General features: G+C 39.0%; 3 protein-coding genes across 4 annotated transcripts; 1 reads left to right on the plus strand and 2 right to left on the minus strand.

The window, feature by feature from the left end:
• Positions 1–210: 210 nt before the first annotated feature.
• Positions 211–5,082, minus strand: LOC145787543 (uncharacterized). Of its 2 annotated transcripts, XR_014291407.1 has the most exons (5): positions 4,837–5,082; positions 3,963–4,051; positions 3,504–3,597; positions 2,883–3,059; positions 211–1,803 (listed from the first exon to the last, which is right to left on the minus strand). XR_014291407.1 is itself a non-coding variant. In XM_082599307.1 (4 exons), exons 1-4 carry the CDS (start codon positions 4,913–4,915, stop codon positions 1,724–1,726), a joined length of 342 nt encoding a protein of 113 aa, XP_082455433.1. In that variant the 5' UTR covers positions 4,916–5,082; the 3' UTR covers positions 211–1,723. The 2 variants fall into 2 exon arrangements, 1 of the variants encoding a protein (XP_082455433.1); XM_082599307.1 differs by lacking the exon at positions 2,883–3,059.
• Positions 5,083–12,742: 7,660 nt separating this feature from the next.
• On the minus strand, positions 12,743–15,751 carry LOC145787246 (uncharacterized). The gene has a single exon (XM_082598961.1). It carries the CDS (start codon positions 15,749–15,751, stop codon positions 12,743–12,745), a length of 3,009 nt encoding a protein of 1,002 aa, XP_082455087.1.
• A 2,842-nt stretch (positions 15,752–18,593) lies between these two features.
• On the plus strand, positions 18,594–32,576 carry LOC145787518 (ADP-ribosylation factor-like protein 6). The gene is made up of 4 exons (XM_082599275.1): positions 18,594–18,844; positions 28,878–29,041; positions 29,775–29,904; positions 30,656–32,576. Exons 1-4 carry the CDS (start codon positions 18,660–18,662, stop codon positions 30,738–30,740), a joined length of 564 nt encoding a protein of 187 aa, XP_082455401.1. The 5' UTR covers positions 18,594–18,659; the 3' UTR covers positions 30,741–32,576.
• The last annotated feature ends 28,224 nt before the right edge of the window (positions 32,577–60,800 follow it).

Below are 60,800 nucleotides of genomic sequence, written 5' to 3' on the forward strand. Positions count from 1 at the left end.
GATATACATTAGGCTATTACTTTTAGTTGACGTATCCAGGCTTACACCCGTATTTGAAGCTTTAGATTAAGTGGACGGAAAGGCAAGGGAGCCAATCTACGTGTCCATGCTTCAGGCATGCTTTTAAAAGTGTCTTAATCAAAACACAAAGCGACACAAGGCAAAACGAGGCATATTGTGTAGATTGTGGAATTTGAAGCATAGCCTATGTCACTATGTAGTAGTTTAGTTGTTAACTTGTTAGTGTGTTTGCTTTTGAATTGGTAAGCATGGGTCCGATGCCCTGTCAGGTCATATCAAAGATTTTTTACAAGTAATACTGAATTTTATTTCTACCTGGCACTCAACAATGGAATGGATTAATGATGTAGGCTACCGTACTCAGTTGTGCCTCTATGCGGCTGCATTGACACTGTCTGCTTTGTAAAGCGTAAAGGAGCAACGCATTCTGCGATGAATACAGCGCTACATAAAAACAAGCATTAGTATTATGCAAGTGATTCTGAATTCTGATCCGAGTGATTGAAGAACGACAAAAATTGCAAACATACCGACCTCAAGACTGTTGAAACAGTAATTTAAGATCGGTACTAATGGAAGGCCCGGAACCATCAAACAAATCAATCTTATTTGTATGAGTAAACAACATAACTGGACCACAAAGAACGAACCCTGTTTTTCCAGTTTCCGAGCACCCTTGGAAATATTCCGGGTCTTTTAACTCAGGGCCCGTGTATAAATCATACCATGGACCCCCTCGTCAATTCTACTAGCTGACATACAATAAATTGCGTTTTCGAATGCCAATACTGTATTTAAATATTTCAAGTCTGCACACTATAATCAACGAAGTTCCAAGCCTAATTACGAAACCCATAAATTGCAACACAACAAAGTAGTTTTGCTATTCAAGTATGATTTGAGGTGAAACGTTTGTGGGTTGCACTGATAGCATTTATGAAAACAGGATGAAGTTTCTACGTTTTGCAACATTGATATTGCAACAAAACAATGTTGTATGCAAATGCTCAGATAGAGCCGCCCCGATAGCTCAGTCGGTTAGCGCGTCACTTCTTGAACGAAAAAACTTCAAGATCAAGCAGCGCTGGTTCGACTCTCGGGGTGTGCGCTTGAGCAACGCATGTTAAGGACTGCTCTCCATTCAGTGGCATCTAATGAATGGAATAATTCCCCGGTAACAATACTTAAACAATCGGATACTTCACTCGGTCGATCTCGGTTACCGGGCCTGCGTCACTGATTCAAAGCCTCTACAAGTGTGCGAAAGTGCCAGGATTAAGCTCTGCAAGACGCTTTCTCAGTCCGAGGATGAAGATTCAATCAATCAATCAATGGAAGATGTAGCCTACTAATCAAGACAACATATAATTTCTTCTTTAAGGCATAAAGCTATTTTCTGTGGGTGCGTTTTTAATTGCAAAGTTTAATGATATTTATGACATCATAACAAATCGATAAAATGATGGAAAATTAACAAAGCAAATTGGTTTACAAACTGACATATAATCGCGAAAATTGACTTTATATTTATTAATGACAAAACAGTTTTTATAAAAAAAAAAACAAGCATAGCAGCTATGCTTAGTCGACAGGAAATCCAAAAAGCAGCACGAATAGATATTTTGAAGCTGCCACGTTTGGCCAGTAATAAATCCTCCACTCTTCAATACAAATGTGTCTTGATTCACTTTAAAGATTCCTTCTAGATGTTGGGGGAAATCACCAAGGGTCGATTGTTGACCAACTTGCAACCAAGCTGCACTCGACAAGTTTTGCAGATACCTGAATCAATTGGTTTACGTGAGAATTCATGCAAAAAAGAAAATCATGAAAATATCAACAAGCCATCATTGAGTGTTGGCCTAGAGGTAAATTCTAAACACCGATATTGTTGAATAAAACAACACACTGATAACGACAGAAGCTCTCCACGAACGTTCACAGTTTCAATGCCTAATTACAAGCACTGCGAAATTTTATTATTACTGTATGCAGGCGCGGATTATATGGGGAGGGGCCAGGGGGCCCAGGCCCCCCAAAATTTTCTGAGGAATTTTTGAAATTATATGTTTTCGCATCAAATGGTTTGATATGGTTCTAAACAGCTAATATTAGTCTACACAGCGGACTTAACTTATATCCCGGGGGGGGGGAGAATAAATATTTTTTTGTTGTTATTGTGGTTGAAATTATCCATCGATCAGACTCCGTTATTTCCTTTCATACAACTTCAAATACATTTTAATAGCAATATTTGTTGGAGCTGACTCAGCTGAAACCAATGCTGAACCAAATGACGTCAGTTGAAACAATCTGAAACCTTGAATGGCTGTTTTATAGTTTTTAGTCTTCATTATATTTTCAATCAATTACCGTATATGCCTGCAAACATACTAATATCCAATTGGTCATGGACACTGCATACTGGGTTTTAAACCAGATTTCAAGTTTGCTTTGCATGCTTACCAATTTTTATTCAAGCAAAATTTATTTTTTAAACATTCACAATATTGATAAAAATGGCTGCTTTAATGTCTATTTTATAGCATATCGTAGTATCATTGTTCATATCTGTTTTATCTTGTTCTTTCTTTTTAATTAATTTTCAAATCTTCTGCTCCACCCCCCCCCCCCCCCCCCCCCCCGAAAAAAACTCCTAGATCCGCGCATGACTGTATCAATAAATTAATTTATCTTAAATGCTTTAAGCCTAAGGCTTGAAGTTTAAGCGAAACTTGCAAAACTAAAGGACAATATTACAAATAAAGGCGAAAATAGTACAAGCCCATTGGAATACGGCAAAGTATAATGAATGGCAGAGTTTATGAGCTTCATATTTCTGAAATTTATCTAAATGTTACCTGCAGTTCTAAGATTAGGCTAATAATCAAAAGATCTCCCCATGTGCAAGCTAATTTCGTCTACAGATCAATTTTGTCACCGAATCTTAAGACGTGGTTTAATGGTGGTTCACAGTAGCTTTGTAAGGTTTCTAAGTTGATTGTCGTAAAAAGTTTCTTTTGTGTATAGTTCCTAAACTGAAAAAGTAAATTGATTCTCAAGCTCAATTTGCTGAAATGGCAAGATGGTTGACTTAGTTGCTTTATGGAGAAAAGCATAATGAAACAACTATCGCTTTGAAAACAAAAGTGGCAAACGGCTGAGAAGATTTAAAAATTGTATTCTCAATGCTTCTCTAACAATTAAGGTTTTAGCACACGTGGAATATGATTATACAACAAACAAATTGTGTTGAATAATTTCATTCAAACATACAATACAATCAACAAACAACACAACAAATTCAAATGTTTTAGGTACCGTACAAGTTTGTTTATGATATAGAAAACTACTCTCCTGTTATTACCAATTCTTATCCCTATCAAGCGTGGAAAAAATTGTGTTGGTTATACTATCAGTCGAAATCGTTGTCACATAATTATTTCCGTAGACTACATTGCGTTTTACTCTAAGCTCAATACCTTTCAAAGCTGTAGAAGACAGTTCCCCACATTCCGGCAAAGTATTGTCGCCATTTGCAGTGACTTCGCAAAATTGCAAACACAATGTTTTGATCTAAACAAAATAATTAGCTCAGCAAAAAAGCAGTTTGATTTTGGATAGATTAGAATTCTTATATTTAAGAATTCTGTGCGTTTAAACATTAATAGAGTAACAAAAACTTTAATTTTCAATGAAACAATTCAAGAGACCACGTTTATGGCCGGCAGGGCTGTTCAGAGAATATTTTAGGCCGGGTACCAATGAGTTTCTCTGGCTCCAAATCAAGGCACTTCTAACATGAACGCACCATATCCAAACAATACGCGGTGGTTTGTTCAAATTTCCGGGCTCCTTGTAAAGGTTGTGGGCCTCTAACTGCACCCCCTGGATCCCCTTCTTAACCTTACTGATGACCAGACTTTTGTGTCAGTGTTTACCTGAGAGGATGATGTAAGTGCAAGGGATCGCTTTTCACGTAAATTCGCCAGACCAAGTCTCCCCAACAATAATTCGCTCATTGTTGATTCTAGAAGTGTATAAAAACAGCAAACAAGATATTATTATGCTGATGATCACATAACTATTTTAATACAAAATATTTCAGGTCATAATTATTCTTGACAACAATTTTTTATTGAACGATCAGAGTTTGAGGTCTAGTAAAATCGCATATTTATCGGCATTGAGTTATTATCAGAAGTGTGGTCTTAAAAATTAGATTTGCATTATAAGACAAATTAAAAACTCATAGAATTTTTTTAGTAAGAACATTATTAGGCTTACTGCTATATTATCACTTGTGACCAACGAAAATGTTAAACTGTAGTAGGCCTACCGTACGTTAAATATTTGCTAAATATACAGTAAACGCAAAAAGAAACTATCATAGTTTCAAAAGTCGGTTTAGCTTTGAATCTTTATCCTCGGATTGCCAAAGCTCACCGAGTTTAACAGAATGAAATTTCCGATTGTTGAAGTGTTGTTGCCGGGGAATGATTTTATTCACTAAATGCCGCTGAATGGAAAGCATTATTGACAATGCATTGCTCAAGCGCACACTCCGAGAGTCGAACCAGCGCCGCTTGATCTTGAAGCTTATTCGTCGTTCACGAAGTCACGTGCTAATCCAACTGAGCCATCGGGCTTATGCTAAATATTTAGCCTACTTTTAGGGACAGCTTCATCCTGCTAAGCTTTGGCTCAAATCATGGTTTACATTCAAGGTAGGCTAGCCACGGTACAAACATGCAATAGCAGCTGAATTCAAGTTCATAACTTTAGGCAATAATATGAACAACTACTTTTATTCACCTTTAATAATTGCACTTTGAGCATTTCTGCAGGAGAAGGAAAGCATTAAAATCATGATTGAAGTTACAAGTAATTTCATCGTAGGACTCTTTTTGCTTGACAGAATTTTAAACAATAATTTCGATTTTCGAAAGCTACCGTAACCTATTATTTCTTAGAACCGAGAAAGTACGAAAAGAAGAGTGGACTCCTGTTCTTTTTTGTGCTGTGTAGTCAAGACAAATGCAATGTAATTAAATTGTCTCGTCTTTTATACAAACTGCAGTAACGCACACCTACGAGACTCTTTGTAACAAAAATAAGGAAGTATGAACTCTCTGCAAGTTTGTCTATTGAGAAAAGCGCATCTGCGTCATAGACATTTACGGTGCTTTACTTCTTAATTAGGTAATAATGCATCATGAAAAACAACATTGTGTTCTTCAGCTTCATATTTGCAAATTTCCCGCAGTATGCTTTGTCAGATTCCTTTCCTAATACAGTAGCCTACATTGCTGTTGGACTCATGAAGCCTAATGCATTGTGCGTCACAGCAGACTTAGAAGTACTTCCTGTGAAATAGGTTTTTCCTTTCTTCCTGCTTTCAGCTGAGCCATATAAAACTGAGTAGGGTCAATCTGGGTTCACTACATTTTTCATTTTACTTCTGCTCACGTAAAAAATATAATGACATAACATAAATATTCACACTAGTAAAATTCTTTACAAGCATCGTTGTGTTTTCGTCAGTAAATAGCTTAAATAATAAGGTTAAGCCTACACCTGCAATATAAATTGTAATAAAAAAGAAAGTGACAATTATAAGTTAAATTTGACTATGCACCAATTACAAACGATAATTCCGACGGGACAACACAAACTCAACGACTGACTTTTTAGCTCAGTGGGCCTACCAAGGTATTGCTATTGTTTGTCATGCTCATGGTCATGGGGTCCACGAGTATGAATCGAGTCGTTTTCTTCGCTAGCATATTGTAAAGAAAAATTGAGTATGTTTTCGATTTTTCTTATTTTTAGTAGGCCCCAGTTTTGGGATGCTCAAACATTTTCAAACAGGTTTTCGTAACCCAAAATTGAGGTGTCAGCCTTCTTTCGGCTGGTCGCCAACTAAAGCATAAGAAATAGGTTGTATGAGTTACATTTTCACTCTCAATATCAACCAAAACAAAACATTTTCTTGTTATTATTACTATTTTTTATTTCGATTTTAAATCTCTAATACAGATTGTATATTTTCACTATTTTCTGTTGTAGTGGATTTGTTATGAATGGTAGCATAGCCGGCAGTGTAAGGCCTGCTGACTACATTGTGCATCGTATTTAGCTGTTCAACTTGAGAGGCATAGTGTTAACTAACTAATTCGTGTGGGGTCTCAAATTGCATTTAAAATCAAGCAATTGTGTTGCAACAAACAGAAAACGTTTGAGATCCTACTCTTGTTTCTATTCAAGCAAAAAGTTCGCCCGGATAGCTCAGTGGTTACGCGCCCGGCTCAAGATCACGCGGCGCTGGTTCGACTCGCGGGGTGTGCACTTGAGCAACGCATTTCAGGACTGCTTTCCATTCAGCGGCACCTAGTGAATGGATTAATTCCCCGGCAACAACCCTACAACAATCCAAAAACTTCACTTTGTCAATCTCGGTAATCAGCCCTGAGTCAAGAGCCTCTACAAGTATGCGAAACTACCAGGAATGACCAACCAACCAAAAACGTATCAAATTATAGTAAGTTAGTAAAGAAGTTAAAGGCTGGGCCTGCTTAGTTTTATTGCAGCAACGCATTTTCAGCCCCGATAGCGTAGTAAACGGTTAAATGCCTGATTTTGTGCAGGCCTACAAAGAAACAGCAATGTCAAGAATCAAGATTTTACTTTTGCGGTGTGCGCTTGAGCAACGCACTTCAAGGACAACTCTCCGTTCAGAGATTGATTGGTTGATTGATTTGATCTTCATCCTCGGACTGGGAAAGCTTCTTTGAGAGATTATTCCTGGGAGTTTCGCATACTTGTAGAGACTTTGACTCACTGACACAGGCAGTGCAGCTGAGAAAACAATTTGGGCCCGGTACTTTTTTATGTACTAATTATTTTATTTTGCTATGCCTTAACAAATCAAGACACTTTTAAAAAAAATTCATTATATCCAAAAGATACCCGCTTGTTTTTTCAAGTTTGCGGACCCTTTGGAAAGATTACGAGCTTCTAAATTTATCCCGATCCCGGTCCAAAAGTACGTCAACGTTACTGGACTCAGGCACGGTCACCGAAATTGACAGAGTGGGGATTCCGATTGTTGAATTGTTGTCAAAGGGAGATTATTCCGTCCATTAGGTGCCGCTGAATGGAGAGTAGTCCTAAAATGCGTTGCTCAAGTGCACACCCCGAGAGTCGAGTCAGCGCCGTTTGATCTTAAGTCGAACGCGAAACCACTGAGTTATCCGGTCGGATCACTGATCTATAGTGGCACCTAGTGGATGAAATAAATCAGAAACATTGAACGCACGTGGGTAGGAAGCAAAATGTGAAGAAAGAAAAATATTAAAAATAATCTTTATTTACACATTCTCGTTTTGTCAGCGTATCGGACGAACGTATTTATCAATGAAAAACAATTCACATTCGCAAGTTGTTAAAAGCAATGTTAAAAAGAAAGCTAAAACTAGACCAAATTGCTTAAGATTCAAAAGCGGAAGTCATAATTTTCTAGAAAAGAAGTCTACAAAGTTATTTTTTTTTTTTTTTTTATTTGTATCAGACAAGGTTGTCCATATTAAAACCAAAACACAAAAAGACACAAAAAGACACTAGGAGTCACTTGGATGACATGTGCAACATATCATTGTAGTGCTTAAAATAAGTCGTTTTATAGAAAGCGTCTGAGGACATTAATGCTATGATAAGAGAATTGAAAGATTTGTAACAATGTTGCACAAAGGCATAAACTGTTTTCCGCAATAGAGCTTCAAAATTTGTGATCAAAAGTTATAAAGAAATGCAAGTTTGATATAAAGAACATTGTCGGCATCGCAAACAGAACAGGTTTTGTCGAGGTTACACGCACCGAACGACAGCTCGTGCTTCTTCTTCTTCTACGACGAAGAAGAATCGATAGATGCAATCTTGCAAGTGGGGCTGTATCAGTATCACTGTAATCAAGTCAATGTAAAAATTAGATGGGTGCCAATCCCATTAGAAAATCAAGATAGTGCCATGAATCTAGAAGCAAATTTTGGAAAACCACTTTAGTTTCTATCAACTGCGTGAAACATCAAAATCGACTGCTGACAGTTTTAAGAACAGTAGCCTAAAAATGCAGCAAAAAGCCTTAGAGAAAAAACCCACCCCAAGTTAGGCTACATAATACGAGGACGTCACTAGATTTATCCAGAAGGTTCTGCCTTGAGCGCATACTTGCACGTCTCGGGAATTCAATTTCAGTAATCAACCGTTTGTAAGGCGCTATGCCTAATTCCTACCTTGGTTCATCGTTATGTAGATTTGCAGTCGTGTTGCGTTGTGTGATCGTATGTAAAACTCGCCATTCCACACTAGAACCTTCTTAAAGAAGTTTAAATCATGATTGTTTTTCAATATAGAAATCAGTCTTGGTACCTTTAAATCAGTATATCAGTTTCGTTGTTGATACTGCTTCTATTTTCTGCCTCTGCCAGTACGACGTTTGAATCAGTTTTATAGTGTTATGTTCAGAGTCTGTAGCCTATATTATGATTTCTGGTGCAGCAGCTATTACTTCTGAATCAAGACTGCTAATAATGTAGAGGCGACAACATTTTGTATCCAGTTTTTGGTGGTGGAGCTTTAACCATTCCGGTGCTTTTCTTTACTTTTTGTGTTGCTGGATCGAAGATTAAAAATTATAAACGATTACATTTTGAGCAAGCATTGACCGTCTGAGTTTGAGTTAGCAAACAATACAGCAGCGTAGTCGACCTCGTGTTCTATTATTCCTTATGCCGACTTCGCCCAGGAATGTTGTCATCCCACTGATGGCTGTGTATGGGTGGATATGCTGAAAAGTAGCGTCCGCTACACTATCTTTCAAGAAACCCACAGCACGCCGAACGTTGAAAAGCGGTGGCAAATGGAATGGGGGGTTAAATTTTGTTCAGCTAGTAAGCCTAGAGGGAACGTAATTCTACTTTCGAAACGTTTTTCGGATAATTTAAACAGCATTTCGGACAAAACTATAGATGCAAATGGAAGATAGGCTACATTATCTGTAAAGACTGTAGCCTAATATCAAATTTCTGAAATGCAAGCTCACATTAGCCTATTTAACATTTATGGCCCTCCTTGACCAAACACATTTTTACGACAACCTGTTTTCGGTTTTTGAAAGCGTTTAACACGAAAACTTAATCGTGGTTGGAGATTTCAATCTTATCTTAAACGAAAATTTGGATGGACAAGAGGGTGCACGAATAGCCAACATAATAACTTTCGTTCGTTCTAACAAATACCAACTTACTTCATCACTATGAATCCCTGACTTCATTGCATGGAACATTTACAACTGCTTGATATATTTCGATTCAAAAATCCAAACAAAAACTTTTACACGAATATACCGTATTCATATATTCCATCCACTAAGTGTCGGTGAATGAAGGAGAGCTGTCCTTGAAGTAACTTACTTTGCTCAAGCGCACACCCCTGGAATAAAATACCATCGCTTCTTATAATCTTACCGTTTCTTTGTTTACAAAGTCAAAATCTTCATCGACAACGTGGTCGGGGTAAAAATATGGTGACGAACAACTTGAATGTGTATTTCTCAATATAATAAAAGGATAGGATTTATGGCAATAAAAAACTGTTTAAATAAGTATGTGACAGAACGTAAGATGCCTTCATTCTTGTTTCAAAATAATTTCCGATCTAGTGTCAGGTGTGAGATTTACAAAAACACGAGGTTGAAAAACCATTCTCTTCAAAGAAAAGAAACGAAAGATAAAGGCCGTAAAATATATTACGGTTGTTGGACTATTCGACTTGCAACAACTCAGCAAGTGCTTCAACTCAGCAAGTACATTTCAGCTGCTTTCCAAGTCAGAAGATAGTATAGTATTTTCACCTAGCAAAAAACTTGTTTGGTCATTGCTTGCTAAATTGAATTTGCTGAATTGTGACATGCCAAGTTTCGGCGTGCTCAGTTTCATCACTTGTCAACTTATGGCTACTTGTTGATAGCTCAGTTATCACTTGCTCAACTGCCATGTGCTCAGTTCACGACTGCTGACTTGTTAGAAGCCTCGTACAATACAGCAGCTAGCAGATGACCATGATGTTCTTCCAGGTCCATGGTGTCGAGTTTGAGCAAAAAAGGTAAAGTTATGCGCACAAACCAGGCATAAACTTCTTTAAAAGGTAAAAAATATTGTTTTTTAGCATACATTTGTTTTGAAAAAAGTGTTGTTTGGTAGCAATAATAATTTTTTAAAAACCTTGAAATTTTTTTTTATGAAATTGGAAATTGTCCTCTTCGTTTTGTAAGACAATTAAGTTATTTATTATATGGCAACTCTGTAGTCAAGATTTGCAAAGAAAAATAACAAAATTGAACAAGAGATTAATTGGAAGTGCAAGGTTGTCAGGTTGGCATTTTCAATGGTCATCAGTGCAAGAAAATGACAAAAAGAAAGATGAAAAATGTTTTATAGCCATGGTATTCGTTATAGCAGCCACCACAACGAAATTTTCATGGTGGAATGACATAGTGGATAAGGCATTGGCTTTCCAATAATGCAAACCTGGCTCGACTGGGTTTACGCTGGTTGTTCAAAAACACCGCTCACCTCTACCTACGGTGTAATAAATTGGATGAGCATAATTCAGTGTTCCCAACCTTTTTAATTCACGGACTATTTTTGCAATAGCCCAAACCTTTACGGACTCATGTTGAAAGGGAAAGTATATCGGAGCTGTGTTCGGCCTGCAATGCTATATGGTAGCGAGACATGGATATTGAGAGAGAGTGAACTGGCAATCCTGAGAAGAACGGAAAGGTCAATGGTGAGAGCAATGTGTGGGGTGAAAACGAGAAGGGAAAAAAGGACTGAAGAATTGTTGGATATGCTAGAGATGAGAGAGACCATAGACCAACTGGCAAGGGCAAATGGAGTAAGATGGTACGGTATGGACATGTGATAAGGAGGAAGGAAGGAAGTTTTCTTAGAAAGGCACTAGATCTAAAGGTGGATGGGAAGAGGAAATGTGGTCGTCCAAGAAGAACGTGGAAACAACAAGTGAAGGATGAATTTAAAAAAGTCGGACTGAAGGAAGAAGATGCAAGGGACAGAGTGAAATGGAGAAAAGGGATTAAAACAATTGCTGCGCGGAAACAATCGGCCACCCCCACTAGTGGGGAACAAACCGACAATGGATTATGATGATGATGATGATGTTACAGCAATCACAAAAGAACTTGTTTTAGCGAAATTTGTTGATTGCTCACATCCTCAAATTTCAATGGAGACCTTGTCCCTGAACTTGCTTCACCAGTTCATGGAAATTGGGGTTGATGATCGTTAAGGCACATATCTGATGTCATCTTCTGGTTGTAGTTGGTTGCGGTACTGTACTTGGTTTAAATGATAGCTAGTGCTAAAAAACTAGCTTCACAAAGATATGTTGTCGGAAAGGGAAAAAGAGCTTTTGTTGCCTGCAAACAGAGTTCAGATAGATTGGGTTCCATTACTTGGACGTTGGCCCAAAATTGAGTCAGAGAAACATTTTTGTATTTCTCTTTCCACAGCTGTCGACTTTGCAGTACAACCAGTTGTTAGCAAATGCAATCTATTTCCGGATGAACCAGTAGTGTTAAAACCTCGAAGGGATTTCGCACCCACTTAAGCTCTTTGTTGAAATTGTGAGAAGGAATATATATATCTGTCCAGCTCGAACATAAATAAAATAAGGTGCTCGAGAAAGATTCCACCGATGTTCTTCAAATCAAATTCTTCTTTCAAAAATGCGTGTAAGCAGGAAAAGCAGCTATCTTTCCATTTTCCATTTCAGGCCTTAAAACTCATACTTTTTTCCGGCAGCCATCGTGGCCTACTGAGAGCTTCTTTTCCGTGGCCAAATCTGCGTGCTTGGAGTCCAAAATACAAATAACGATAGAACAAGTAAATAGACTTAAACTTGCTACAATGCTAAAATGATCACTTAGCGTTGTTGAAGTCTGGGCGATGTCCTGTAGTAGAATCATTGTACTACGCAATAACTGCTTTATCGGGATTGTAATCCAGTATTGTGGGACCATCTAACGACACTAAATTGTTTCAACTGCACACTGCCTTAGATAAAATCTGACCATTTATACTGTTATGATTGTACCTGTGTACCATTGAGGGTGTGAACGATGAAGCCACTAGCCCAACGGTGAGCAAACTGCGGCTCGCGAGCCGCATGCGGCTCTTCAACATAAATTTTGTGGCTCTTGCATTGAATCGTACTATTACAAAAAAATTAAGATTATAATTTATAAATGTATCTCGGATTGTCAACCAAGCAGTGGCGTACCTAGGGTATAGCAGGTATGGCTCGAGCCATGGGCGCCACATTGATAGGGGCACAAAAATCGGTTGGTATAAATTAAAATTTGTGACTTAGCCTACACTGTCTGCAAAATCTAATTTGCGGCCAATACAACACAAAGATCAAACAAGAGTCTCTCTTTTACTGTAGTCAATTCAATTACATACTGAAAGTTCGCCAGCAGTTTCTAACATGGTTATCATCGGTAGGAATTGCTGTCTTTGAACGAACTTCAAAATAGATGTTTCGGAAGAATTGAGCTCGTCCACAGTAAGCTTTCCGGTTTTGACGTTTTTTTTATTCTTCAGGTACTTGAAAAATCTTTTTAACCATGCAGTGGCAATCTTTAATTTACGTTCGAGGAATAGTGCTTAATGAGGCAGTCAACTCCATTTTCCTTGGTCGGGTCTTCGCTTCCTTTCGATATCGTGCAAATGTTCACTGAATCTTCTGGCTTTGATTTAGCTTGTACTCGTGGTGCTACTGGCCAACGGTCTTCTGACTGCCATATAAATTCTGGGCCGCACAGCCACTTAGATTGAAGAAACTTGTGAACGGTCATTCCTCGGGAAGCTGCATCGGCTGGGTTTAGTGCTGTGCTAACGTACCGCCACTGGCTGGGAACAGTTTGCCTATGGATTTTTACCAATCGATTAGCCTCAAATATCGGAAAACACTTGCCTTTATTTCTGATCATGAGACGGATGGCGTTTGAGTCTGTCCAAAAAAATGACTCACAATCAGCATACTGAAGCTGGCTTCGTATCCATTTGTCGGCTTCCACGGCTTGAACAGCTGCAACCAGTTCCAGCTGAGGAATTGTTTTCTGCTCTAATGGTGCAACCCTGGCCTTTCCACAAATGAAAGAGCAGTGTATTGAGTTCGAATCGTCCACTAAACGCAAGTATGAAACGAATCCGTATGCCTCTAAAGAAGCATCTGAGAAATGGTGCAACTCCCGATTGACAACACTGCCAAAGCCTTCAGGTGCGAAACAGCGGGGTATAGCAATCCTTTCCAGATCAGACAATTGCTCGAACCAAGTTTTCCATTTGTTGGCTTCTTCTGTTGAAAGCTTATCGTCCCACCCATAATTTTGCCTGATAATTTCTCTTTGCAATAGCCTTGCTACCAAGATCACCGGTGCCGAAAATCCTAACGGGTCGAAAAGTGCATTTACAGCTGAAAGAATAGTACGTCGAGTGAATTTATAATCATGGGGGATCTTTGTGGTGGTAAATTGAAAATGGTCCTCAGTGACGCTCCAATGAACGCCAAGAACTCTTTTCTTGACAGGCTCGTTTAACTGTATGTTTTGCATTGATTTTGCTCTTTCCTTTTCTGGTATAGTGTTCATTACAATTGCACTTGTAGACATCCATTTGGTCAGACGAAATCCACCAATCTGCAGTAATCCAGTAAGATCCCCAATCATTTTTATGGCATCGTTTTCGGTGTCGACCGAAGTCAATAAATCATCCACGTAAAAGTCATTTTCTACAACTTCGGATACTTGTTTGTCAAAGGTGGCGCCAAACTGCCTGGCAGTTTGGCGCAGGGCAAATGTTGCGCAGCAAGGTGATGACGTAGCACCGAATATGTGCACAAGCATGCGATGTGGTACAGGTGGTTGGGACAGTTGGCCCTTTGGCCACCACAGGAACTGAAGAGCTCTGCAGTCTTCTACTTTCACTCTGACGCGGTGGAACATGGCTTCAACATCTGCCACAATCGCAATTTGTTTCATTCGAAAACGGGTGAGAACTCCGACCAGACTGTTTACAAGATCTGGTCCTTGTAGCAATGCATTATTTAGGGATTGACCATTGTGTGTGGCGGCACAATCAAATACTACTCTAACTTTGTTTGGCTGGTGGAAGTTATGCACTGGGTGGTGTGGTAGATACCACGTAGTGTCGTTTGAATGCTTTTCATTGTTCGACAACACCTCTGCGTAGCCTTTATTGATGTACTCTTGCATAACAGTGACATAACTCTCTTGCAACACCGGATCTCGTTGGAATCGTTTTTTAAATGACTTTAACCTCCTTTCAGCCATATGCTTACTACCCTCGGGCAAGCGAGTACCTTGACGCCATGGTAGCGGAAGATAGTAGTGTCCGTCCCGATGCTCTACATTGTTTTCGAGGAGTTTCATGACATAGCAGTCGTCTATAGAAAATGCCTTCTTCAGTTGACCACTTGGCTTGCATTGAAAATCTTGCTCCCAGGACATCTGTATTTCTTTATCCAGCAGGCTATCACATTTGACAAAGTTTGCAGACACATTTCTCTCCGAAGTATCACCTGCTACGGGGCCAAGTAGGGACCATCCAAAGATTGATCTTACTGCAATGGGTTGACCTGGGTTACCCAATCTAGTTTCTAACGGACACTGGACTATAGGGTGGTCCGCACCAAGCAACACCAGCACTTCACTACTACTTGCAGTGGGAAATTCTAAACCTTGGAGATGGGGCAGGTCCTTCAGTGTTCGTTCTGGTAACATGGGATTTAGCTCTGCCGGGATTTTATCGATTGCAAGAGCATGACTGATGTCGATACAGTCGTTGCCGTTCAATGCCGAAATAGTAAAGCTTAGCTGTTTCCCTTTCCATCGCTTAGGTCCATTAGCCACAGTGTTGATGACCAATTCGCTGCTCTCCCCGGTCAGGCCCAGAAGGTCGCCTAATTTTTGATCACATAGTGTAATTTCGGATCCGGAATCTAAAAGAATGTTTGCTGAAATTGCTTTCCCATTGGCCTGTATGATGTCAGGCACCACGTTTAGATATGCATGGCAGCTAGATCGGACAAAATTATTGTTCAATTGTTGGTTGGCTTCTAACTCTTTTCTAGGTTGGGTTGGTTGAGTCACTTGAGTGTCATGCAGGAGCCCGTTGTGATGTTGTTTGCAACCACGAATTGTGCAATAACTGGCCTTTTTGCATTGCCTAGCATGGTGGTATCGCCCGAAACAGTTAAAACATCGACCATTCTTTTGAATCACCATCTTCCGATCTTGAATTGAGAGCTCTGCAAAGCTGTTGCAATAATCGAGAAAGTGGTCTGATTTCGAGCAGAATGGGCAGTTGACGGTTGATTGTGCAATGTCAGTTGGTGCCTTGCTATCATGTGTTGTAATGGCATGACATGAACTTCTTGCAGCTGGTGCTTTGGTGTTTGAAAGGGGAGGTAATTCATCTTCTGGATAGGCAGTCACAATGGCCACTTCTCGTTCAACAAATCGGACAAAATCTTCAAAATTAGGAGTTCGCTGTTGGTCGTGATAAATCAAGGCATACTGCCTTTGCCAGTGGCCTTTAAGATCTTGGGGTAGTTTTTCGGCCAACATGAGGATTGAGTCTACACTTATTAAGTCCGCAAAGTCACCACTTGCTTTTAGAGTTTCAAAACATTTTCTTAGCATAATTGCATATATCATCTTTATTTTTTGACTTTAGCATTGGCCACTTTATTAACCTTTTCTTAAATGCCTGGGCTATAAGTCTGGGTTGTCCAAACCTTTCATACAGGGTTTCTAGGGCTCGTTTGTAGCCTTCTTCAACGGGGACGATTGATGGACAGTGGTCTATAGACTCCCTGGCTTTTCCAATGGTAAACTGCATCAACAACGTCAGTCTTTTTCGATCGCTCGAAAAGACAGAGTGGACGTTTTCAAAGAAATGTTGTTTAAACAGACAATAATCTTCAGGATTTCCCGAAAACTGTAATGATTCAACTTTAGGCATGCTGGCCTGTTCTCCAAAACTTTTTAGTGCACCAGTGAAAAGATTAATTAGTTGCGACTCCTGATTAATATGGTTGGATGTCACATGGTTGGGTGTCACAGTTACGTTAGGAGTGGGGTTCCATGAATGAAAAGCTTGTGGGGGTTCTACAGGTACTGGAGAATGGCTAGGAATGAAACCTACATCCATATTGGTACGGCAGGTTGGGGTAGGTTCTGGAGATGGTTTTATCTCGTCGTGGCCAAGATAAACGCAATTTTTAAATAAAGACTCACCGCGTTCAGACCTTTTGAAGTAGCGGTCATCCAGTTGAGGAAAGTCGGTAGGGCTAGCATGCACTTCAGGTTTCAAGGGTCTTTGTAAATCCTCGGATTTAAACTGTTGGTACATGGTAGAGGCATTTGCATGAACCGGATGGCAATCTTGCGAGCTCTGTTTCATCACATTGTCCAGGTCTACAGGGATGTCATTGAGCACTTCGTCTTCGATGACAGCAAGTTGGAGCTCTTTTTTTGCTTGGAGCCTTCTTTGGCTTTGCTCTAAAGCGAGTTCTTCTTCTAGCATTTTACACTTGAGCAATGCTTGTTTTCGTTTTATTTCAGCTTGTTGCCTTGCCTTTGTCTTTCTAGAGAAGCTGGACGCGGAAGAGCCCAGTGATGATCCACTGGCAACACTAGAAGTTTCGTCCATTTCAGCTGTGAACTAGTTTAACTTAGTCATTGTTAAACAATGAAATTGTGACTTTGCAAAAGCAACATTGTGCTTCTCCTGGCTCACTTTGCGTTCAGTCAGCAACAATTGGAAGTTTAGTAAAGTCGCTAAGCAGCAATTATTTGAAGCTTAAAAGTAGCACCAGAACTTACTTATTCATTTTTACAAGAATTTATAACTTTGTTAAATCAAAACATCCTGCAACCTTGACAAATGGAAGAATTAATTCGCACAGCATTAACAACTTATCGTTGTGTTTTTATTGCTGTTATGTTATATCAACTGATTTTGCGGCTCGCTGGTGTGTATGGTTTATCCACGAGCGGCTCTTTCTTTGAACAACTTTGCCCACCCCTGCACTAGCCCATAGCGTGAATATTTCTCAACTATGAAGACACATGTTTTTCCCTCCGATGTCAACTAACCTAGTTCTCCTTTTTAACAACGATTCAATGTCCAACAACATTGAATCGACATAAAAACAACAATATTGCCAGCCGTTGTAAATTAGCACTTCGGATTAACACTTTGTTAAAATAAACGTCGGGAATTACAAACAAGACTTACAGCGCTGGTGATCGCAGATGGATATATTCCATATAATAACAAAGTTCCCGCACAATACAACAGTGGTGATTATGACGTGCCGACCTAATTCTGCATCACTCTTTAATAGGCTACTACATATTTTTGACAGTTAATCGATCATTCTATTGCAAAATTAGATAATTGGCTAGAAGAAACCGGCGGCCAAACTTGGCCGACTGAGGAAGTAGCACTGGCGGTCATTCAAGCACTAGGCTACTTAGCGGCCATGGCAGCCGACTGCTTTAAGGCTTGCATTCGATGCATCCACAGTTTCATTTTACCTTTAAATGCGACAATGTCTTCCGATACATCCAAAAAGATTTTATTTCTTCCCTGCATAGTAGTGTTCAACTGGTTTAAATGGCTGAAAAAATCAGATAAGAACAGCAATTTGGCAATCCACCCGTTGTCGCTGAATCGCTCGGCAAGTTTATGATTCTGCTCTTTTAAAAAAGCACCGATGTCATTGCGTAGGCTAGCCACTCTCTCCAACACTTTTCCTCGTGACAGCCAACGGATGTTTGAATGAAATAAAAGCCCAGTGTGCTCCGCACCCATCTTGTCACACAATCCTTGAAATGTATGAGTACATAAGCGAGTACATAAGCGTAATTAAACAAAAAAATTTCGTTGAGTTACATCAGAGTTGCATTGAAACACATATTGCTTACATATATGATCTTAGTTGATGTGCTTGCGAACCCACCCAGAGCCTTCCATGGACTCAGGTTGGGAAACACTGGCATAATTGCTGAAGGAAAAGCAGCTGAGAGAAAAGAACTGCCCACCCTACTCTCCTTACAGTGCTGAAGGCTTAGTACCATGAAAACCTTTATCCTCGAATCTTGTATTCAAGTGTGGGACCCACCTTTATGTTTTTACAAAGAAACCTACATTCTTTTTGTGGTGAAAAAAGTTTTAGTGTTGGCAAAGGCAAAAGGAGTAAGCAAAAACCAACATTATAATACTGACTGAAATCAACAATTTGTGACTGAATACAAATTTGTGTTTTTTCCATTAGCAACTTGCTACATTTTTCTCGTTCAGCAGTGACATCAACTTTTTGAAGTACGTTGCTTGATGAAATGCCTGATGAGCTGTTTTGATCAATCATTCATTTTTTGTATTTATTATTCATTTAGAAAGGTTAGTTTGACTTATGTTATAATATTGTTTTGACGTAATTTAATTTTTATAAATTGAATACTTGCTATGGGTTTTATGGATAAATTGTTTGGGTGGCTAAAAACTAAGAAAAAAGAAGCATGTATTTTATGTGTTGGTCTGGATAACAGCGGGAAAACAACAATAATTAATCAACTGAAACCAGCAGAAGCACGACAACAAAACATTGTGCCAACTGTGGGCTTCACAGTCGAAAAGTTTACTGTGTCAAAGTGAGTTTTGTTATTTTTATACCTTTTTCTGGCAGTTAGTGTTGTTGGAATTTTGAGTCTTCAATGTCTCACATTGTGCAATACAAACTGGTTAGCTTTACATTAAGTAAATGGCAAGGAATTTTATCTTTGTGCCAACCATGAAAAGGGACATGAGGCTTTTTTCAATTGATATTTAGTACTAACAATCCAACGACCAACATATTATTTTTAAAAGAATTGTCAACTATAAACATGTTTTTTTTTTTTATTCATAATTATGCTGATCTGTTTATAACAAAATGTACATTGGCCACCAAGTAGCGCTATTTGCCTTGTAATATTATTAGTTTGACACTTTTACCTTGGAACTATCATACAAAAACGTTATAACCTTAGACATTATGGTGTACATCCTCGGTTAATACAACCAAACCGAGTTGGATCAATTACATAGTTTTCAGGTCAATTACATTATAATTATATACAACATAAAAGTTTATATTACAATTACATTGCTCAGAGATTTTCATATTCCAATTACTACGAAATGTACCCAATTACAATATGTTTCAATCACAAAAATTAAATGAATATATTGTTTCTATATGTATATTCATCTTCATCAATGATTTTTTTATAATTTGATTTTATCAAACACAAGTACAATTCCATTTGATATTATATAGATTTGAAATGTAGAAATTGCTTTTGAACCCCAACTAGCAATTCAACAAAAATACAGATATGTATAAACACAACTTACCAAATTATGTAATTGTAGTTTGGACCAAAATTTTTTTTTAATTATATACAATTACACACCAATGAAAAGTCAGTTACACAGTCAGTTGAAGTAGTTTGTGGTCACAGCCAATTTGCTTTCTTATTGCATCGGAGCTAAGGTGTTTTGCTTATTGTAGCCTACATTGCCTAATGACGAGGTCATGAGAGGATGTGACTCTGTCTAAATACGGTATCACATTGGTAATCCTAGCCAGAAAATGGTCACTGCACACACGACAGTGCTTGTTAACAAGTGGCAAGTGGGTCTTTGAGCTTCATTGCCAAGATCCATTTCCTTGGCTTGCCATTACAGTCAAGTGGGGTAAAAAAAATTTTTTTTTAGAAGGATTGTCCTAGATTTATTAGCTTATCAAGTATGACCACTAAAGTTGGTCACAATGTAGATAGCATGTAGGCTATGTCTATCATCCCACAATGAAATATTTTAAATCCATTAACTGGTTTGAAAATTATGCACAAAATACCTGAATTTCTTTTTACCCCAGCTTTGGGGTAAAAAAAATTTCATGGGATAACAAATACACCTGTTAGTATAGCAGCTTCTTTATTATCATAATATGGATTTCATATGTTTCGCTGTTGATTTCATATGTAGTGTAAATAATTTTCCACCAGAGAAAAGAAGCTTTGTGTAACTCACATATCAAGGACTGTGAGAGATGCTGAACCCATAGTCGAAACCGACTGGATGGGTCATGATGATGATGTAAACGATTTTGCCCACAATTTTTGTATATATGCACTTTTTATTAAATTACACATTGTAAAATCGCAAAGTCTCATTTCTGTAATAAAAACAGCAGCAAGACAAAAAATTCTGTCTAGTATATTTATGCACGCCATCCTGAATTTTATCTGCAGTTCTAGTTTAAACATGCAAGTGGGCGATTAAATTTCGCGGATTGTGAATCCTAAAAATCAACCAACTGTTTGTAAATAAACATACAACTAAAAGACAACAGTTTGTGTTGTGCACTATCGATTGATGGATCACTCTGTACTCTCAATCTGCGCTATTGATCGATTAACCCCCAACACTAACCTTAACCTCGGACCCCCAATTCCAACAAACATCAATTGATTGTGCATAACACATGCATATATTGGCACTGATGCATCCAGAAGTTTGTTTTTGTATTTTTTGGTGATATACTGCTTGGCAGTTGACATAACACCAATACAAAGCCAATGCACTGTTTTTTTTACGGAATGTCCCGTTTCGGTGAGTCCGATTCGGTGAGTCCGATTTGGCGAGTCCGATCCCTATTCAGTGATTTTTTTAATATTATTGGGTACTGTAGCCTAATTATCATTGCCGTTTTAGGGTTAGAGGTTAGAAACTCACCGAATCGGACCAGGGTTGTCGGTATTTTACCCGACCCAAAAAAACCCGGGTGGGTTTTTTTAAAAAAACCCACTTAAAAAAACCCAAAAAAAACCATAAAAAAACCCAGAGCATCATATTTGTCCAGTTTTTATTAGAAAATTAAAAAAATGAACAAAAACACTACAAGGCACTTAAAACAAACTTTAAATTAGGACACTAAGGATGTGATTTTGAAGTGAATTTCCAAGAATAAACTGAAAACGCAGTGGATATTGTACAGTAGGCTACACAAAAATCAAGTAATGCCACTTTGTGTATACTACACTAAAACTCATTTATGCAAGAAGGCCTTATAGTTAAACTGGTGAAAGTAGGCTACTACTCTACTGCAGTCTGTATATATGATGTGAAATGCAATTTAGGAGGCTATTTACCAATTGCAGATTCTGGATTCTAACGCATGGCTTGTTTCAGAGCATTTGCCTAAATGGCCATTGGCCACGCAATCGCTCATCCATTACTATATTACATTTATATAATATATATGTAAATGATAAAAAATATTTAAACATGATGGCATAAATGCTCCTTGCCTTCAAATCTAAAGCAAATGATGCAATAATGTGATTTCTACCACGTCCACATTAAAATCAACTTGGTACCGGTATAGAAATCAGTGGATGATGCAACATCCAACTTGATCTTGAAATTAATGGATGATGCAACATTCAAGCAACAACAGCCTTAGTGCATTATTTTATTGAGTTATGCAAGCATGTAGGCCTACTGTGAGTGAAAGGCACTTCATTCGTAAAAAGTAGTTTTGAGGTGAAATAAGCACGAATCTACCTTTTTTGCGTCTTTTTTAAAAAAACCCAATAAAACCCAAAAAAACCCGGGTTTTTTTAAAAAAACCCGGGCGGGTTGGGCTTTTTTAAAAAAACCCGGGTTTTTCTCAACCCTGAATCGGACTCACCGAGTAGTAGCTGTCACGATTTCTTTCTATCTCTTACCAGGAAAAAGACTTGGAAAGGTTCAATGACGTAGTTTAATGGGTCAAACCGAAAAGCAGTCAATTAAATTCACGGATAGTTCTACTGGTGAGATGATATATAAAAACGCTTGAAGGACTCCAACGAATGGTTCACCACTTCCAACAATTAATCAAAGTAACAGTAAACGGCAATAGATTCCAATGCTTGCGACTATTGATCAAGTTTAACGTAATCCACTCGCAGCTTCTCATACGATTCTAATTTCAATCAGAAATTATATTAGCATCAACTTGCTTTACTCGTATGCAATACTTCAACTTTTGATCAACAATAATCTTTGCTTCTATTACCAACTGCTACTATTACAGCAATGATCTCTCATAACCAACTCATCATAATAATCAACTCATCATAATACAACTCCCATAATAATCATTACGCAAATTACAGCACTATTTATAAAAGGTTTGTTCGGTCTAGTAACTTCGAGAAGGTTACGTAATGTTGCATCACACGAACTCATCGTTCGGTCACGTTGCATTGAGCGGCATAAACAAGCAAGTTTAAAGAAGACTCTAGAACTGCACGTAGCAATCGAATGACCTAGAATACACGTTATATAATACAGATTTCGTAATCAGAGGTTACTTCAGGATAATGACCGATGATAACCTATAGCATAAGAATTTTACAATCAAAACAGCACGCTCGATCGAGACACAAGCGGCCCGTCGTAAGACCTCGCACATTGATTGTGACATACGCCCCCACTTAGAATATTGTTGCAAACAATATAACAACACAATCAATACAAAACACACCACAAAACAATTAATTACTCAATAAAACAGTTCTCATAAGTCCATCGTTGCATGATCTACCAACGATAGCTTTTCTCTAAACAATAATCACGTTTACTGTGAAAGTTTCCAACGTCCTCAATATCTTCAGTGCACCGGCGAGCAAGATGACCCATCTTCCTACATCGGAAACACCTCCTCTCCGGACAGTCCTTGGCCAGATGACCTTCTCTGTGACAGTTGTAGCAAGCCTTTTCATCAAAAGGGCAGCTCCTGGCTATGTATCCAATCTCCCCACATCGGTAGCAGTGGTTGTCACGGCAACGTCTGTTTTCCGAATGTCCGCCGTCAGCAACGCACTCCCTGGCGAAGTGTCCGCGTCTACCGCATCTATAGCATACTCCAAATGGTCGTCGCCTGCCTCTTCCCCTCGGTTCTTCGCGCTCGTTGTATCCATGACCTTGAGATCGTCGCTGATTATCTGCAGAACAATCTCGAGCAAAGTGACCATTCTTGCCACAAGAATAACAAGTAACTTCAGAATTTCTCTCAATAACATTTCCGATTATAAGATCAACTAAAGAGTTTTGTAAACATAACGCTTTCACAGTCCCACTACAATACGGAGTTTCAATATATATCTTCGCTAACGGTCCTTGGATTGAAGTGTTATTTATCGACATCACAATTCCAGTTTTTCCCGTTAACTGACTGTCTTTAACCAAATCTCTCCTCACCATTATACCCGTAGAACCAGAATCACGTAAAACTTTCACCTTTTTGTTTCCAACTTTTCCATCCACTACTGGCAGGTAATCTTCAAGTATTATTTTTTCGCAAACATCTTTTTTTGTCTTCTTTCCCGTTTTATTCTTCATCTGATCATCTTCATCCGGTCTCTCCTCCTCAAGCGCTGGTTCATGAATCATTATCGCACAACCACCTCGATAAACCTCCGTGTCTTTATCTTTTCCAGACTGATTGGATAGGGAAAACGACTTGTCCTTGCATTCCTTCGCTTCGTGTCCTTGCCTATTGCAATGATTGCACCACTTCCTCGATTCCTGATGATTTCTGTTAGTCTTCCTCCGGCAGTTAACAGATTTATGACCTAAGCCATTACAATTAAAACAACGTACTTCTCTTGGAACCGCACCTCCTTTAAAATTATTTGTTTGCTCCTCGTCATCATCGAATAACAACATCTCTTTGGTCGACAATTTCTCATCATGGGCAACTATATACTGTTCCGCCACACTGGCTATGTCTTCTAGAGTCTTTGGACTTCTCTCCATTAAATAAACATCTCAGATCTTTTGAACATGAATCTGTGAATTGTTCCTTAACTATAAGGTTTGCCAATCCGTCCAATGATTGATCGGCCCCCGAAAGTTCAAACCATTTTAACAACAGGTTTCTTAAACGTTCGATAAATTGACCTGGGCTTTCGTGTCGTTTAGGCTTTGCCTCACGGAATCTTTGACGGTATCCATGCTCAGTAAAATTGTATCGCTTTAACAGAGCTAACTTCAATCTGTCGTAATTCATGGCTTCTTCTTGCGAAAGTCTTGAATATACATCAAGAGCTTGTCCCGATAATAACATGCTTAGCTGGGTAGCCCACGTCGACTTCTCTAATTTGGCTATTGTAGCATATCTTTCAAATCTTAACAAATAACTATCCAACTCATCTTTTTCTTCAACAAATGATGGCAAATCTGGACGTCTAATTTGCGCCACAATAACATCTCGAGCATTATCATTAGTAGAATTAGATCGCTCACCAATGTCCAGTTTTTGTCTTTCTAAATCAAGTCTTATCTTTTCCAATTCATATTGCGCTCTTCTTTCTTCTGCTTCGCGTTGCGCCCGATTCTCTTCTGCTTCGCGCTGTGCCCGCTTCTCTTCTGCTTCAGCTTCACGCTGTGCTCGTTTTTCTTCAGCTTCAAGTTGTGCTCGCTTCTCTTCAGCTTCAAGTTCACGCTGTGCTCGCTTTTCTTCAGCTTCAAGTTCACGCTGTGCTCGCTTTTCTTCAGCTTCAAGTTCTGCTTTCCTTATTTCACGAGCAGCTCTTCTATCTTCTCTTTCGTCAGCTTCTCGTTGAGCTTTTTGGGCCATTATCTTGTGATACTCTTCCATCACAAACTGAGACTTTTCATTGTCACTCAGCCCCATTCGTTCAGCCATGCTCCTTAAGTCTTCAATCATCTCATGTTTGACGGTATCTGCCATTTTGACAGCTTGTTGTTAATTTTTTATTCTTTCAATAAATCTTTCGGTATTCTTCGGTTTTTCGGTTATATCTCGGTTTAATCCCGGACGAGCCCCCAGAATGTCACGATTTCTTTCTATCTCTTACCAGGAAAAAGACTTGGAAAGGTTCAATGACGTAGTTTAATGGGTCAAACCGAAAAGCAGTCAATTAAATTCACGGATAGTTCTACTGGTGAGATGATATATAAAAACGCTTGAAGGACTCCAACGAATGGTTCACCACTTCCAACAATTAATCAAAGTAACAGTAAACGGCAATAGATTCCAATGCTTGCGACTATTGATCAAGTTTAACGTAATCCACTCGCAGCTTCTCATACGATTCTAATTTCAATCAGAAATTATATTAGCATCAACTTGCTTTACTCGTATGCAATACTTCAACTTTTGATCAACAATAATCTTTGCTTCTATTACCAACTGCTACTATTACAGCAATGATCTCTCATAACCAACTCATCATAATAATCAACTCATCATAATACAACTCCCATAATAATCATTACGCAAATTACAGCACTATTTATAAAAGGTTTGTTCGGTCTAGTAACTTCGAGAAGGTTACGTAATGTTGCATCACACGAACTCATCGTTCGGTCACGTTGCATTGAGCGGCATAAACAAGCAAGTTTAAAGAAGACTCTAGAACTGCACGTAGCAATCGAATGACCTAGAATACACGTTATATAATACAGATTTCGTAATCAGAGGTTACTTCAGGATAATGACCGATGATAACCTATAGCATAAGAATTTTACAATCAAAACAGCACGCTCGATCGAGACACAAGCGGCCCGTCGTAAGACCTCGCACATTGATTGTGACAGTAGCAGACCCTTTTTTTTACCCCAATCAACGAATTTTATTGGGGTAAAAAAAACACCTCAATAAAGATTTACATAAACATTTGGAGACCCCAGTTTTTGTTGCATCTAGTAGCCTCACAACATAGTACTCACAATATATCATTAAAACATTCATACTACATTAAAATTTAGCAAAAACCTTTAATAAACTCCTCCAAACCTTTTTTGTACCCTTCACTGGCCATATTTACTCTATTTAACATATCTTTTCTTTGTCAAATCCACTCTTTTTTTTTTACCCCTCAAAGTAATCACCAGAGACCACTCAAACAGACACTAAAAAGTGGTACCCGGTCATTTGGTTGACAGACATTTGGTCGACAGGACGTTTGGTCGACAGACATTTGGTCGACAAGACATTTGGTCTACAGGACGTTAGGTCGACAGAACAATTCAGAAAAAAGTTGAGTGAATATCTACTCATTTTAGATGTGAGATGGTAAGTGTTTTTTTTACCCCAATAACCCCACTATTTTTTTACCCCACTTGACCATACTATGTGTACTCCATTGATGCTCCCTTTCGAAATAATCGCAAGTAAAAAAAAAAACAGACTAAAAACAAATGTTTTTCAATGTAGCTCCTGGAGGCTCTGCCTTTGTCATTTCATACTTGGTTCTGGAATTCGTGTGGTCTTACAAGATCATAGTGTTTTCCTCTGCGTTGCGTACAAATCTTGAGGCTGGAATGTCACAAAGCATGCACTTGTTCTCTTGGGTTATGTTGCATTCACATGATTTTGCGTCTGTCTGCGTTGTTGGTCTGTTGTGTGCAATCAATAAGTCGGGGCCATGTTTGTAATGGACAAACATGTTCTTAAGCTGCATCGTCGAGCATCTTAGTTCTGGAGTATGAAAACTAGTAGAAGTTTCAACGTGCAGTCGAATGTAGAAAAGTAGTTTCAGTAGTTTTCAAGATGAGCAGTAGGCTCCATTGCTCCAACTGCAGAAACTCTCATTATGTGCTTCAGTTTCAAGATTGATTTCAAGCAGTTTTGCACTTCGTTGTTGGCTTAATTTTATCAGACCGGTCTTACTCTCTTTTGTTCCAATGTGTCAAGTTGGCTTGTGTGATCGCAATAAACTATTACAAAGGATATAGACGCCATTCTCTGTTCATGCCCATTGCCAATTACTACTGTGCTCGGGATGTTGTTGCACTACTCCTTGAAGGCATCCACTGCGTATCAGTACGGTATGACGGAGCAAACAGCCAACCACATCATCTTTAGGTGTCCCATCTATTCACCTCCCAACGGAAGACGTTCAGGCCTCCGCCCTCCGCACCCTTGACGATCTGACGAAAAGTTAGCTTCAAGTCCTTCCTTTCGGCTCAGCACAGACTTTCTGCTTCATACGAACGACGAGCGTTGAAAATCTTTTTCACAACGAAAATCTTTTTTATAACATGAAAAACTTCACCACAGAGAATTTGATCTCAATTGGTAGAATTGATGAAATTGTCATACAAAAAATGTTCATGTGTAAAATTAAAAATATTGACATTATATTGTAACTTTGTTAGGATGCTAGTCCTTTTAGTGTCATATTACACTCTATTGGCTGTATACACTTTTATATGGGTACTGCTACTATTCGGTGAGTCCGATTCGGTGAGTTCCTAACCTCTAACCCCTAACCCTAAAACGGCAATGGTAATTAGGCTACGGTACCCGATAATATAAAAAATTTAATAAAAAAAATTGAAAAAATCACCGAATAGGGTTCGGACTCACCGAATCGGACTCACCGAATCGGACTCACCAAAACGGGCCATTCCGCTTTTATATCAACATGATATACAGGCCTCGAAATTCACGGCGGACACGGCGATCATGTCCGCCGTCACAGAATGTGATGTCCGCGGGAAGTACCATCTAGATCGGTCATATTTGTCCGCCGAGAAATAACACAAGAACTAGCGATACAAATCGTCATTGCATAGTACTAACAATTGTTGCGAGAATATAATTTCCCCCGCACTCTAGCGCGCATCTAGAAAATGTGAATACTGTATCTCTCACCCAGACAACAAAATCTATCATTCTTATATTAATTCAATGTAGACGCAGATGTTGAATCAATGCAAAAATGATAAATTTTGTTGTCTGGGTAGCTTCCATTCAGGCAGGAAAACATTCGATTTTTACGTTGCTTCAACGATTGATGACATTGAATCAGCGTAACAAAGGTGAATTTTTCGCTAAGAATCGATGGGAGTACGGGTACTTCCACACTAATAAGCGCAACTTTGTTCAAGTTTTACGTCACAATGTCTGGCTTTGATCTTCGAGTAATATTGATAAGGCAAGGTTGGTTACAAAATTAGATTAAACGAGTTCAGTAGGCTATTACAGCAAGATGCAGCAAAATTTGTTAAGTTTTGGTATTACTGTAAGAAAGAAAAGGCCCAGGAAAATTCACTTTCACTCACATGACACGCAAAAATAAACTTAAAGAAAAAAGCCTAGTGAAACTTTGCACAGCAGAACATAGTAGCGTTTGTGTAGAAGTTTTTCCGACTCGTGCCCAGAGCATTGTGACGCAAGAAGCCACATGACCTCGTTCGGTGGAAGTTAATCAGTTATGCTTATGCGGTATATTAAGCAGCTACACGGCGCTGTGACTCTTCAAGCGCACGTCGTTGGTCTGATGAAAGCCTTTCAGAGTGACTTTGCTGAAATTTTAAAAAGCCTTCTAAGCCGTAGCTATAGTTCTCGAATGGCGCAGAATTATCAAGATAAAAAAAAAAAAAAAAATATCAAGATAAAGTGATTTAAGCATGACGATCGGCGCTAAAACTGGTGTGTCCGCCGTGAGACTTACTTTGTCCGCCAAGATAGCTGCTCAGACCGGACACGTTTGTCCGCCGTCAACAAAAACGAATTTCGAGGCCTGATATAATTCTGTTAAATAATAAACTTGAAGTTGACCTTGGTTGCTTGATATAATATTTTCTAAATGATTTTGTTGATTTCCTCCCAGCTTGATGTTCACTGTCTTTGACATGTCTGGGCAAGGTCGTTACCGGAATTTGTGGGAGCATTACTACAAAGAAACGCAAGCAATTATGTTCGTTATTGATAGTTCAGACAAGTTAAGAATGGCTGTGGCTAAGGATGAATTGGACCAGCTGATAAAACACTCCAGTAAGTGATCTCATTACTTCACTGTCAGACTTTGTGCTTGATATTTCCATGTCTTAGAAAGAAACCTTTTGTCGTGTTTATGATTACCTGCATACATTATTAATTTGGCTATGTTTCTTTTTTAAATCCATTGCGCTGAGTGCATTTCCCAGAAGAAAACTAATTTGGTGAAGTGCTTGAGCAAGCAATTACTTCAGCTAATCCGCTTGTTATTTTGCGCTGCTTGTGATTTAACATCATAATGTTTCGTTTAGAAAGCCACATGTAAAGGTCACAATGGCTGATCACATGTTGTTTTTTTTCGAAACTGCTGCTGGTAATGCTACAGTGTCTATAAAGCAGTGATGCCCCGTCTCAATTGCTCTATTGGTTAATCGCCGGGCCATCTTTGTGCACTAAGAAACGCAAGATCACGCAGCACTAGATGGACTTATGGGGTGTGCGCTTGAACAACGCCTTGAGGACTGCGCTCCATTCAGCGGCACCCAGGGTATGGAATAATTTCACAGGCAACAACAACACTTTGACAATCGGAAACTTTTGTCAGCAGTCTCGGTAACCGGGTCTGTACAACAAGTATGTATGTGAAACGGCCAGGAAAAACATTTCAAAGGTTTTGTCAGTCCGAGGTTAAAAATTGAACACCAACAAACCAGTGGTGCATGTTTGATAATTTTTTTAATTGTTGTTATGTTAATTCATGATTTCCTCTTATGCTATCCCTTCAACGAAGGTATTGTTGATAAGCGCATCCCGATTCTGTTCTTTGCCAACAAGATGGACCTCCGAGATTCTTTGTCAGCGGTGAAATGCTCACAGATTTTGGGATTAGACAATATCAAGGAAAAACCGTGGCACATTTGGTGAGACTAACTTGCTCTGATTGCGGATGGTCACGCATAGTGTACGGTTTATTGAATAATATCATAAACGTGACACTAAAAAAGCATAGTTTTATTTTTTAGTTTCTATTATTTCGATTTTGTTTCAAACCATAATGACCATTGGTCCAACTACCTCTCATAAGAAGAAATGCATTTTCATAAAAGTTTCAAGTGGAATAAATTGCAAGTAATGTTATGGCACTAACCAGCATAACAACATGGGACAGTGGGACAGCACGAATCACATAAAATGGATTTCATTAGCATATAATTTCTCATTCAGTGGAGAATGTTTTTGTTCGATTTCTTTACTTAGTTTGAAATTGATTTCCCTCGGAGATTTAAATCCATATAATTTTTCGAAAAGGCTTTGCTTACAGACTAAGTGCATAGTTATGCTAAGGGTGCTTTCCAATAATGTTATTTTCCGTATCCTAACCAATAAGTTTGGTTGGTTTGAATCTTTATCCTTGGACTGACAAAGCCTTGATAGGTTATTCCTGGTAGTTTGGCATACTTGTAGAGGATTTTGACGCAGACCCGGTCACCGAGATTGACAGCTAGTGAAGTTTCCGATTGTTGAAGTGTTGTTGCCGGGGAATTATTTTATCCACTAGGTGCCGCTGAATGGAGAGCAGTCCTTAACGTGCGTTGCTCAACCGCACACCTCGAGAGTCGAACCAACGCCGCTTGATCTTGAAGTTTCTTATTTTGTTGTTTGTTATTTCAGCGCAAGCAATGCCATGACTGGTGAGGGATTGAACGAAGGAATTGAGTGGCTCTCTGGACAATTACAAACAGCAAGACCGCAGTAGTGATTTCAACGTTCTTGTCTTCACAACAAATTCCAGCTTTTCACGTATTAGAAGTCCTTGTCATATATTTGGCTCTAAAATTACCATTGCTCAGATTTGACGAAGTTCCATTCTAACTCGTTGGGTAGCGTTGTTCTTGCATGATGTCACTGAGCTAATCATTTGTTGAATTAGAATTGTCGTGCGTTAACAATTTGAGGGTTTGTGTTGTAAATACAATGATTTCGTTTTATTCCCATTATTATTTATATACATATCGTTAGACATTACACAAGCAATTGAGGTGTTAAATACCAAATGTCTTTTATCTTGCTAGTCATTTTTAGCTGCACTTTTATTAGGCAATTTAGACCATGCGCTCGAGCCCTGCTAGAGTTTGTATCACCCGACATCTACGTAAGCGTGACATATAGAATTATTAACACTGCATGAATGTGCTTAATTCCAAGCAGAAAAGCCAAGCAGAGGGTATTACACCAACTACTGCTTGCATGGCTTTTGTGTTGCAAACGTATTAGCAACTTGTGCTTTTACCTTTACTGATGTAAACCATGATATATTTCACTAACATGCCGAGTTGTCAGTTCGCTTGCCCTGCAAGGTGGACTTAGCAGCTGTCTTAGCAGTGGACTTGCGGTCTTTGCAGCTGCTCACTTCCCGTTAAAGATAGCAGAGGCGTGTGGTGCTTTTCTGTGTTCGCTCATTCTTTTAATTATATTTCCTCTCGCATCTTTCACTATCATACGAGTCAGCAAATCAGTTTTTTTACTTTCATTCAACGTCTGCAGACGTAACAAAGAAGCTTGGAAGTGGTTCGTCCTTCCAGATGGTGCTAAGTGCTACACTATGGATATGAATGTTTGTTCATACGTGACGTTTTTTGGTTTGAATTTTGTAGTGAACACTGAACATAGTAGGCTTTTGTTTGATTGTTTCATTTTATGTTTGTGCACATTCTACCGTATGCTGTATTACATGCTCTGCCTCATTTTAATGGATTTTCATCGGCTGTCGGATTTCAGTGAAGTTGAAATGAAGTGAAAAAGGGCGCCCCACAATGGTACGCGAGCTAGGTCCTCATAAAATAACAATTTTTCAGATTTAAAGCGTTGCACAGCTTTTTTTATTCCATATTGTTTTTAAACATAAATTTACCGCTCTTTGTCATATTCATATTTTTTTACAAATTACTATCCCGGTGCTATTGTGAAGATGATCACCCTATTGGCTTCAGCGCAGATTACCATTCATATGCACGCGTTGCTGGGCCACGATAGTGATTTTCGTTATGTGGATAGTCTTTGTTCTGATTTGTCATTGTTAGCATCACTTTCATATGGGCTTTACGTTACTGGTAACTTGTGGTGACACCTAACTTTTAACAGAAAGGATTACCCAATAAATGTAAAAAGATTCTATTTTTTGTTACTTTGATTCCTTGACCGAAGTAGCCCTTGTACAGCATTCCCTCATATTTGAGCAGACTGTATTTCGTGGTTGTTGATTGGAACAACATATTGCTGTCGTTATTGCTGTAATTTTGTGAGGTTATTTGCTCTCAATATTGTCAAGGGCGTCGCAAAGTCGTACGTTTCCCCGTTCAACTCATTGCTGCTTGGAATCTGATTTTGCTAAAATCTCACCCACACCCCAACAACCTGATATTTCGGTAGAACTCTTTGAAACGAGATGGAATGGAAATATGATACAAGTTGATAATAGCTGGTTGCCTTCTGTTGGCTGGCACCACCAACAACCGCACAATCAACATGGCTGTATTGTGCAATATCACTGTGTAACTTGGTGCCATTCGTGTCTTGTTCAAATAAACCAATTGTGAAATATATTCAACTTTTTGCGGGGTGTACCCCCAACAGCCGCGAAGGTCAGGTATTGAAGAGTATCCTTGTGTTTGTTTCATCCATAATTTAACTGACCACTTCGGCTTAGTGGCTTTTGAGGTCACAGCCAACAAATCAGTCTGTTTTTACATTGATTCCATATCTGGAGACGTTGAATCACTGTAAAAAAGGCGGATTTGCTTGCTGGAATGTGTATCTGCTCTCCTGCGCCATCTTCCGCTCAGCAAATGTCGTTACCCTCCATTGAGCTTGATTAATTATTGAATTTGCTTTATCACATGTCGGCAGCAGTGGCCGAGTGGTTAGCGCGTTGGGCTCGCAGTCGAGAGCCTGTATGTTCGACTCCAGCCACCAGCACTTGCTGTTGTTTCTCTGGGCAAGAAACTTTACGATAATTGCTTCTACCCAGTGATCGATTTCGAGTAATGGGTAGTACCAAATTTAAGTCATAAGTAGAATAGACAACCGGAAACAGACATTGCAGTCGGCTGCAGCGTGGGTCAGGTGTACGTCGGAAGGCGTACACCGATGCATAGTGCTCAAGTCCGCTTTCCCGCAATGCAGGATAAAGATAATAAAACAAACAAAACATAACTCATCGTGTAATCTCTAATGCTTTCATGCCTGCAACTGATTGTTTATCTGTTCAACCGAGTTTGGGGAAGTCGTGACTGTTGTGATAGCCTACAGGCTACAGCAGGGCATGTACCGTAACCAAGAAGGTGTCTGCAATGAAGGAAGGTAAAAATAGTAAGAAGAATTTATAATTTGATGTTTACTTACTCTTAGACATTTTTATAAAGGAATAGACAAAACCATATACAACTTTAGTAGCACACTTTGTAAATCAGTTTCTAATGACATTAGACTACAGTAGGCTATTAGAAAAAGTTATAACCATTCCTGGTTATAGGCTAGCCCAGGGGTTCCCAAACTTTCTGTTCATCGGTACCCTTTGGTCAATTTATAGATTGGCTCGTGTAGCCTACCCCCAAAATTTTCTCATATTTTTTAACAGTAGAGCTGCATAGGCTACATGATATTTGGTACCAATTAAAGCACACAAAGTTATTCCAAAGTAACAATAACAAATTAACAATGTAATCCAAGGTTAAACAAACACTACAATCAATCAGTTTTGTCTTGTGTGCTGTGATTGGACAAAATAAGTCATGTGAACTTGGTAGTTAGGCTACTGTAGTTGTAGTTAAAGCTTCTACTGGGGTGAAAATGTGACTTACTAACGAGTTCTTAATCTCAGGTCTTCAAATTATTAACATCATCAAGTGATGGAATTACATGACGAGTGGAGGTTATAAGAGAGGGTCGGTGTTGTGACCGTGGGAACTTTCCTAGTACTTGTCTGTCAGGGAGTTGGCAGTTATTGTTGGTTCTCGCAAATGCTAAATCCCCCTTTCTCGCAAATGTCTGTTTATCAAGTGATAAAAAATATTTTAACCCTTTCCTTCCCGAATTATTTTCCCGTATTTCAAAAAATTTTAAATTCCGGCCATGTTTTACATTTAACTTCCGAATATAAAATCTAAAAAAAAAATTAAGAAATTTTGGTTGCTATAGCAACAGCGAAATGTTGCCATTCGGCAACATTGGTAAGATATGGTATGGATATCTGTAATATTTCACAACAACACTTTATAATTTCTGAAAGAAATTTTAATGTTTCCGTGTACTGCATGTTTAGAAATTAAACACAAACACATATAACTGCAGTGTGCACAGCAATTAAAGCGAATTCGGTACCAGTTATGTCTTTCATCAAAGGGTGCCCCGCTGACCAAAATCACTTGGTGTGAAAGGCCAAAAAGCAGTTGTTTCTTTCATTCAAGCAGAGTCCCACAAGGCATTTGCTGCACTGCACCCGGGTGAAGCCTGATGGGCAGTATCTGCACCGCATTCTTTTTGCTCCAGGAAGAGGCCAGTGGTGCAAGCCATCATATTGCACATCTGCAACAGGTAGAGCTTTTTTGGTCTTCTTTGATGAGGATGGGCTTTCATCATTCAGAGATGGTCTTCCACGTTTTTTCATCCTACTCTTTCCTGCCAAAGTTAGAGCAGAAGCGATACTGCTGCGAAAGTCCTTTAGTGGAAGATACCTTGACTGGTTGTTCTGTGCCAAATGTCTTCGATACAACAACCACGCGTTTAGCACTGCAAGATCTAAGCAATAGTAGGGGAGAGCTGGTATGGTAGTAACGCTTTTTGCAAAAAATGGAATAACTCAAAGGATTTTTATTACAGACTTTTGAAAGTTTGACACTTGATTCGTATTTTCTTACGCTACGACATGTAGTCCTTGTCTTCTCTATGTCGCCTATGTGTCACCCACGGGAAGGTGCTACATCAGAGGCACCCATTTGTTACAACCTTACCCAACAGTGGGTATGGTTGTAACAAATGGGCGGTATGGTTGTAACAGCATGCTGAATGTGTTAAAATTTAAGTACAAAACAAACATACAGTTAGTAATTTTATTGAGCTAGTCAAATACTAACAAACACAAAGAAAAAGAACGAATTTGACAACATTAGTCACACTTGAATTGGTATTTTTAAAGGCGAAGCAGCAGTGTTGCAAAGTATGTAAACTAGTTTGGCTGACATGAAGTTAATTAAGCTTTTATTAGCACATCAGGAGGTACTCCACGTTCAGTTTTCCTTTTTGACCATCGTGGCATACTATGTAAAACAAAATACAAGTATTGATGTTCTTATATGTGGGTGAGCATTTTTCATGTTTAGGCTATATGGTTACAAACAATTCAAAAATATTTGCGGTATGGTTGTAACACCGTGTTACAACCATACCCAAGTGTGTCAGCCATGTTTCCTCGAGCTTAGCTACTAAACGACTTGTAATTTGAAGTCCACAAACACACCTACCGATAGCTAAAACTACAAGCAACACCTTAAACAGCTTGAACTTAACATATTCAAAACACTTCTGAAGCAAAACAAAATCTAGCAAAATTTGAAAAAGTTTGTTTCTTACCTGAAAAACAGATGTTTGTTGATAAAACTTTCTTGCAGAAGCGAAGGTCTTCACCAAACTGCATGCACATGTGCAGACACAGACTATACCTAATGGCGTTATCACGTGACGAAAAGGTTCACCGCGTTGGGAGAAAATCACAGTGTTACAACCATACTACTGTTACAACCATACAAGCTCTCCTCTACACGATGCGCATGTACCATTTTTTACTCCTGATGTCTGTACGATATAATTCCATCATCATGTCGCACAGATCCACTCCTCCCATGTGTTTATTGTACTCTTTGACAATGTGTGGCCTTTCCACATCAATCCGCTTCTTCTCAGCAACACTCCAGCGCTTACATTTTTCTGTTGGATCAACGCTGCAGTATGATGAAATCAAATGGACAGGTTTGCTGTCGTACCATTTCACAACGCTGACTCCTTCAGTATCTTCACATTTGTAATCCAGGCTTCCACGTCCGCGCTGTTTCAGTTCTTTGTCGCTCTGGAGTGTGCATCCTTTCAGCCTGTTGGACCGGATAGTGCCAACTGACCATATGGTTTGCTGCTTGAGTAAGCATACCAGATCAACCGAACTGAACCAGTTATCAAAATATAGTTTGAAGTTCTGGTCTTCTGGAAGTTGGTTTACAAGCCTCATGACAACATTTCCAGCAACGCCTAAGTTTCCAGGCAACTTCATGGCTTTTCCGGTATAAATCACAAAATCGTAAATCATTCCAGACATGCCCGCTCTCGCAAAAACCTTGAAGCCCCAACGATGAGGCTTACTTTTTATGTATTGTTTGAGCCCAGAGCGCCCTTTGAAAGGGATCATCTGCTCATCAACAGAATGGCGTTCTTCGGGCTCAAGCTGTGACATGGCATCACGCAGTCTATTCAGAAGAGGAGACACTTTGAAAAGTGGATCATAGTCTGTGTGGTCACGGGACTTCATGTCGGCATTATTGTTAAAGTGGATATACCTGAGAAGATCTTGAAAGCGATTTCTTGACATTACGTCTGCTATCAAAGGAAAGCGTGAAAAATTGGACCAGTACATAGTATAAGCTCTGCATGGAAAAATCCCTGTAAAGAGCAATATCCCAAAGAACTGCTCTATTTCTTTTGCTGATGTACCAATGACTTTTCCATCTTTAACATGAGCATAGCAGTTCGTTTGCTCTGCAATGTACACCATGCAATCATCGTTTAGAAACAATTTAAAATACTGCAATGGCGTCAGAATTTCATCTGGTGGACTTGAAAATTCACCTTTGAAAGTAACGTCTGGAAAGGTATATGGTTGTTTCCTCCATCTGTAGTTTTTTTTCTGTGTGCTGTTGGTTTGGTTCTCCACGCCCATTTGACTATAACTAAAACTTGCTGATGCTTGATCTTCTTCTTCGTCGACAGAGACAGCCACTTCTTCGATTTCAATTTCTAACGGCCCAGCATTTACATCTTGATCTGGATTATAATCTGGGTCAACAACATCATCATTAAAGTACATTTCCTCATCTCCTTCATCGCCATCTTCCACATCTGACTCGATCCCATCAGGGAGCAAAATATAATTAATCGCATCATCAACTCCAAATTTCTTCGCCATTTCATATAAAGGTAGCACTAGTAACTAAACAGTAATTTTTGACAGATAAGCTGCAATAAACAAAGCTAACATCAATCCTTAAAGTTTCAGCAAAACACTTACACTCCATTGCCTAACTTCCCATTGTTGCCGAACGGCAACATCGCAAATCAAATAATTCTAGAAAGCGAAACACATGAAACTGAAGTGTGCTCTTCCGATTATATACTGTACCATCACTAATCAGCATGTTCTCAAACAAAATTGCCGAATATAGCCTGTCTATCCTTCAAAACTTATCACTTACAATACTGCACTTTCAGTAGTCTCAACCACCACACTGAACACGTGTGTTTGATGAAGCAAAACTAAAAAACGAAAAACCATTCAAGCGAAACAAAAGTCTCAAAGCAGTTTAATTTGGTTCTGTTTGTGATCTAATCTTCCCAATGTTGCCGAATGACAGCAGATGAAGGAGAAAAGCATCACAAAAGTTGATGTTGCCGTTCGGCAACGCTGGGAAGGAAAGGGTTAAGGCAGATTAGAAGGTATGGAAAGAATATCCTTATACTTAATCTAATGTACCCCTTGAAAAGTCGAAATGTACCCCTGGGGGTACATGTACCCCAGTTTGGGAACCCCTGGGCTAGCCTATCACAAGATCTTTTTAACAGTTGCATGAGAACAATGTTTGACTCGAGGAGAAAGCAAAGACAAGAAGTCCAGAGCTGTGATTAAAATTAGCCAAATCGCTAGAAGACTCCTGAAATTTCCCATGTGTGCTGTTATTTTAGGTGCAGTAAAAGCTTTTAAACGTTGTGCGAAATGTTTCAATTGCTTTACAAATTCTGCAGATGCATCCAATATCTGCGACAAGCCAAGAACGATTTTTTTTTATGTTAAAACTTATCAAAACGTCTGTGTACGTTAGGCTTCAAGTTGAGCTGGAGGACTTAGCTTCGATATCTATTGGGCTTATTTAAGCGTTCAAATTGGCAACGAAATTTGCACTGGAAAGTTCATAACTTAATTTACCAATGAACGCAAATTGTGCTGCAAAGGGGCTTAATAAGTGATGCTTGTGCAGGGCTCGAAATGTGTTTGTACCGGCTCTGGGGGTATCTTTGTTCAGAAAACACATGCTTAATTTAAGTATAGTCTCACGCATTCTCTGATATGTTCTGCTTTGCTGATTTCTCTGATTACTTTTTACACTATTTCTAGTTTCGATATGCAGGACAGTTCAATACTATTACGTTTTTATAGTTTGTTTGTTTCATACAATGTCTATAGGCAGTAGTGTAGCCAGGGATTTTGAAAGGGGGGGTTTGACGACCCAGCGGTGTGGGTCTGGGGGGCCTCCCGCAGAAAATTTTGAAAAATTACTTTGAATTTGGTGCATTCTGAGAGCATTTTTAACAAAAATGTGGTTACGAATATTCCTGTAAAATGGTGGTGTCTGGTGGCATAGCAAAAGAATAAGATCATGTTTTCTTCGGCATTTTTCGGAAATAAAGCTAAGTCTCTATGTTTTCTTGTTGCTAATTCCTGGCTGAGATGTTTGGTATTGGCAAAACTTGCTCCTTTAATGCAATTTTGTTTAAAATTAGGCAATTTTTTTTAGACTGAAAGCATCATTCTCAATATCGTGACGCCAAACGTGACGTCATACGCGAGCCAAAGGAGGGGTTGTAACCCCCAACCCCCCCCCCCCCCCCCCCCACTTGGCTACGCCACTGTCTATAGGCTACGCAGTATGGGGGCTATCCTGATTTGAGAGAAACCAGATGACAGTAATAATAGGATAAATTATGGACCAGCTCAGTGGCCAAGTGGTCTCGGCTCTAGCTGCTGGAAAATCTGGGACCGATTTCAAGTCGTGTCAAAACGTCACCGATTGTGTTCTTTCTTGTATTACGCAGTGAGAATAAGTCAGGGCCGTTGACAGGATTTCTCGGGCCCGGTACCAATTTATTTTCGGGCCCCCTTCATCGACAATGTTATGAATATAAAGGTTGCGTACAAACTTTTATTGATGTCGTTTAAGCATGGTCATTTAACAAATCTTCCGCAATCTTAAAATTTCTTGAACCGCAAAACTTATTATCTCTATCTAGTTGGTTGCTTTTTGAACTTTTCTTTGTCACATGGCGCTAGAGTATTACTTCCCGATTCCATTGATTTTTCACTGGTCATTCTAGGCTCACCAGAAGATAATTTACAGTAAAGGTAGTGCAGACAATCAGAAAGTTGTCAATTTGATTTGGGAAAAGTGTTTGGGCCTCGGTCAAACATTTGCTGATTGCTGCAATCTGAAAAGATGTTTTGGTCTAATTTTTAGTGCAGACATAGGGTTAGCAATCTTCTTACCTGTGGCTGTGCCATTTCAGTTTTTGAGTTTGAACAAATATTAGCCTGTTTATTTTGAAATTCGTGTTTCGGGTAGGCCTAATATTCTTGGTTAGGGAAATCATAATACTAGAAAGAGTTCTTATTTTACTGTTTGGTGGCTGAAGTGGCTATTTACCATCAGAAAGCTGAAGTGGGCCCGGTAGCCAGGGCTCGGTACTTTAGTCTACCATCTGATGGCTGAAATGGCTGTTTTAACCTCTGATGGCAATTCCTTTAGATCTGATTATATTAAGATCTTGATAATGTTTGAAGTCGCGGGAAATTTTTTAAATTCGTGCCCCTTAAATATTCAGGGCCCGGGTCCAAAAGTACCACCTAGACCCCCCCCTGTCAACGCCCCTGGAATAAGTCGGGTAATAATGTGATGACATCGTAAACCTAAATTATGCCATCACCCACAGAGGAAATGCTATAGTGCCTGATCCTTTTTATGATTTTAGCATCTTTTCAACATCGTAAACCTGATATAAAATTTTAAATGAACCATGTCGCTTGAATTTCAAAAGACCTTGTTGTGGAGTGACAACAAATAAGACCGTAACGTTATTACTGTATTATGCATATAAATTTTGGTGCGGCAGTTTCATTGCAAACGACGTGGCAACTCTGCGTTGCTGTTGCTGTGATGCAGTGATGCACTTGTCTGTTGCATTGAGTTGAAGAGCAATCTGCAAAACTAAAGTTCTGAATTTCAAGAAACTTTAACTGGCGTTTAACTATGATTTAACCAGGTATAGGGAATACTACTGAAAGTTAGTTTGTTTTTTCTGATCTGATCATTTTTTTCCAAGCAGTTAGTTTTTCTTGATACAGTTTTGTCAGCAGCCAATCTAGCAAAACTTTTGATGAGGTCTAATGGTAGGCTACGGTACCTGTTTTGAAAAAGAAAAATTTTAAGATAACAAAAACATTGTAAGAAATGAAATGCGAAAAAGCAAACAGTTGAGTTGGGGGTCTGGAAACATTTTTGACAATTTTTTCTTTGTTTATTTTGTAGCAGCACAATGAGTGGCAATTTACTCATATGATGTTCGACCTTCGTTTCCGAAGATGGCCAATGAGACTGAGAATAAGCTTTTGTAGTGTGGGCTTTGGTCAGTGTAGGCTACATGAGTGCGGAGATGGCTGATGAGGCCTATCTGTGCGGTGAAGCTTCTACTGCAGTATGGACATTGGAAAGATGGTTGGTTAGGGCCAGTGTTGTTTGAGGCTCGGGCTTTGCGATGTTCTCGTTTTTTGACAGCAGATAGCGTACGCTGTTTCTCAGCTGATTCTGTGCCTTTATAAATAAGATTGCGCCATGTTGGTTGTTCTGTAGCTAAGTTTTCCTACAAATCCATGTCGATGGCTAATTCTTTTATGGAAGCTTTTAAAGTTTCTTTAAAGCGTTTTCTTTGACCCCCTACATGACGTTTGCCGTTAGTCAGTTCTCCGTAGAGCAGTTGTTTAGGAATGCGATGGTTCGACATCCGGTGGACATGGCCAGCCCATCTTATTTGTGCCTTTTTTATGAGGGTAAGATTGCTGGGCATGTTTGCTTTACTGAGAACTTTGGTGTCTGGGACTTTGTCCTGCCATCAAATCTTGAGAAGCTTTCAGAGGCAGGAAAAGTGGAAGTGGTTCACCTGCCTTTCGTGTCTCCTATAAAGAGTCGAGGGCTCACATGCATACAGAAGATTTGTCAGAATAACATCTTTGTAAACTTTTAGCTTTGTGGGCGGCTTGATTTTCAATCCCCGCCTCTCCCACATGTTAGACCTCAATCTACCAATGGCGATTCTGTTGTTGATTTCCAGGTCAATGGTGGCTGTGTTAGAAAGAGTACTATCGATATACTTGAAACTTTGACATGCATGTAGTTTCTGGTCATTTACAGTGATAGTGAGTGGCAATTTACTCACATTATAGGATTATTAGTCATAGGCGTCGATTTTTTACGGTACACGACAACTGGGCGAGACAAAGTGGGCGATACCCACTTGGGCGAGACCAGGTGGGCGACGAGACAAGTGGGCGACAGACCAAGTGGGCGACGAGTCAAGTGGACGACGAGCTAAGTGGGCGACGGACCAAGTGGGCGACGAGCCAATTGAGCGACGGCCAAAGTGGGCGACGGTAGCGAAAGTTCAGCCGTTCGGAAAAAATATGACTTTTAATTTTTACTTTAAAATACAATAATTTGTGGAAGCTGGAAGGGAGGCAATGAGAGTTCTCACGCTGAGTTTCACAAAGCATTGGAAGCAACATTTTCATTATTAGCGCTTGCTGTTTGATGTTAATTTGCATTGTGACATCATCTTGACACATTATTTTGCAATTTGCGGCATCAGGGTTTATCGTGAAGCTTAAGAGAAACCTCTCAGAAAAGAGACAAACGAATGGCCAAAGAGTGGTTTAAGTCAGTTATGAACGTTCCCTAACCGTTATTGAAGCTTGTCAGTATAAAATATGACTTTTAATTTTTACTAATACAATGGTTGATTTGTGGAATGGAGGCAATGAGAGTTCTCACGCTGAGTTTCACGAAGCATTGGAAGCAACATTGCACGGTTTTTTCAACTCTGATGAACACATTGTTTATTACTCAGGCAATGATACAACAAGACGAAGAGGGGTTAGGTTTATTACAGGGTCATTCCATTATATTTCAGGTCATGAAAAAACCAATACTCTTGGAAATGTTTCATACTTTGGCAGTAAGTTCACAATCATTAACTAAGCACACCAAAAAAATTTTTTTTGAAATTGACCAAGTGGTTTAGAAGTTGTGGGGGTTTGAAATTCACCACCTGACCGGGGCATCGTGCCCCCCCAAATTCAAATTTTGCTAATATCTCGTAATTTATAGCTAAAAAAACAACCAAAATATGTAGAATACCATTTTTGGGGGCAAGGAATCTGAATTTCCAGTCAAAATTGGTGAAAAGATATCATTTATAGATGAAAACAGCATTTCAAAAATTGTGGGGGGGATAACTTTGGGGGGTGCTTTGGCCATGTAGCCATGACCAAATTAAAAAAAAAATTTTCTGAAATTATTTACCTGTTCATGTTATGTCTTTATGATGAGTTATTTTAGTTGTTCCATGTGTTTTTTGAGAGGGACTGCAGTTTAAAACTGATACTCAGTTTGGCAAAATTCCAATTTTTTTGACATGAAGTTTTGGCATTTTTGAAACAGCAAATTGTAATGTCTGTCATCTGACAGTGATTTGTTTCAATCCATATGATCAAAAAAGTTAAAAGTATATTTAACTCCCATAGGTACAGCTTAGAAATTATTGAGTGAGCATCAAGTAATAAAAAATACACCAAATTGCACATCAGTCTAGTTAAAAAGTTTTTCAAGTTTGTTCAGTTCTTGCGAGCTAAAAGTGTAACTTCTACCATTGGATGTAGAAGGTGGAGTTAGTTTCAAAAGTGCAGAAGTGGGTGGCATCCAGCATATATCGTCTTTTCCAAACCAAACTGTTTAATTCCTTTCCTGCTGAATAATAAAAACATCATAGCCAGGCAGTTTTCTACTTCAATGAAAAGTTAGTTCAGAAATGATAAGGGTGCTGGTTTAATAAGAAACGGTAGTAAAATCTTGATCAGACTAGCTGTGTGATGATGATGATTATGTGCCTGATCTGATACAGACGTTGGCGATCATGGTCTTCCAAACTTCTCTGTCATTTGCCATTCGTATAAAATCGTTCGTTTTAACTGTTGTGCTTGTGGCCCATTGATTCAAGCTGTTTAAATAAGTTAATCTAAAATAAGTTAATCTAAATAAGTTAATCTAAGTTAATCTAAATAACTTAATCTATAACCATAGGTAGCGGCATGGGTAGGCTACACTGTCCTGTGGACTACCCATGGAGTATGGTGTAAGACGCTCTTCCCTTCCGCAGTCTGGGGTCGTACCATGGGCACGTATGAGAAACCCCTTGTCCCCCGATCAGGGACACGGAAGTCATGGTAAGCAGGTGACGGATGAGGAGTAAAGGCAGCTGATATGGTTTCAGAACTGGTTTTATTTCTCACGGTGCTAGGCGGAAGATACCGAACAAGGTACAATGGCTAGGACCCTCGTCCTGTAAGGACACTGCCCACACAGAAGGCAACTGCAAACCACTGTGTGCTATCTTATTGCAAAGAAAATTATGGTCAGACAAATAAAAAGAAGTCAAATGAACAGCTGTGTGATATCAGCTGAATAATAAAACATTGGTAGTTTTACAATACAATTATTATAAAACAATTATTAAAGAAATAGACCATAATATGGCTGAACCCTGCAAATATTGTGACAAAGCATCAGTTATGTTTCAATTATTTTCATTTTTTTGATATGTATGGGTTGATATTTTCTAAGTTGAATATTTTGGTTTATGCAAAACTTACATTGATCAATCAAATTTCGTGAAAATTTATTCTTCAATTGCTTTGTTTGAAAAAAAATTTTTTTTTTGGGATCTTTTTCTCAGCGCTTTGAAATATTCCCCCAAACTTAGCGTATCAAAAATAATTTAAGAAAAACTTTAAACCTAAATTACCATTTGAAATGTTCATTTTAGCATATTTTTAATTGCAATTTAAATTAGGGGCGGATCTACCGGGTGGGCCTGATTGGTACAGGCCCACCCAGATTGACAGTGGGCCCACCCAAAATCAGATTTATGAAAAAAAACATATTAATGTTTAATACTAGAACAACCAAGTGGCACTGAATTGTCTGCGGCATCACTATTTCACAGCATTTGTAAGAGATATTCGGTAACACTAAGTTTTTGTGTGCTGGGCCGCCGTGGCATTATTGGTGAAGGCCCACCAAGATATTTCTTAGGCCTATTCATAAATTACGTTCTGAATCCGCCACTGATTTAAATGAATTCCTTGGATCTTAAATTGGTAAAATGCATGTTTTCAGTGTGAAAATCGTTCAAGGTAAAGAGTTATTGTCAAAAAATGAAGGCGCAAAATGAAAAAATAGCTGTGCTCAGCTTCTAAAATCCTACTAGTGGCCGAAAATTTAAAGTGCTCTATCTCGGCCCCCAATGAAGATACTTCAAAATTTTTTTTGCTCCTTTCATCATTTTTTAGTATGTGCAAAATATGTCAAAATAAGCAAAATCTGTGACTAGTGGTTACAAAATTTGATGATTATGAATGGAATGCCCCACTGTACAATGTTAAAAAAGCATTTAAAATTTGCAAAATTTTAGAAAGAATTTTGACCGCCAGTCCAGGCAAGGAACAATATGGAACAACAAAATTGGAGTGTGTTTATCAAAATATAAGTCCAACTTAACATCCCCCCCAAAAAAAATGTTTTTTTTTTCTTCGGCTACATGGGCAAATTTCTCCCCAAAATATACACCTCAAAAAATATTTACAATCAAATTACTCCAAAACTACATGTTTTTCTTATATTCTGTTTGCAAATTTGGATTCCTCATCCCCCAAAATGGTATTCTACATATTTTCATCAACTTCCTAGCTTCAGTATAACAGATATTGGGGCATTTTTACTTTTTGGAGCTAAAATACTGCCACCGTGCGGTTAAAATTGAAAATGGTGTAACTTTAAAACCCCTCGACCAATTTCGAAAAAATTTTTTTTGTTGAGCTCAGTGGGTTGCCATCTCTCACATATGTCAAAATCAACCAAATCGGAGAGTATGGGTGGCATTTCCTCTAATTTTGACACAAAGAAAGTGTCAAAATGCATCGAAAACTATCAGGTATTCAGTGACAGAATAATGACCATACGAATTCGAGGAAAACCTTACAGTGTTACAATCATCCAGGTATACGCTCCTACAGCACATGCTCTAGAACAAGATTTGGATAACTTCTATGAGGATCTACATAATACTTTGAAGCAAACACCTACAAAAGATATATATTATATATACATTATGGGAGACTTCAACGCTAAGATTGGAAGTACATTAGAACCGGGAATTACTGGTGGGTTTGGTTTGGGTCTGGGTTTTTTTTTTCGGTCATTTATCGGTCATTGACCGATGTTTTAGCAAAATGTCCGAAAAAAATATAGTCAATTCGGTCAAAATGTCCGAAAAAATATATAGTCAACCTATAGTCAATTCACTATATATGACCAAAAGTGACTAAAAATGACCGAAATAAATAAAAAATGACCGAATTTTTTCAAGTCATTTCGGACAAATGACCGAAAAGTCTCAGCGAAAAAAAAACCCAGGTTTGGGTCACTGAAACGAATCGGGAGAAAGATTATTTCAATTTTGCCAAGAACATCAACTTTCAATAACCAACACTATGTTTAAACAACCTAAAAGAAGATTATACACTTGGACTTCACCAAACGGACAATACAGAAATCAAATTGATTATATTTTATGCCAACAAAAATGGTCAAGCTCCACTCTGGCGACAAAGACATATCCGGGAGCTGACTGTGGAACAGATCACCAGTTGCTAGTAACCAAACTAAAAGTACGATTTTGCAACGCCGGTACAAAACAAGAAAAAAGATATATACATGATATATGACACAAAACAGATTGGACCAAATTATATAGCCGAAGTTGAAAACCGTTTGAAATTTCTAAACACTGAAAATAAGCAAGCTGATATGATATGGGACAATATAAAGGAAAAGATCTTGGACGCAGCTGCAAATAATGTACGGTACCGAGTAAAAAGACATCCAAATCTGCTCAATGGATTTCCCCTGTAACAATTAAAATAGCAGAACATAGAAGGAAAGCAAAAGCAAATGGAAACAAAATACAATTCAAAAAGCTAAATGCTGAATTTCAAAGACAAGCTCAGAAAGATAAAAACATATATTGGGAAGAAAAATGTAGGAAGATGGAATCAGCAAGTAAAACTGGGAACATGCGAGAGCTTTACTCACAAGTAAAGAAAGCAAGATCAACCTTCAAGGCCAAGAATGCTACAGTACGTGGAGAAAATGGAGAAGATCTGCACGACAAACAAGCAATTTTGAATCGGTGGAAGGAGTATGTTGAGCAGTTATTTCAGGACCCTCAACTGCAACCACAGATTGAAGAACATAAAAGTCAACAGTTTAACCTTGAATCCCATATACTGGAAAAAGAAGTTATCTGGGCAAGAGACCAACTATCTAAACAAAAAGCTCCAGGAGTCGATGGAATTCCAGCAGAATTATTAAGACATATGCCAATTCAAATACTATTGGCCTTATGCCAATGTATTTGGAAATCACAAGAATGGCCAAAAAATTGGAAAAGATCAATATTTATTCCAATTCCAAAGAAAGGAGACATACGGACATGTTCAAACTATCAAACCATAGCCTTAATACCTCATGCAAGCAAAATTCTTTTGAAAATCATCCAAAAACGACTGGGCTCAATTATTGAAAGAGAAATGCCAGATGAGCAGGCTAGTTTTAGAAAAGGCAAAGGTACCCGTGACCAAATTGCAAATCTCAGATGGATTATGCAAACCAGCAGGGAGTACAAAAAAGATCTGTACATGTGTTTTATTGATTATTTGAAAGCTTTTGATGTTATCCAACATAACATTCTTTTGAGTAGTCTGAGAGACATGGGAACGCCAATGCACCTGCTGGAACTCATAAGGTCATTGTATGAAAATCAAGAAGCTACAGTTCGAACAGCATACGGAAATACAGCTTGGTTTAAAATTGAAAAAGGAACATGCCAAGGGTGCATTTTATCTCTTTCTCTATTTAATATGTACACAGAAATGGTCATGAGGAGAGCAGGGTTGAATGATTCCAATATAGGAGTGAAAATCGGTGGTAGAATTATAAACAACTTGAGATATGCAGATGACACTACCCTTTTGGCCGAGAACGCACAAGATCTTGAAGACTTAATCATCAAAGTGAAAAAGGAAAGTGAAAGGGTTGGATTGAAACTTAACATCAAAAAAACAAAAATTATAACAACTGGTAAAGCAGATAACATAAACATCAAGATCGAAAATCAGAAATTGAAACAGTGAATGAATTCATATTTTTAGGCTCAAAAATAAGCTGGGATCCTAATAACTCACCAGAGATAAGGAGAAGAATAGCGCTGGGAAGAAATGCATTTGTTGGAATGAATGGCATTTGGAAGAGCAAGGATATAAAATTAGAAACAAAAAAGAAGCTGATCAAAACTATAATATTCCCAATTGCAACTTACGGATGCGAAACATGGACAATAAACAAAACAGACAGAAGAAAGATTGACGCATTTGAATTGTGGTGTTGGAGAAGGTTACTGCGTGTTCCTTGGACAGCCAAAATAACAAATGAGAAAATTCTTGAACAAATTAAACCGGACATATCCCTAGAAGCTAGCATCGTCAGGCAGAAACTTTCATATTTTGGCCACATAATGAGAAGCAAATCAATGGAAAAAGACATCATGCTTGGTTTGGTGAGCGGAGGAAGAGGAAGGGGGAGCCCAAAAACAAGGTGGCTTGACACGATTGTAAATGACAGTGGTATGTGAGGGCATGAATTGAAGGAGGCTGCGTGGGATCGAGAGATGTGGAGAAAGATGACGTATAGAGTGACCGAGAGTCGTAAACGACTGAACGGATGATGATGATGATGTACTAATGTAAGTGTTTTGGCTTAACTGAAAGTAACTATAGTATTATAAAGGCTTTCAGATTTCAGTACGCACAAGAGAGCAACAATAAGCACAAAAACACCTTATCGTACTACGTACAGACGCAAACAATGCAATTTTAAAACATAAAAAATAAATGTGGCATGCGGTGTGTGCTTAATATTTATTTATGTAATAAAATTAGTTTGCGTTCTTCTGGTGACTATATACTAGGTTACCTCGTGATGTTAAAGATGATAACTAGCTTTTGTATTTCCGACGTTTCGTCAGTCAGCACGACTGACTTTATCAAGGTGGCTAAAACAGGTTAACACAACCTGTTCAGCAACGATGGCACAACACAAAAACATACTGATAAAATGAGTAAAGTAAAGCAGCAAGAATCAGAATTAAAACACGCAACGATACCTAGAGGTTAAACTAAATGCAGTGAATGCCTAAAACCAGTAGGCTACTTTCCAACAGCGTAAATTTATCTATCTATTGGGCCACTGTCAAGAAACGTTGAAAAGACATCAGACAAGACAGAAAACAATGGGATTACAGGCCTCGAAATTCACGGCGGACACGGCGGACATGTCCGCCGTCACAGCATGTGATGTCCGCGGAAGTACCCTCTAGATCGGTCATATTTGTCCGCCGAGAAATATCGCAGACAGCAACCTGGCGATACAAATCGTCATTGCATAGCACGAACAACTGTTGCAAGAATATAATTTGCGCTGGGAATGCGAAATTATCGCATTCCAAGCGCGCATCTAGAAAAAGTTAATACTGTATCTCTTAGCTTCCATTCAAGCAGAAAAACTTTCGAATTTTACGTTGCTTCAACGATTGATGACATTGAATCAGCGTAACAGAGGTGAATTCTTAGCTAAGAATTGATGGGAGTACCGGTACTTCTACACTAATCACGTGCAACTTAGTTCAAGTCTTATGTCACAATGTCTGGCTTTGATCTCCGAGTAATATTGATAAGGCAAGGTTGGTTACAAAGTTAGATTATAAGAGTATAGGCTACTACAGCAAGATGCCGCAAAACTTAAGTTTTGGTATTACAGTAAGAATGAAGAGGCCCAGGGAAATTTCTGAAAGTGAGAATGAGGGCGATGAACCTACTACTAGGAATTTTAGTGGTGATAGACGCATATATTAAAGGAACAACGAATCTAAGGATTAGCTCTGTCAAAGATCACAACACATCGTTTACCCCAAGCCATCAATTTCCGGTCATCAAGGCCATCGACAATATGAGTGACAAAAAAAAAATCAAAATTAAGAGGTTGTTTGAAATCGCATATTTTATCGCTAAAGAAGAGCTCGCATTTACGCTTTTCCCTCAACTAGCCGGTCTGGAGAAAAGACACGGAATAGATCTCGGTATCACGTATCTTAACGACAAGCAGTGATCTCGTGGAGATTGGCGCACGTCTTTGAAGATCGATGTTATTGAAGCTCTCATCATGCGCATGGGTCAGATGCATCAATTTTGTACCCTGTAGTCTCCAGAACGCATTTTTGCAGTTTTGGTATTTTTTAAGGTTTCAGTCTACTTTTTTAGGCTTTAAGTTACAGTTTAGATATGTGCCCCCCCTATGTAATGCTAATTTTCAATGGAAATTGTTAACTTCTTAGCAAAAATTTTGGATTTATCACAAAATTGCCCACTTTTTTTGGATTTTTCACGTTTTTACTTCTGTAATTCCCTTGTGATTTTTCACAGTCAAATACTGCAGTGCTAAACTGACTTTTATTTAACACTATGCAGCTTTAGCTACATTTTAATGTTGAAATGACACTGGCTTTACAATTTTGGCCTTGTATTTTTCTCAATTTTACGAATCTGCAATTTTGGCTCCACTATGTTGTAGTCTCCAGAACGACCCATGGTACTACTCTACCAATGCCTACTCTGTGCTCCTGTTTGGGTGTAAAATGATGCAAATTTATATATAAACAAACCTACAAAACAAGAAAACAGATTTACTAAAAAGTGTGATAATAGTTCACTCTTCTATGGAAGCTATTTAGCCTGGCTCCAAAATTGTGTAGTCTCCAGAACAAACTTTAACAAAAAATGTATGCTTCCCTGTTTAAAATGGCAAACATTCTTCCAGTATGTGATGGACTAGTATGCTCACTTAGCAGGATTTCATAGAGAGGACTCGGAATAAATAAAAGATTAGGAATTTCTTTCTTATTGAATTTGTCTGTAGTCTCCAGAACACTGTAGTCTCCAGAACTTTTTTTTTTCTTTTTTTTTGTAAAACCAGTAAGCACTCCTTTGTACAGTTATTTTTACATGTAATGTTACTATAAAAGTTGCTCATAAGAAATGATACCTGTTGAAGCATTCTGTAACCTATTTTTGATCTTAGAGAACATAGATACAGTTAAAGTTGTTAAATTTTAATTTAGCTGTGATTGTGAGGTGCTTTTTACTCATATTTGATTGGCAATGGCTCCATATGAAAAAAGTATTGCTATTACTATTGCTAGCACATGATTTATTACTACCTTGAGGTCAAACAATACATGACTTTGGCTGAAGTATCAGAATATTTAGGTACATTATCGCACAACTGCAGTAAACCTGCTAGAAACTGATAAAATAGGTATACTCACACTGATATTTAATTTTCAGTATAAAAACATGATATTTTTTGGGGGCAGTCTTTTGATTTAGTTGGTAGAGAAGTATCTCAAGACTTTTAAATCAAAATTTTATGGCACCAAGCATTCTGAATTTTTTCTCCGTTCTGGAGACTACAGGTACAAAATTGATGCATCTGACCCGCATATGTTTGAATGGCCTTGACTGCGCTGATTATAACTCCGAGCCTGCCGTGGTCTCGTGGAATACTGATACTATTTTGGAGAGGCGACCGCATCACGGAGAGGGGACAATAATTGTGCTTTTTCTAATGTTTTGTTTATTCTTTTCGTCACTTTCGCTCACATGTCACGCAAAAATAAACCTAAAGAAAAAAGCCTAGTGAAACTTTGCACATTAGAAAATAGTAGCGTTACGCGTTAGTGTAGAAGTTTTCCGACTCGTGCCCAGAGCATTGTGACGCAAGAAGCCACACGACCTCGTTCGGTGGAAGTTAATCAGTTATGCGGCGGATTATTTTTTTATTATTTATTTGCATCAGACACAAAAAGTCCATAGAATTTAAGTTTTTAACAATCATCATATTATCATCATCATCATATTTAATAGCTACACGGCGTCAAGCGCACGTCGTTGGTCTGATGAAAGTCTTTCAGAGTGACTTTGCTGAAATTTTAAAAAGCCTAAACCGTAGCTATGGTTCTCAAATGGCGAAGACTTATCAAGATAAAGAGATTAAGTATGACGATCGACGTTAAAACTGGTGTGTCCGCCGTAAGACTTAATTTGTCCGCCGAGATAGCTGCTCAGACCGGACACGTTTGTCCGCCGTCAACAAAAACGAATTTCGAGGCCTGGATTAGCAATAACAATGGTAGAGAAAACGCACTGAGAATGGAAAAGGTGAAGCTAAAGTTAAAGTAATTTTTTGTACACAGAGGGGAAATTCTGACCATCTTTTTGGTTAAGAGCATGTTGTGCCTTCTGGTTTATGTACCATTTTTCTGTGAACAATCTTTTTGTATAATCCTTTTCAGTTTTAAGAATGGTGGCGTTGGTCCAAGTAATTTTATGGACTGAATTTATAGAGTGTTTGCAAAGAGCGGAATGCTCTGGACGTTGAAATTTAATAGCTCTTTGGTGCTCGTTGATTCTAGATTTAAGATCACGTTTTGTCTGTCCAATGTAGATTAAATCACAGTCATGACACGGAACTTGGTAGATCAATCCAGAAACTTCACCTTCTTTCATGGGGTCTTTAGCGGAGGGAAGGTATTTACCTATTGTCAGATAGGGTTTCATCGCAACCTTGATTCCTATGCCATAGAGGATACGTTGAATTTTGTCGGTTACCCCCCTTATGTAAGGAAGACAAGTAAAAGATGTATAAGGAGGAAGTGAAGGTTTCGGTTTGGGTCGCTGTATGCAAGCAAGTTTTCGTGGAAATGCGTTGAGCATTAAAATGTTGTGAATGTTTTTCTTGTGGTGTGAACGTTCAGAATCATCCGTTATGTGAGTGTCCAGTCTGTTGTACAATGTTTTGGCCACTGTGAGTTTTTGATGCTTGGGGTGATGTGAGTTGAACTGCAGGTTCATGAAACCGATGAAACCCTATCTGACAATAGGTAAATACCTTCCCTCTGCTAAAGACCCCATGAAAGAAGGTGAAGTTTCTGGATTGATCTACCAAGTTCCGTGTCATGACTGTGATTTAATCTACATTGGACAGACAAAACGTGATCTTAAATCTAGAATCAACGAGCACCAAAGAGCTATTAAATTTCAACGTCCAGAGCATTCCGCTCTTTGCAAACACTCTATAAATTCAGTCCATAAAATTACTTGGACCAACGCCACCATTCTTAAAACTGAAAAGGATTATACAAAAAGATTGTTCACAGAAAAATGGTACATAAACCAGAAGGCACAACATGCTCTTAACCAATAAGATGGTCAGAATTTCCCCTCTGTGTACAAAAAATTACTTTAACTTTAGCTTCACCTTTTCCATTCTCAGTGCGTTTTCTCTACCATTGTTATTGCTAATCCCATTGTTTTCTGTCTTGTCTGATGTCTTTTCAACGTTTCTTGACAGTGGCCCAATAGATAGATAAATTTACGCTGTTGGAAAGTAGCCTACTGGTTTTAGGCATTCACTGCATTTAGTTTAACCTCTAGGTATCGTTGCGTGTTTTAATTCTGATTCTTGCTGCTTTACTTTACTCATTTTATCAGTATGTTTTTGTGTTGTGCCATCGTTGCTGAACAGGTTGTGTTAACCTGTTTTAGCCACCTTGATAAAGTCAGTCGTGCTGACTGACGAAACGTCGGAAATACAAAAGCTAGTTATCATCTTTAACATCACGAGGTAACCTAGTATATAGTCACCAGAAGAACGCAAACTAATTTTATTACCAAATGCCTGGTGAACAGTCTCCCTCTGTTTTTATTTATTTATGTTGTAATATTGCATTGTGTGCATCTGTAGTACGAGATGACAGGGTCTGCTACTATTTGGTGAGTCCGATTCGGTGAGAGCCTTTTTCGGTGAGAGCCCTATTCGGTGATTTTTTTGAATTTTTTTTTGAAAATTATCGGGTACCGTAGCCTAATTAAAACCCCTAACCCCTAACCTCAAACCCAAAAACCAAAAACCCAACCCCCCAAAAAACCCCAAAACTTCCAAAAAAAACCCAAAAACCCAAACCCCCCAAAAACCCAAACCCCCAAACCCAAAAACCCCCAAACCCAAAAACCCCCAAACCCAAAAACCCCCCAAATCCCAAAAACCCCCAAACCCCTAACCCCTATAACGGCAATGATAATTAGGCTACGGCGCGCAATAATTTAAAAAAAAACTCACCGAATAGGGCTCTCACCGAAAAAGGCTCTCACCGAATAGGGAACTCACCGAATCGGACTCACCGAATCGGGCCATTCCGGAGATGACACGCCACTCGCCAGGGTGATACAATACATAATACTCGTTCACTGTCAAAAGAAGTGGACTATTGGATAGATTGTGTTTGGTTAGGCCTGTACCGTCAGCGTCAGACCTGTCTGGCTTGTTGGGTCAGCATAACTCGTTAGGTCACGGAGGCACACGAGCTCTTCAACTACGACAAGGTAGCAATCCAAAGAAGAGGGAAAAAACGAAATAAAAGTCAAATAAAATATTGTTTGTAAAAATGTTCGAGCTTGGGACGTATAAATATTAATATTACACAATTACACAGTGACAACAAGCTCTTCTTCGCCGGCGAATATTTTCTCTAGCCAATCGGACTAGTACTGCAACATTTCTACTAGTCCGCGCAAATTTTCCCTAGCCATTGGCTAGCGGACTAGCGTTAAGATCGAACCCTGCTCATTGCCTCCCTTCCAGCTTCCACAAATCATTGTATTTTAAAGTAAAAATTAAAAGTCATATTTTTTCCGAACGGCTAAACTTTCGCTACCGTCGCCCACTTGGTCCGTCTCCCACTTGTCTCGTCGCCCACTTTGTCTCGCCCAGTTGTCGTGTACCGGATTTTTTATTAGAAGAGAGGAATTCTGGGTGGGCGAAAGTTTTCAAACAGATTTCATTGAATGTGTATGTTCGCAAATTCGCATTGGTTAGTCTTTCTCACAAAGACTGCGTTTAGCGTCGCTGCAGCAATTAAACTTTAGTAGGTTTGATGTTTGCTTTCTTGCTCCTTGCGATCTTATGAGCGCTGCTAAACTAAACAAACTTCTTTTATGTTTTCCTTTGCGACCTAAAAAGCGCGTGACTTGTGACCTGTTATCTTTAAATTGACTTCTTCGGATTTGCCGCAAAATGTTCGGACAGGTGACTACAGTAACAAGTACCATCAGGGTTAAGACGCATCCACTGGAATTCGGAATAAAGCTTCCTTTGCAACACACGACCTTCCCTAGCCGGAACTGAGTTTTTTTTCTTGCTGAGACTTTTCGGTCATTTGTACGAAATGACTTAAAAAAATTCGGTCATTTTTTATTTATTTCGGTCATTTTTAGTCATATCTTGTGAAAACACTGCACTGACGAGACCGGAAGGTCGAAACGGTGTGCACTGTCTGCAGTTATTGACGCTCTTGGCTTACGCTGATTGAGCACTTTACTGGGGGCACCTTGCTATGCATTGCACAAAGCTCACTGCTTGCAGTTTGAGCACTTTGGCAAGGTTGGCAGTAGTACTATTTTTGGTGCTTACGTACCACAAATAGGAAAATGTCACATCATCATCATCATTTTGTTCCTTCCTCGTATGGAGGGTTGGATACAATGCGCTATTGTTCTCGATCATGAGCTGTGCGTACTGCACATTCATAAGTTAATTTTGTCCATTTTGTGATGTTTGTTGTCCAAATCATTCTTGGTCTGCCTTTACTTCTTTTACCGTTTATCTTCCCTTCTATTAATGATCTTTGTAATGAATTTTGCCTTATTGTGTGTCCGAAATACTTCAATTTTCTTCTTTTGACTGTTTGTCAGAGCATTTTGCTTGAATTGAATTTGGAGAGTAGGCTACTTCATCGTTAGTGATCTTTTGTTTCCATGAAATTTTTAACATTTGCCTGTAAATCCAGAGCTCGAAGGCATCGATCCGTTTCTCCATTTTTTTTTTTTTGTGACATTGTCCAAGTTTCGGAATTGTATAATAGGGTCGATCAAATATAGCATTTTAATATCCTGAGACGAGTTGGTAAATTTAAACGTTGATTGGTTAAAATATTTTTCATTTTTCCAAATGTAATTCTTGCAATTTCTATCCGTCTAAGAATTTCATGGTCACACCTCCCATCTTTCAGTTATTAAATGACCAAGATATGAAAAAGATTTTACTTTTTGTATAATTTCGTTGTCAATTATAATTTGGAGTACTGAAGTGTCTGGTGATTTTGAGATTATCATTGATTTGGTCTTTTTAGCGTTAATTTTGATATTAAATTCTTTACCAATTGAATTAACATTGTCCAATATTTCTTGAAGATCTTCTTGTGATTCAGCCAACAGAACAGTATCATCAGCATAGCGTAAATTTGTTATATTCAAGCCACCAACTTTTACTCCTCTCATATCATCAATGGATCGAAAAATCATTTCTGTATATAAATTAAAAAGACATGGAGAAAGTACACATCCTTGGCGTACTCCACGCTTGATATCAATTCGTTTAGACAAATCTTTTTCCATGCGAATAAATGCTTTTTGATTCCAGTACAAATTGATAATAAAACGTAAGTCTTTGCCATTCATACCAATATTGGACAAACAATGAATCAGTTTCTCATGGTTAACTCTATCAAATGCTTTCTCATAATCAATAAAACATGCATATACATCTTTATTTACTGCATTGTAACTCTCACAAATTGTTCTGAAGTTAAGTATACCCTCTCGTGTTTCTTTACCAGTTATAAATCCACTTTGAGTCATGCTAACCTCATTCTCAATAGATTTTCGATTTCTTAATAAACTTATTCTCAACAAAATTTTCAGTACATGACTGATCAAACTTAATGTTCTAAAGTCACTGCAGTTCTTTGCTTTGGATTTCTTTGGTAGTCTGACAAAAACAGTTTCATTCATTTCTTTAGGTATAAATCCAGTCATATATATTTCATTACATAATTTGTGTATGCGTTTTAAACTTATGCCATTGAGTGCTTTTAGCATTTCTGGATAAATGTTATCCTTTCCTGCAGCTTTATTACATTTCAGATCTTGAATGGCTTTCTCAACTTCAGATATCAATATTTCTTCACCTTCATTATTGGTAATTTCAGGCATACATGTTCTATCATCATCATATAATTCTGTTACATACTCTTCCCATCTACTCTTTATATCCTCTTCCTGAAATAACATTTTCCTCCACTATCCATGATGCAGCTGTTTGCTTGTTCAACTTTCTTCAAACATGTTAGCTGTTTAACTTTATTGTGTAATTCAAGTGACTTGTGAGATGCTTCTAGATGTTCTATTTCACTGCATTGATTTTCCCACCACCTTTGTTTAGCATCTTTGCATAATTGGGATATTTCCTTATTTAAAGCTTTATATTTCTTGTGATTATTGAATTTGTTTTTCTTTCTCTGTTGCATTAAGTCAAGTATCTTCTCAGTAATCCAAGGCTGTTTAATATTTTTCCTCTTTGATGGTAGGATGTTAGTAGCTGCATCATTTAAGGTTTCTTTAATTTCATTCTAACTTCTATCTATAGTTTCTTGTGTAATTACTTGAGGAATTTCTGTTTGCTGTAATAATTCAAATTTATTGTTTACTGTAATACTGAATTTCTCTCGATATTGTTCATTTTTAAGCATGTTCATGTCGGTATGTTCTGACATATTTGTTCTTTTCACTCTTTTTAGCTTTATTTGGATTTTCATAACAACTGGATTGTGGTCAGACATTATGTCACATCCTGGATACGTTTTAACTTGTCTTACTGCATTTCTGAACCTCTGGTTTATCATAACATAGTCAATTTGATTCCGAAATTGATAACCTGGACTTTGCCATGTATATAATACAACCGCCTAGCAGGATGTTGAAAAAGAGTGTTCGCTATTACTAAATCATTAAGTTTACAAAATTCCAGCAACCGTCTTCCACGTTCATTTAAATTGCCAAATCCATAACGACCAGTTGTGGGATATTCATGATGATCACCCACTATTGCATTAAAATCGCCCATTACTATATTAACTTCTCCACTTTTAGTATATTTAAGTATTATACATCCTTTATTGACTCATAAAACAACTCAATCTCTTCATCGGTATGTTCTTGGGTTGGTGCATAGATTTGTAATATATTTACATTAAATGGTGCTGCAGACAATTTAATCATCATAACTCTGTTAGAAATTGGCCAATATCCAATGACTGAGTTAGCTATTTCTTTTCTATTTTTTCTTTATTTAGCTATTTTATTCTTTATATAGCTATTTTATTTCTTTATTTAACTATTTCTTTTCTTTTTGAAAATGTCACATGGAGCTATATACCTTCATGGCCATTCCAGTGTAAACACTGCACTGGCGAGACCGGAAGGTCGAAACGGTGTGCACTGTCTGCAGTTAGTCAATTGACTATATATTTTTTCGGACATTTTGACGGAATTGACTATATTTTTGCCCACGGAGGGCGTCTACGAGCATGTGTTCATGCTCGACACCATCCTCTCGGATGCACAGTCACGCAAAAGGCCTGTGTCGGTTGCGTTCCTGGACATTCGAAACGCCTTTGGCAGTGTCCGGCACGAATGCATAGCCGAGGTCCTGCGTCATTTTGACGCCCCCACAGACCTTATTGAGTGCATCTCCGACATATACGTCGCCAACACCTGCACCGTCCGCTGTGGCAATGGTGAAACCGACCGTATCCCTGTGGGGCGGGGAGTCCGTCAGGGCTGCCCGTTGTCTGGGCTGCTATTCAATTTGGTCATCGAGGTGCTCCTCAGGGGCGTCCGTGACAAAACGGATTGCGGCTACAACCTTCCTGCTAAAGAAGACATCAAAGTACGTTGTATGGTGTATGCGGACGACATCTGTCTCGTTTCTTCTGATCGTGAGCAGATGATCTCCCTCTTATCTACTACTGATCCCTTCTCTTCCTGGTCCAGGCTACGGTTCAACCCACGCAAGTGTAGCACCTTATCCTATAGGAAAGCGTCGGCGTCCCATCTGCGGGTCGCCCCAGAACCTTTCTCCCTGGCCGGGGAGGAAATCCGAGTCATCCCCAAAGGCGAAACGTACAAATATCTTGGCGCTCGAACCGGTTACGCCTCGGATGCGTCTCTTACCCAACCTTTCATCTCCACCCTGGAGAAACACATTTTCTCTTTAATGAAATCTTTCCTCACTCCAAGCCAGAAACTTCTGGCACTTACTTCTATCATTATTCCGTCCGCGTCATACCATCTGCGAGTGCGGCGCTTCAGACAGTATGAGCTTCTGAAGCTCGATCGACTGGTATTGCAGTGTTTGAAGGTGGCGTGGCGTCTTCTCAGGTGGGCGTGCAGCGCTTTCTTTTACTGTAAGCCTGCATTGGGGAGCTTTGGTGTGTTGAATATGTATCGCGAAAGCGACACGCTTTCGATAGCCCAGGCCTTCAAGATGCTGACGTCTCCTGATGACGGTGTCTCTGCCATCGTTTTCGGGCAGCTTAGGCGTTGTGCCAGTCTGAGGTTCGACACGTGCATAACAGGCGAAAGCTTGTGGGGCCGCGTCCCGGCGGCTACCTGTCGTCTAAATGTACGTTGGTCCGCACGCCCGGATGGCGGTCTCGAGTTGACCGCGGGGAGCTCCAAAATCACCCCTCCCCTAAGAAAAAAAGTGGTTCCGACCCTCCACCAACACAATGACTTGTGGTGGAGGAGACAGTGGGAATCCAAACCTGACCAAGGCAAGACGGTCAGTGCCCACTGCCCACTGTCTGTTCGGATTTTCGAATTCTTGGACTCGGCGCCCGGAGCTCCTGGATCACGCAAACCGTGCATTTGCTTATAAAGCTCGCCTAAACCTACTTCCCTTGAAATCAAAACCAAGCCTTATAAACCTGCCATATGTCGCGCGTGTGGGAAAGCGGAAGAGACTCTTCCTCATATATTGAACCACTGCCCTACCGTGATGCCTGTTGTCACGGAACGACACAATTCAGTATTGTGGGAGATCGTGAAGCATGTACCTGCCGAATGGCAACCCTTGCTTACCATAGATAGTACGGTTCCACAACACGTGGAAGCGGGCGGTGCTGATCTGCGCCCTGACATTGTCCTGCAACGCCCTGACGGTGTCACAGTTGTATGTGACGTCACTTGCCCGTTCGACTACGGCTCGGATTCCCTTCGAAAAGCCGCCGACAGGAAACACGACAAGTATGGCGAGTTATGTGTAAACATATTGGAAGACAGGAAGCGCCCTTGCAGGGACGTCCTGTCACTTCCGTTCGTCGTAGGCTCCCTCGGGAGCTATGCTCCGTTGAGCTCTCGGGCTTTGGCGGCCTTGGGTGTTCCTGCTCGTGGGATAGCAGAGGTGGCTAGAAAAGTGGCCTCCCTCTCAATCGAAGGTTCCCTCCGTGTCTGGAAAGCTTGGAACGCCGGGCTCACTCGTGGAGAGGGGCTACGTCATAGAAAAGACGATTCCAGCGATCAGAAGCTCAATTCCCCAACAGCAGAAGCTCTGCAGTAAGCATCCGAGCAGCGAGCGCGCAAGACAGCAAACCTCAAAACCCGCCAGTAATTGTGTGACGTCATGGTATGTTAAATCCATTGTTTCATTATCAATTTATCTGTAAACAATTGTCATTTCATCAGCATGCTACAGCTCAATGAAGAATACAATCATCATCAATAAAATATAATAGCAATATATGAATTAAGTATATATTGCATATCGTGTATGGACTCATATCATCTCTCAATGACGTAATATCATTAACAACACTGGATCTGTATTTTCATATTTCAATATTTTAGAATATCACACATTACCTTCTCCTGATATGCTGCTCTTTCCCGCTCAGATCAACCTCGCGTTGCTTTTAACTCATCGATAAACATGATTTCCCGATCAACTCGATGCAACCTCCAAAGTTTCATCCCACTATTCTATATTTTTCCTGGTAACGTAGCCTAGTCATATCTACGCTTCGATCGCTAGCATAGGCGCCGACTCCATAGGGGCAGAGGGGCGGCGCCCCCCCCCCCCCCGTGAATTTAGCTCGGGGTGGCTGCCCCCCCACAAATTATTAAAAAAAAAATCCTAAATCAAATGTTTCTAAGTTCAGATTTGTGTTAGTTTGACCTTCATTGCGGATCGATCTCAATTAAAAGATCTACTTGTTGCAACAAGAGCGCTGCTCCTAAAATAACAAAAGAAACAGAAGTACGGTAGCTGATAAACGCCAACATGGTGCCGTTGAAGCAAACAATGATTGAAAAACGTTTTGCTTGATTTCTTCCGCT

Source organism: Aplidium turbinatum, chromosome 18 (genome assembly GCF_918807975.1).
Source record: "Aplidium turbinatum chromosome 18, kaAplTurb1.1, whole genome shotgun sequence".
NCBI lineage: Eukaryota > Metazoa > Chordata > Ascidiacea > Aplousobranchia > Polyclinidae > Aplidium > Aplidium turbinatum.

Bases quoted from the DNA above. Each gene is read 5' to 3' on its own strand.
- LOC145787543 (XM_082599307.1), bottom strand. From the start codon at position 4,915: ATGAAATTACTTGTAACTTCAATCATGATTTTAATGCTTTCCTTCTCC. The intron at 4,052-4,836 runs GTGAATAAAAGT...ATACACTTCTAG, and splicing joins TCAAAGTGCAATTATTAAAG to AATCAACAATGAGCGAATTA. The intron at 1,804-3,503 runs GTATTGAGCTTA...CAATTGATTCAG, and splicing joins GTCTTCTACAGCTTTGAAAG to GTATCTGCAAAACTTGTCGA.
- LOC145787246 (XM_082598961.1), bottom strand. From the start codon at position 15,751: ATGTTGGCCGAAAAACTACCCCAAGATCTTAAAGGCCACTGGCAAAGG.
- LOC145787518 (XM_082599275.1), top strand. From the start codon at position 18,660: ATGGGTTTTATGGATAAATTGTTTGGGTGGCTAAAAACTAAGAAAAAA. The intron at 18,845-28,877 runs GTGAGTTTTGTT...ATTTCCTCCCAG, and splicing joins GAAAAGTTTACTGTGTCAAA to CTTGATGTTCACTGTCTTTG. The intron at 29,905-30,655 runs GTGAGACTAACT...TTGTTATTTCAG, and splicing joins GAAAAACCGTGGCACATTTG to CGCAAGCAATGCCATGACTG.